Here is a 71,057-nt window from a genome sequence, read left to right on the forward strand (position 1 = left end):
GACCTTCTGTATGGAAAGCAGATGTCCTGCCACCTTGAATGGAGGGTTGGCTTGGGAACTTCAACCATCTGGCTGATATGGGTTGAGAGGCCATGATAAAGTTTGATGCAGGCCCAGAAAGAACACAGGTGTGTGTGAAAGAGGTTGTGAGGGTGGAGTGGAGGGAGGGGGAGAATGAGAAAGAAATTCAGAGGGACAGACAAGCGCTCCAAGTCCCTTTATCACTCTCAAGGACTGCCAGGGCTCAAGGCTACAGAAAGTCCAATGGATGTACAGTAAATACAGCCCACACAAGTTTGCTAAGACAATTTCGCAACTTCCACAGTTTTGGAAGCACAAGATGGTCACAAAGTCCAGTCATTTTGGATTTGGCTCTGTTGCAAGGGAGGGCTCTGTAGCACGTTCAGCTATTTTTTTATTGCCTCATTCATTCCACCCCCCTCCCAGGATTTGTCAGATGAAAATTGCTCCTTTCCCCACATATGGTGGGACTGCCCATAGGTGTTTAAATTCTGGACAGCAGTTTGGCAAGAAGTGACCCAAAACCGAAAATATCCTGTTACATATCCCCATAGGAGCCAGTGTGGTGTAGTGGTTAAGAGCGGTGGTCACGTAATCTGGGGAACCGGGTTCGCGTCTCCGCTCCTCCACATGCAGCTGCTGGGTGACCTTAGGCCAGTCACACTTCTTTGAAGTCTCTCAGCCCCACTCACCTCACAGAGTGTTTGTTGTGGGGGAGGAAGGGAAAGGAGAATATTAGCCGCTTTGAGACTCCTGAAGGGGGGTGAAAGGCGGGATATCAAATCCAAACTCTTCTTCTTCTTCTTCTTCTTCTCTACTGTCCCAATTAAATCAGGATATCCCGTTTTAGGGCTATGCACTCTCACGTGGGTCACTTGACTCGCCTGGGACCGCATCATGGAAGACGCACAGCCCAGATTTTGGCCATTCTCTTGACATGGATGCTGGTGGCTGTCAGAATGTGCCATAGATTTGCATAGCAGCATTATGATAGCAGTTTTATGGTAATTCATTAAAGATCCCTAGCATAAAGGTAAAGGTAAAGGTAAAGGGACCCCTGACCATTAGGTCCAGTCGTGACCCACTCTGGGGTTGCTGCATTCATCTCACTTTATTGGCTGAGGGAGCCGGCGTGCAGCTTCCGGGTCATGTGGCCAGCATGACTAAGCCGCTTCTGACGAACCAGAGCAGCACACGGAAATGCCATTTACCTTCCCGCCAGAGTGGTACCTATTTATCTACTTGCACTTTGACGTGCTTTCAAACTGCTAGGTTGGCAGGAGCAGGGACCGAACAATGGGAGCTCACCCCTTGCGGGGATTCAAACCACCAACCTTCTGATCAGCAAGTCCTAGGCTCTGTGGTTTAACCCACAGCGCCACCCGTGTCCCTATCCCTAGCATGGAATTTGACTTTTTCACAGTGGCCACACACTGGGTCGACATCTTCATTGATCTATCCACTATTACTCCATGCTCTTGTTCCTGGTCAGTCACAGCCAGTTCAAGCCCCATGAATGTATATGTGAAATTAAATTATTATTTTTGCACTGGCATGCATCTCTTTACACTTGCTTATACCCAATTGCATTGGCCATTTTACTGCAGCTTGGAGGGGTCCTTCACAAACTCGTTTTCTTTTAAGGACCCTCATCCGCAAACCTGGCCACCTCACTGCGCACACACCAATGTCCCTTCGGGTGCTGAGATGTTTACTGAACCTTCATAAGATGTACTTCACAAATGGAGCACAATGCAAATGAAAGTCCCTTAAGCTGCGTGCTCCAAAGGGCATGTTAAAGCTACACAGCCTTATGCTTTGTTTGGCACCTGGCCAAACCCCGCAGAGGCATCCAAACTGGAGAAATACCTGGCACTTGCCGTTTCCCCCAGTCCATCCTTTGTGGGAATGAGGAAATGTTCTCTTTTGATGGACATATTCAACTGTTTGCATTCTTCTCTCAGCTGCACCAGGAAAGACAGACGGCAGATTTCTTTGATATCATGTTTCATTCATTTAACAACTTATTCAAAAACATCTTAAACCTCCATTTGGCCAAATTTGGCTGCCCACCTGTAGATACACCTGTGGAGACATCTGGATGGTTTATATTGAGTTATATGGGTGTGTTGATTATTATTGTATCCTTCATGTGAGCTGTTGATGTTCTTTTTTCTCCTTCACTTTCCCCCTCTTCCTCTACTTTCATTGTTTCTTCTTTGATTGTATGAATCATCATCATCCCAGAACATTTGTTGTATAAAAAGCTGCAGGATTTCAGCAGAAAGTTATGGGATGCTCACTAATTGGAAATGAAACTGTTAGCTCAGCCCTGAAACTATTAGCAGGTTCAATGATCCCCCCATAAAAATGTCTAACCTTAGGAAAACTTATCACTTTGGATAGAAAACTCAGACAGTGGGAGAGAATCACATGCCTTGAGGGAGTCTTTAAACCTCTTTTGTTGACCGCCAGCATTATGCTTTCCATTTTTAAGTTCGGAATAGAGTAGTTGCTTTGGAAGACGATCATCCGGCATCATCACTTCAACACTGGTGATCTTTTCTTCTTCCAGTACACCGGCATTAGTTCACCTGTCTTCCCAAGTGATGTAAACACCTCCTTAAAGACCTATCTATTTAGGCAGGCATTCCCAGGCTCACAAGATTCATCACATTGCTCTGTTTCGCTATTTATTGATATTTATCAAATGTTTTATTGATGGCCTCTCTGTTTTTACTTATGTATTCCTTTGTATTTTTTGGATTTGAGTGCGGCATTTCGTTTTTGTTTTCCCAAGTAGCTTGCTGCGATTTAGGCAAACTGCTTTGGGGTTCTACATACTTAGAGGTACATAATATGCATGGGAGGTCCAGAGGGTGGCACATGGAAACAAGCCTTTTCAGTGGGGGCTCCCTTGTTGTGAAATGCTCTCTTCAGGAAGGCTCACCTGGTGCCTACAGGATAAATATTGACCTCCTGTATCCAGAATGCTTAGCTCTAGTTAATGCATGATGGGGTTAAGACCACAGTTTTGCAGGTTTAACTTGGTCATGCCCCCTCACATTTAGAGGATGGGCTGTCAAAGCTTTTTATTCCTTCTCTTCCACCATGTGAATCCTAAGCAGGAAATTGTCCAGTAGCACCTTAGAGACCAACTAAGTTTGTTCTGGGTATAAGCTTTCGTGTACATGCAAACTTCTTCAGATACTTCTTCAGATGCATGCACACAAAAGCTTATACCCAGAACAAACTTAGTTGGACTCTAACGTGGTACTGGACAATTTATTTATTTATTTATTTATTTATTTCGACTAAGCTGGAAAGTTAGCTTTCTTGCTGAGAAGGACTGGGGTGCAATAATCAAATCGTCTGCAAATGCCAAAACATAAGAAACTTGTTTGGTTTTGCACTTAGTGTGCAAGGACTTGTCTGCATGATTTTGTGTGTACCTCAGCTGTGTGAGCAAGTTGTGTAGCTTCCCACTGCATGCTCTAACTGCTTGTTTTAATCCAGAAAGCCCCCTCTGAAGCCATAACCTCCAACATTTCTGTGATGAAATCAGGGGCATCCTACCTTGCATATTTCCTTTGGTTTGATGAAACCTTGGGGCTGTTTCGTATAGATCTCTTACAAGATCTGCCCACACAAAAATGCCACTTTAATGTCTATGAGTTTCATTTGTTTAGAACCTAATACTCTCTCGGTGAGAGAGCCCCAGACCTGGATCTAGGCATCCAGGGAATTCTTATTTTACTATTTTGAACCAAATTACCATTAAAACACCCACAGTCCCATCATCATGTATCTTTAGGCACCAGGCAAATACTTTTCTGTTTAACCAGGCCTTTGGCTTTTAACTATCTGTGGGTGTGATTTGATCTAATCTGATTTGATTGTTTTACTGTATCTTTGTGGGGGTTTTGTTTGTTCGTTTGTTGGTTTGCTTGCTTCCTTGCTTGTACGTCACCATGAGTTGAGCAAAAAAAAGCAACTAATAAATTTAATAAATAATAATAGTTTATAAATAATTAGCGATGATGACAACGGAAGCCGGATCACGTATAACTGCTCTGACACCATCACAAGCACAAGTCGCCATGAATGCACAATAAGGCAAAGATGTCTGCTGTGGGGGGGCAAGTCCTGTCCCTCAGGATAGCCTTGAGACAAGCTGGGAAAGAGGGGGAATTGGATTCCATACCTGAGTGGCCTGCAGGGAATTTCAAGGCAGGACTGTGATGGAAGGGAGGCCGATTTTTCTCATTGAAGCGGACCAGATGTTTGGAGCAACGGCCAACGACTGAACAAAATGTGTGATGCTCTGCCAGCCTGCTTGTGCCAAGGGGACAGCAATAGCGTTATGGAATGCCTGGGCCTGAAATAAATCTTCTTCCCAGCCCCCAGGGTAGCTTCCTCCTTCCCTTCCCTCTGGGTGAAACACAGGACAGTGCCTTGCATAACAAACACTGCCAGTGACCTCTTTTCTCTCTCTCTGTCTCTCTCCCCTGTTTGCTTGCCAGGGGACATTCTGTGTGCTCTTTGTGACTCAAGAGCTGCCCACACTTCCAGCACCTCCTCCCTGGGGGCTGTTTGTAGAGGACGAGAGTCAGTTATAAAGAGACGGGCTGGACTGGCGAAGGCAGGAGCAGCACAGGGCGCAAAGGACCAGCCTCCACCTCGCCTGCCCATCGCCTGTATCCTGACCACCATGGGGAAGGGCCGGACCCTTGTGGGACCCAGCTTCTTTCTCCTGCTGCTGTTCCTCCTTCCTGGGGACACCTCGGCGTCCGCCACAGAACCGTAAGCTGCTTGCTGGAGGGGTTATCCCACCCCCCCACACACACACACTTCCTTGCTTTCTGCAAAGTCCACCTCTGCCTCTATCCCCCAGAGAGCAACTCTCTTAAATCCCCATGCACAGCTTTGCAAAGGCAGAAGGTAGGGAGGCCAACAGCAGGGGGTGCTAGAGCCAGCACTTACCTGATGGCTGAATGCTGGTTTTGCTGCAACTTACAGAGAGGGGAAGGGGCAAGGCAGTGGGGAGGTCAGCACAGTGTGGGCGCCCCGGCAGGAGCATTGGAGTAGCAGCAAGGAGGTTGGCGCAGTGCGGACACACCTGCAGAAGCATTGGAGTAGCTCCATGGGCGTGTATGCTCTCTGCCAACCTCCCCACTGCATCACCCGTCCCTCTGCGTAAGTGGCAGTAATACAGGCACCTATAAAAATAGCACTGGCTCTTACTATAGCTAGATAGAAAGGTAAAGGGACCCCTGAACATTAGGTCCAGTCGTGGCTGACCCTGGGGTTGCGGTGCTCATCTTGCTTTACTGGCCGAGGGAGCCGGCGTACAGCTTCCGGGTCATGTGGCCAGCATGACTAAGCCGCTTCTGGCGAACCAGAGCAGCGCACGGAAACGCCGTTTACCTTCCCGTCAGAGCGGTACCTATTTATCTACTTGCACTTTGACATGCTTTCGAACTGCTAGGTTGGCAGGAGCAGGGACCGAGCAACGGGAGTTCACCCCGTCACGGGGATTAGAACCGCCAACCTTCTGATTGGCAAGTCCTAGGCTCTGTGGTTTAACCCACAGCGCCACCCACATCCCACTATAGCTAGATAGTCATAGTGTGACGCGGGTGGCGCTGTGGGTTAAACCACAGAGCCTAGGGCTTGCCGATAGCTAGATAGTCATGGGGGAAAGCATCAATTGGAGGAATTCCACCAAAGCTTTTGATGGGCCATAACTATAGTTGGGGCTTTTTTTCAGCCAGAACTTGCTGGAACTCAGTTCCGGCAAACTCTCAAGTGGGCCCTATTGCCATTCTAAGATACAAGGGAGGCGTTTATGGTGACTTCCAGCACCTCTTTTTCTAGAAAAATTAGCCCTGGCTGTAATTATGAAACACAAACAAAGAGCCCCAGCGTCCTCCTCACCTCCCGGTCCCCCTGACTTTTCCTGCCCACCTCCTCCCAGGCAATACTTGGTTCTGGTGCCCTACTTGATCCACACAGAGACACCCGAGAAGATCTGTATCCAGCTGAACCACCTGAATGAATCAGTGATGTTGAGCATCACTCTGGAGCACGGAGGGCAGAACAGGACCCTGCTCACTGACTTGGTGACCAAGAAGGATATGTTCGGGTGCTTCCCATTCCAGGTGAGAATTTATTGCTTGCCATTTTGCTCTGTGCTCACATTGCAGCAGGCACCCTCATGCCAGCCGCTATGGTGCTCATATTCACGACTGCTGGTTCCTCTGCTGCCACGAGAGGAGCACTGGGCCATGCTGCGCTGGGGGGGGGGGGCACCAGCATGGGGGTTGAAGTGTAGGTGGATTCCCATGAGGCAAGACACAGTGATAACAGCAAGAACTAACAGAACTGGACAACAGGGGCAAAGCAACTGCCTACATACATTTCCAAAGGCCTGGGTCACTCCTACTCTCAACGTGATTGACTGTCTAAAGCTCCAAGCTGTGAATCATGACTCAGAGTTTAAGGGCCAATGGCGGAGGCCCAAATCCTGAAATGTTCTGTGATTGAATATCATGTATCGAATCAGAACGCAGGGGCTCATAATCCTTCGTCCAGACTCAAGCTCAGGCAAACACAGACCACTGAATACATAATAGGGGTGCCTGCTTCAAACCCCCTCAAAAATTCACACCTGAAGCCATGGCCCCTCTAGCACCTCCTCTCCTCTCTTCGAAAAAGATGCACAAAACACATCAAAATGCAGTATTTCCTATATTAAGAAAAGGATAGGTGTGGATTAAGAATGTCACGTGTATACACGGCTTTCCAAACCAGCAGTGGGAGCCCCCTAGATTCCAGGTAAATGAGAGTCTATACACAGACCAAGCCTGCTCCTCTATTCCTTTTCCTTCCTCCTCCAGGTTCCCAAATTGAGCGGTTCTTCTAGCTCCACAGAGGCATTCCTCACAGTGGAGGTAAAAGGGGATACGCTGCACTTCAAGAGCTGGAAAGCTGTGCTGGTCAAAGACCTGGGCACCCTGCTCTTCATCCAGACAGACAAGCCCATCTACAAGCCAGGGGAGACTGGTAAGTGAGAGGCTGGGGTTACGGGAAGGGAGAACCACATCCCCTTTGTAAACAAGGCTCTCTACAGACCATGCTCAGCCTGCGAACGAGAAGATGGAGAGAGGTGATATGATAGCCATCTTCAAATACCTGAAGGGCTGTCGTCACATGGAAGAGGGAGCAATCTTGCTTTCTGCTGCTGTTTCAGAGGGGTAGGGTGGAAACCAACGGGTTCAAAATAAAAGAAAGGAGAGTCTGGGGAAAAAATCAGGGACACCTTTCTGTCGGCAAGAAACACTCAACAGTGGAATAGACTCTCTCAGAAGGTGGAGGACAGAAGTCTGTCCATAGGTTGGACAGAACTGAGTATACATTACATCTGGGAAATGAGCCCAGTGGTGTAGCGTGGGGGCTGTGGCTCCAGGTGCAATTTTGTGAGGGGGTGCAAACAGGCGCCCCCACAGCAGGCTCCCTCTTTGGGGCCTAGATCCATGCAAGAAGGGACTGTGCCTAGGCTGTGGCACTTGTGCCAGGCCGCAGCTCCGCCTCTGGGGTCCGGCCAGATCCAGTGGCAGAGAGCAAGAGAGTGTGCCGCCCACCTTCCTCAGCTGCGAGGTTCCTTGCGCCCGACTGCAGCAGCTCCGTCAGAGGGTCAGGCCTGACCTGGTGGTGGAGAGCAGGAGGAATGTGGGCAGCAGTTTCCCTGCTCCTCTTCTCCCCCGGACTGTAGCGCGCTGGAGGGGTGCCCTCCGTGCCCCTTGGGGGTGTGCCCTGCATGCCCACCCCGGGCAGCACGGACATATGCTCCGCTGCTGAAATGAGCCACAATTTGTGTCCTGGGTATGCCTAGGCGATGTATTGACACATTGCCCAGGACCGGTTTGGGGGCCAGAGCATGACAGCGGCTTCACCTGGCTGTATATTGTTGGTGGGGCTTACCTGACCTGACTCCAGTGCCCAGTGGGAGGGACAAGCTGCCTCGGCCCCAGCCCCACAAGGGGCTGAGGCAGCTTGTTCCTCCCTACACTTTCCAACATCATGATGCATTACCATATAGGGAGCGGGTGGCACTGTGGTCTAAACCACAGAGCCTCTTGGGCTTGCCAATCAGAAGGTCAGCGGTTCGAATCCTCATGGTGCTGTGAGCTCCCGTTGCTCTATCCCAGCTCCTGCCAACCTAGCAGTTCGAAAGCATGCCAGTGCAAGTAGATAAATAAGTACCACTCTGGCGAGAAGGTAAATGGCGTTTCCATGCACTCTGGTTTCCATCACGGTGTTCCGTTGTGCCAGAAGCAGTTTAGTCATGCTGGACACATGACCTGGAAAGCTGTCTGTAGACAAACGCTGGCTCCCTTGGCCTGAAAGCGAGATGAACATCACAACCCCATAGTCACCTTTGACTGGACTTAACTAGCCCTGGACTCTTTAGATTTGTCTGCCCATGCACAGAGCCAGTGTGGTGTAGTGGTTAAGAGCAGTAGACTCGTAATCTGGGGAACCGGGTTCGTGTCTCCGCTCCTCCACATGCAGCTGCTGGGTGACCTTGGGCCAGTCACACTTCTTTGAAGTCTCTCAGCCCCACTCACCTCACAGAGTGTTTGTTGTGGGAGAGGAAGGGAAAGGAGAATGTTAGCCACTTTGAGACTCCTTCGGGTAGTGATAAAGCAGGATATCGAATCCAAACTCTTCTTCTTCTATCTGAAACCCAAGGGGTGCATTGGTTGCCAGATGTGAAATAAATCAGCATGATTTTCAGTTCTTGTAGCAGCTCTACGTGGACACACCAGAGACTGAGCATGTCCTCTTCCATTGAATACTCTGTGCTTGCTAGGGGCAACAGAATGGGGCTTCAAAGGGCACTTACCAGATTATCACTACATTGGGGTTTGAATTTCACACCAGCAAGTTCAAGTTATGTAATTATAGTTGATTGGGAAGTCTTGCATAAGAAACCTGCTTCCTCAAAAGGTCTCACTTTGATGTCATCTGTTCTCCCTACAAACCAATCAGAACAAATGCACATTAAACAGGTTGTATGGGAACCCATGAAGAATGGGCCCCTTTTGTATTTGTGTTGAGTGATGCCTGCTATTTGGGGATTCCTTTTATATACATATTTATCTGCACGTAGAGCACCCATGCTACAAATCAGCCACAAGCCATCAGGACAGAACTGCAATCGAACATGCTTTTTTTAAAGAAATCTTATTTCCTTTCCAGTTCAATTTCGTGTTGCCACCCTGGATGAAAGTTTCCGACCTGTTACTGAAAAAGTGAGTTTTTCTCAGTGCCAAAGTATGATATGCAGACGGGTGATCAGAGGGTAATACCCATTTATTTAATTATTTAATGTTAATTAAAGCATCAGTTCAGACCGAAAAAAGCACCACTAGGACACTTGATGCTAGGAGCTAAATCCTGTACTAACATAACTCTGGAGCTAAATTCTAAAGGTAGAAACTCTGTTTTTTAAAAACCAAACCAAACCAAACCAGTTTTCAGCTCTGTGGAAGGAGTAAAAAGAAAAGCTCTGTGGAAGGAGTAAAAAGAAATACCCATTTATTTAATTATTTAATATTAATTAAAGCATCAGTTCAGACCAAAAAAAGTACCACTAGGACACTTGATGCTAGGAGCTAAATCCTGTACTAACATAACTCTATAAATTATAGTTCCACACAGTACAGATCTGGTTAATGGAAGAGTCAGTTTAGATTTTATTTTTTTAAAATAAAGATGGGCTTCTTCTTTTTTCAAAAAGTTCATTTTGAATATCAATCTTCCTAGGTTAAAAAGGTTAGGTGGTGGTTTTTTATGGTGAAAAATGACTCAGCTGAAAGTTTCAGCTTTCAGTTGAAAACCAGCTTAAAAAAACTGATCCAGTTTAGCAAAGTGAGAGTATAAGAGGGAAAACAGTTAAAGTCGCAAACCAGCTTTGCTGCCTCCTTAATATCACTGAATAGCTGGCCAGCAGAGCTTTTCTCTGTGCTGAGGGGACTGCCGACACCTGTCCCTGAAAACAGGCTGTTGGAACGATTAGGCACCTGTCGTGACACGTTTGTCAGGCAATTTGAGGAAAAGCTCCCTCATCTTCATGTTGAGTGGAATGCTGCCATTATTGCAGCGGCAGGTGAAGTATTTGACATGCTACCTTGCCAATCCTGCAGAATTGGTTTCAGTCAAAGAGGCCTGAGGAGGTGGACAAGAATGGGCCCTATTTTACTTGTTAGAATTGCTGTTTCATTTGCTTTTATATAGTTGTTTTACTGGATTTCGGTTTCATTTAAAAAAAAAAAGTTTCAAAATAAGATTTGCAAACTCAATAAACAAAACATTGAACTAAAATACATCATAAAAGCAACCATAACGGCAAGAGGAGTAAAAAGGCACCATTATCATCATCATCAAGCTTCAAAAAGAATGAATAGTGTGATGAATGAATGTTGGGATACAACATTCATATTTATACAAAATATATCAGGTATTCATAAGTGTTGCCAGATAAAATTGTATTGAGTAGGAACATGCCAAACACAAGATTGTTTGGTCATATGAATCGCAAACAGCCTCAAAACAGGTGCAAAGTCTGAGGGGGGCCACATTGCCCCTGCCAGCACCTTATTCTATGGGTCAATTTTTCAGAGATGGGAATAAACTCAATTTTTTCAAACCATAAGTTCCAAGAGTGAAAAAGATGAGTTCTTCTATCCTTGAGAGAGCATTAGGTGAGTGGGGACCAGCAGATATCAAATTAATAGTTGACGGAGTTTTCTTCTTTTTCTTTAATGGATATTGCTTCCATGTTGTCCATAGTATACACCACTAGGGTCCTCCCCCCTCCATATTAAGCTGTTTAGAAAAGCTTTAAAAGGAATAAATAAGCATAAAATACTGCTGGGGAGGTTGTGGGGTGGGATTTGCCTTTGAGGTAGTTTCTCATTCATTGTCATCTTCGATTTCTCTCCCCCTTCTACCTTTTGCTTCCACAGATCCCACTGATTTACCTCCAGGTAAGTGGCCAGTTCATCTTCACCTCTCATCATAATAACCTATAGCTAGTTTGGGGGCAGGGAAACAACATGCAAAGCAGAATGCAGCTATCCTTTGACGTTCGCATTTATCTGAATTTTGCGATGAAGTTCTCCAGCCGATGTTACCTTGGATAATCTCAGGCAAATATTTGCTACAAACAGAAAAAAGGGGGTTTAGCTATTAACTGTGGCAACAATCATCCAACTACCTGTCAGCAGGTTCTGTTTAACTCAACAGGGCTTGCTTTAGAGTTAAACAACTATGTGTCTTTTTGTCAACACCTGAGGTAAAGGGACCCCTGACCATTAGGTCCAGTTGTGGCCGACTCGGGTTGCGGCGCTCATCTTTCTTTATTGGCCAAGGGAGCCGGCGTACAGCTTCCGGGCCATGTGGCCAGCATGACTAAGCCGCTTCTGGTGAACCAGAGCAGCACACGGAAACGCCATTTACCTTCCTGCCAGAGTGGTACCTATTTATCTACTTGCACTTTGACGTGCTTTTGAACTGCTAGGTTGGCAGGAGCAGGGACTGAGCAACGGGAGCTCACCCCATCACGGGGATTTGAACCGCCGACCTTCTGATCAGCAAGTCCTAGGCTCTGTAGTTTAACCCACAGCGCCACCCCTGCCAACACCTGAAGGCAGCTTTTAATGTTTGAGGCATTCCCCCCAGCCCCCCCCCTCTGTATTTTGTCAGAAGCTGCCCAGAGTGGCTAGGGTAAACCGGTCAGATGGGTGGGGTTCAAGAACTGTTGTTGTTGTTGTTTAGAGTAAAGATGCTTAGGAGGTTGTGCTGAATGTAAAAAGGACATGAAGAAGGATTTATCTTCTCCCTGGCCCCCTTGCAAAAATAAAAATCTATTAATCAGCTCGTTTTAAAATAAAGAAAAGTCAGGTCCTGGATAGAACCAACTCAGCTGAAAACTAGCTTAGCCCCATTGCTTTGGGTTCGAGATCCTCTGGAAGGAGAGGAGAGGAGAGAACTGCACACATTATCTGCAATTTCTTTAAATCAGTATAACCCAGGCATAGGCAAGCTCAGCCCTCCAGATGTTTTGGAACTACAACTCCCATCATCCCTAGCTAACAGAACAAGTGGTCAGGGATGATGGGAATTGTAGTCCCAAAACATCTGGAGGGCCGAGTTTGCCTATGCCTGGTATATCCTATAACACATCCAGCTTCCAGACTTGGTAGGTGGTCTTGTTGTAACTTGTCCTGGCAAAGGGCAGGTAAGAAATGATGGTGATGATGGGGTGATGAGGAGGAGTCTAGCTTCAGCAGGCTGTGAGGTTCTCTTTGCCTGCCTGCCTCCTCTTCTCCCAGCCCCTCAGGAGTGAATTTGTTTGCATGGTTCCTCAAACAAACCCTCTGTCTGTTGAAATTGCTGGTTAATTGTCAACGAAGCCCCTCTTTGGAGGGTTTGAAGTAGGGCTGTGTGCAAGCCTGTTGATCTGCCCCCAATTTGCAGCCCCTGGATCAGGCCAATGCTCCCTGGGGCTAGAAAACTCCCCTTCTGGGCTGACAGAGCAGCTCTGGGATCCTAGGAGCCAACTCCACGCCCAATAAAATATTTGAGGGGGCTGGGCTCCCCAAAGTTGATAGGCATTCAAATGGTGTTCGTGTGGCATGTCTTCTGATCAGTTATGTGGGGCAGAGCTTACCTGGGCCTCCCCAGTATTTATGCATTGGCACCCCTTTCTGAGCTGCTGCAGAATCCCTGCTGCAAATATAGTAGCAGCAGACCCTCCAAATGTCCCTATTTTCCTATTTCCCTATTTAGAGAAGCCGTCCCAGTTTCTGATTTCATCCTGGAATGTCCCGCTTTTCCTTAGGACGTCTCTCTTTTCATTAGAGAAATGTTGGGGGTTATGGAGTTATCCTACCCCCGAGCTATATAAAGACAATAATGTATAGGGTAGTTTCTTAAATGTTTAATGTTTTATTATTTTTTTAAATATATGTTGGAAGTTGCCCAGAGTGGCTGGGGCAACCCAGTAAGATTTGTGGGGTATAAATAATAAAAATTATCATTATGGAATGGGACACCCCTATTTTCATCAGAGAAATGTTGGAGGGTATGTAGCAGGTGTTTGACCACCTGCGATCCTGAATGCTGGTGGCATCTCATAGTTTATGTACTGAACTGTTGACCCCAATACTCCCCTTTCATGCCTATTGCGTGGTTCTAGGGCTCTGGAGACAGGGACCTTGTGTGGTCCCTGCTGCAGAAATAGCAATTGCTTTCCAACTCACCTACCCCAGATCATTACACCACTGGATATGTCCCAGCCTTGTCCTCTTCTGGAGCCAGAAACAGCAGTCCCTCCTTTTCACCTGTGTGATTCCCTCCACCCTTAACTTTCTTGTGACTTCCAGGATCCCAAGAACAACCGCTTGATGCAGTGGACCGAAGTGGAGCTGAAAGGGGGGCTGGTTCAGCTCTCCTTCCCTCTCGGCTCTGAGCCCCCCCAAGGCACCTACAGACTGAAGGTGCAGAAAGTCACCAATGCATGGGAGGAGAGAGGCTTTGAAGTGTCGGAATATGGTGAGGAGGATGGAAAGGTCCCAATTGGGCACCCAGGACGCTGAGCAGAAGGGGGTTGGGGTTCGTGATGTATCTATCCCTTCATTTATTTTTCCTGCTGCCTTGTGGAGTTCGCACCTAACAGGGGCAAATAATAATGAGAAGTGAGGTCACAGGGAACCAGGCAGAGGGCCTTCTCGGTAGTGGCGCCCACCCTGTGGAACACCCTCCCATCAGATGTCAAGGAAATAAGCAACTATCTGACTTTTTGAAGACATCTGAAGGCAGCCCTGTTTAGGGAAGTTTTTAATGTTTGATGTTTTGTTGTGTTTTTAATATTCTGTTGGGAGCCACCCTGAGTGGCTGGGGAAACTCAGCCAGATGGGCAGGGTAATAATAATAATAATAATAATAATAATAATACAGTGGAGGAACAGGCGACAGGCTGTTTTGGAATCTTAGAGAGGTGAGGTTTGCAAGTCCAGCCAAAGCTTTCCTTCACCTCCCCTCTTCTTTCCCCTTCTGTAGTATTGCCCAAATACGAAGTTGTGGTGAAGGCACCTGAGGTCATCACAATTCTGGCCGAGGAACTGGAAGTGACTGTTTGTGGAGTGTAAGTGGGACTTCTCGGTGGGACGAGGGTGTTGTTGTTGTTGTTGTTTAGTTGTTTAGTCGTGTCCGACTCTTCGTGACCCCATGGACCAGAGCACGCCAGGCACTCCTGTCTTCCACTGCCTCCCGCAGTTTGGTCAGACTCATGTTTGTAGCTTTGAGAACACTGTCCAACCATCTCATCCTCTGTCATCCCCTTCTCCTTGTGCCCTCCATCTTTCCCAACATCAGGGTCTTTTCCAGGGAGTCTTCTCTTCTCATGAGGTGGCCAAAGTATTGGAGCCTCAGCTTCACGATCTGTCCTTCCAGTGAGCACTCAGGGCTGATTTCCTTAAGAATGGAGAGGTTTGATCTTCTTGCAGTCCATGGGACTCTCAAGAGTCTCCTCCAGCACCATAATTCAAAAGCATCAATTATTCGGTGATCAGCCTTCTTTATGGTCCAACTCTCACTTCCATACATCACTACTGGGAAAACCATAGCTTTAACTATACGGACCTTTGCTGGCAAGATGATGTCTCTACTTTTTAAGATGGTGTCTAGGTTTGCCATCACCTTTCTCCCAAGGAGCAGGCGTCTTTTAATTTCGTGACTGCTGTCACCATCTGCAGTGATGAGGGTGGTGGTTCCCAAAGTGAGCAGTACCGCCCCCCGGAGGGTGGTGGGATTACGGAGATCCTTGGAGGCAACGGGGTGGGGATGGTGGTGGTGGGTGCTGCAGGTGGTGAGCCAGGACTCCTGCTAAGTGACTTTAAACCAGAAGTTGGGAAACTGGCATCACTTCAAGTCCATCCATCACATTCAGAATTTACTTCATTGTGGTTACTAAATGTGGTATCTGTCAGGAGCTCACCCTGCACTCGAGTAGGACCCTGGCAGAGACACATGCCAGACAGGCATGTTCCCTCCCTCCTGGTTGATCGTTCAGGAGCTTCAAAAGCTTTCTTCTGCCCGAACATCACAGCGACCGATGCCAACCGACACCGGCACACTTAGGGATCCGCAGAGTTTGCGCACCTTGCGTGACAGACCTCAGCAACTCAGCATTTGGGCTAATCTACTTTATTTACATATAAACACACACGGAGCACTGCAACATGGCTCCCTCTCTCTCTAGCATCAGACAGCAAAGAGAAAAAGAACAAAGGACAATAGTCCCACTTCACGGAAGACAATAACACAAACATCCTGTCTCCGTCACTTCCCAACATATACCGTCATGTGAAAGACAACAATCCCATGACTGCAATCATGGAGCAGGAATTCTAACAGTATCTAAGACCCTTTCTCTACCACAGACCCTGGAGAGAAGCTGCTACAAGTCAGAGTAGACAATATTGGTCTAGAGGGATGGAAAGTCCTATCTAGTACATATTCTCCTGTGTTCCTGTGAAAACTTCTTCACCAAACTCCGGACAATAAGCACCCACGAAAAATATACATATAAAGATTTTTTTTTAAAAAAAGGCAGTCTTGTCAATGTTCCCTATATCTCTGTATCCCTTCTGAGGGCTTCACCACACTAACTTTCACACAACCAGGGCCGTCTTTAGCATATGTGGCACCGGGGTGCAAAAAGCTGCCCAGCACCCGGGTGCCCCACACCCCTAGTGCCTATGGGTAAGCTGACCCGGCACACAACTCTGTGTCGGAGCAGTTTTTCTTACACCCCAGAGTTTCCCCCAGAAAAACCTGCTCTTTAAAGCTGAAATGCAACAAATCTGGATTTTCTGTGGTTTGCCATTTGCTCTGATTCAGCGGTAGAGAGTGGGTTTTCACGGGGAAAGCTCTGGAGAAAAAATAACCCCCAAAATGAGCACTCAGAGATTTAAAGCATAGATCCTGCCTGCAAAGCACGGAGAAAAAGTAAGTGTAAATAAGCCCTTGATCAATGCTATCTATGACTGTTTCTGTCTCCAGGTACACCTATGGGATGCCCGTTCCTGGACAGGTGAAGATACGCGTTTGCCGGAAATACAACGATGCCGCAAACCAACAGTACAGCGGTTACACAAGCTCATGTTCCTGGGCAGAGCTGGGGGGTGTATGTGAAGAGTTCAGTGGAGAGGTGAGTCTCCAAAATAAAACTTAGGCTCAATACAGATTTACAGTCTTAGCTGGGAAGGGTTGCAGCTCAGTAGAAGAACATCTCCTTTGTACGCAGGAGGTCTCAGGTCTGATTCTCAGCATCCCCAGTTAAGGCTGGGAGTTAAAGGAAGCTAAAGGAAGACTTGGACAGCCAAAGCCTTCTCAGTGGTGACAACGTGCTGGACTTTCAGTCCTGCAGCTCCAGCCATCTGGACTAAGTTACCAGTTGAAATTAGACAGCTACCCATCATCATGCCATTCGGGCAGCTATTTCACCCCCCTCCAAACAACAGCAACAACAAGTCTTCTCCTGGAGTGAGAGTCCACCATTCTACATATAGCATATAGATGACCTTTGGGGTCCATTCCAGCTCTTCACTTCTATGATTCCATGTTCTTTGAATTCTATAAATGGCTTTGTTGTTGTTGTTTTTGTTGTTTTTCAATTTGGGATGATGTTGTTTATTTATTTAAATGACTTTTACAGCTTGCTTTCGCCCCACAAAAACCTCAGAAGTGGCTTGCTCAAAAATAAAATTCACTAATAAAAATAACTATAGTATTTAAAATATAAAACACAGCAGCATTAATACCAACATTTAAAAATAATAATTGCACAGTGCTCTCTGAAACAAAATAAAAAGGGGGTGGGGAGGGAGAGAGACTTTCAGCATCTATCTAAAGATGGGAAGGGAAAGATTTGGATAAATTTCCCAGAGAAAATTCCAGAGTTATAGTGCCACTGTCTACCAGGCTCTGTTGCTAGGACCCATCTATCAAATATCTGCTAACAACAGGCTAGAGAGCAGGTCCTCTGATGCCAAGCTGAAGACCCAGGCAGGTTCATATATTTCAAGGTGGTCCTTTAAAAAATCTGGTTCTGGGTCATTAAAGGCTTTAAAGGCTTGCAGCAGCCAGTTGGCTTGGGTAGGTCTGGGTTGCAGAAGTAGACCCAGAATGTGGTTCTGACGTGATTCAGACATGGGTAGGGCTGGAATTCAGAATAGCTTTGTTCTTTTTAGAATTTGTAAAGATGGTTTTATTGTTCAGTTGTTTCCAGAGTTTGAAACACTGGCATGGTTTGCAGAGCTTACGTTCTTGTGTTTTATCCCACTTTTATCTCGTAAACAGCTTCAGCGGCTTCTAGCTATGGTTTATAATTTTGTTTAATAGTAGTATAGCAATAATAACACTAGGACAGGAAAAGAAAGAAAGAAATTGTCGTTGTCGTTGTTAACAACCTTGCAAATCTTTGGCTTCCCAAATAGGCAGATGCGAACGGCTGCTTCTCTCAGGTGGTGAAAACGAAAGTTTTTCAGATGAAGAGGGATTCGTCTGAGATGAAACTTGAAGTGGAGGGCAAGATCGTTGAGGAAGGCACCGGTGGGTTTTGTGGAACAGAAGGGCTGGGTGTGCTGATCAGAACCAGGTTGGGGGCAGCGTGGCCACAGAAAGTCCATGTTGGGGCATGTGCAGAGTGCCCATTCAACACAACAGCAGGTTGTGCTGACCAGTGGCTGAACATTCACTTTCCATTCAGAAGGACCCAGGATCAGCAGCCAGCCTCGGACAGCTTTTTTCCAATCCTGAGGGCTGGCTAGAGAATCCTTTCTGGAACTCTGGAGAGCCTCTTCCAGTCAGTGTAGAGTCTGACTCAGCGCAAGGCAGCTTGCGTGGCGAGTCCCGCCTCCCCCCTTGGAAAATAAAGACACAGGACACAGAAAAGGCCACAACTTTATTGATTGCAGGAATTGAGCAGTACTGGCTCAGGCATTGGTCCTATCGACTAACCGGCTTCAGCCTGATTGCATGAAGGCCGGCAAGGGTTAATCACCATTAGGGGGAGTCCTGCTGATGTACATCAACTAGGAGCTCCCCCGGGGTCACCGCTCGGGGGCGTGCCTTAGGCCCTCGCCTCCATAGGCTTCGGACAGGGCCACGCCCCCCGAAATCCTTTATCGGACTACCCTTCAATATGCGGGGCAGGTGATGGCACTTCCTCCCCTCTTCCAACTACAGAACAATACCAATGCCTAACCGCCAATACCAAGAAAGTTGTGGTTTGCTATGAGGTAGGCGAAAACCAAGTGGCTGGTGCCAAATTGCCAAGTGGAAAAATTCCTACCAGGCCCACAACGGTGACTAACCGAAGCCCATAGCAAGGTCAAGGAACGAAAACCTTATAGGGCGGGAGGGTGGGAAAAACTAGAACAGCTGGCAGGCGGCAAAGAGGGAGATCCTCAGCCGCGTCCTGCCTTAAATAGGGCAGGCCATGCCCCCAGAGCCTGCCGATTGGCTGGCCAGGGGATGACACTGCCGGGAATCCCCCAATTGCACGAGGCTGGGCCCGCAACTCCACCTCCTTCGAAGGGCGGAAGTGGCTTTCTGGTAAGGATTTTGTCTTCTTTCCATCTCTGGGCAAATAGCATCCACACAGCTGTCATCACATACATAAACAGTCTTTTCTGTTCCCTTGGAATCTCAGCACCTAAAAGAAAAGCTTCTGGCTTTTTTGTAAATGAATCTGGCTTATTGTAAGGCACCTCCCCACCTCTCCCACTAAATTTGTTGTTTCATTTTTCGCAGGGGTGGAACTGACCGGAAATGCGTTCTCCACAATTACTGCAACTCTCAGCACAGTTACCTTTGAAAAGGTGGACACTTACTACAAGCCTGGTATCCCACTTTTTGGGCAGGTATTATTATTATTATTATTATTATTATTATCATCAATAAATTAAATTGGTATACTACCCTATACCCATAGATCTCAGGGTGGTTCACAAGATAAAATAGCAATATAAAAACCACAAAATGCATAATAAAACTAAAGACAACCCAATAATCCCCCTGTACAATGGAATTTAATGGAAAATGCAACTTAAGCTATTCTGAAATAAGACACTGCAGTGCTCCCAATTTATTTGCCAATGTAGTTCCCTGTCTGAAATAAAAGTCTTTGCTGTGTATTGGCTTCTGCCCACCCAGGCGAAGCTTGTGGACGGTGCCAGTGTTCCGATGGCCAACAAAACCGTTGAGATCCGTGTTGATCAATCAGGACACAGAATCATCTACACAACTGACCACCAGGGGATTTTCCAGTTTTCCGTCAACACGACCAGCCTCACGGATAGTTCTATCAGGATCCAGGTAAGTGTTCCTGGGGACTGGAGGGGAAACAAGGGAGAGCTTTCACATTAACCAAGCCTGATGAGGAACAACTGAGGGAGTCTGGCATGTTTAGCCTGGAGAAGAGGAGACCAAGTGGAGATGAAATAGCCATCTTCAGATATCTGAAGGACCATCGGCACATGGAAGATGGAGCCAGTTTGTTTGCTGCTGCTGCTCCAGAGGGTAGTTAGAAAGGAGATTCTGGCTAAACATTAGGAAGAAGGATAAGAGCTGTTTGGCAGTGGAAGAGAGGACCCTGGAATGTGGTGGACTTCCCTTCCTTGGAGGTTTTTAAGCAGAGATCGGACGGTCACCTCTGCTGATCTCTTTAGAATCTTCGGGCATGATTTATCTTTTAATCTGCTTCTTTGTTGATTTTAATTGTTTTCTTCCAATGTTTTTAAATAGGTGGTTTTGATTTTATTTTATTTTTACTGTTGATTTCATTCTTTTATTCTTTTGCTAAACTGTTTTGAGTGTGGGTTTTGTTTTGTTTTTTTACAGTCAAGCAGTATGTGAATTTTATGAAATAAAGAAAATTATTACTGTCGTACCTCGGTTGTCGAATGGAATCCGTTCCGGAAATCCATCCGACTTCCGAAAACATTTGACAACCAAGACGCGGCTTCTGATTGGCTGCAGGAGCTTCCTGCAGCCAATTGGAAGCCACATTGGACATTTGGCTTCCAAAGAACGTTCACAACCCGGAACACTCGCTTCCGGGTTTGCGGTGTTCAGGAGCCAAAACATTTGACTCACAAGACGTTTGGGATCCAACTACGACTGTATTGCATTTTGTTGTACGCTAACGTCATTGAGGCATCCGTGCCTTAACTCTCCCCTCTTTTTGTTTTTGTTTTTAAACCAGGCAATTTATAATTCAGGCTTGGTATGTCATGAGTGGGGCTGGCTCAATCCCCATCACCAGGGCGCCTCTCATTCAGCCTCGCGCTTTTATTCACCAAGCGAAAGCTACCTCCACATTGAGCCCGTTCCTGGGACTTTAAGCTGCGGTCATACTCAGCCAGTCCGAGTACATTACAGCCTGAAGCCTGGGCTGGTGGAAGATAAGAAGATTCACTTTCATTACCTGGTAAGCCCAAATGGAGAGATCTTTGTTTCAGTGCCTTGGGCTAGAACAGTGAGGGACCACCCAGGGGGGCTGACTCTTAGGTCGTACAGCAGGGAAGGACCTCTGCCATTGACCAGTGCCATCGCTGTGTGTTGGTTGCTGCACGTGCAAATAGGTCAGAGAGGAAGCTGGGCATTGGTCTGATAGCTGTTGATAAGACGGGGCTAGGTGGCTTGGAGCTGAAACAATCGATATTATAGCAGCCATATTTGCCTTATACATATGAAGTCCCTGACATTGTCAGGTGGGGCACTATGGGCAACTTCTGAGATTTGGTTCGCCTCTGCCAGGGGCTGAACCTTAGGGTGGCAGAGACTAGGGCTGCCATACTTCCAAAATTTCCCAGACCCAGCTGGGATTCAGTCCCTGTAAACAGTGTCTGGGTGCGAAATAGCTGAAATGTCTGGGAAAATCCAGACATATAGCAACTCATGTCGGAAGTGTAGATGCTGGCAAATTTCCTTTAAAATAACTCAAAACTTCATGGGGTTTTTTGGCCAAAAAAGCTCGATGGTGTGCCTGGATTTTCACTTTTTGAAATATGTCCTGGCAAAGTCCTTGCCCACAGAGGTTCTGCTTTCTTTCAGACATCCTTTAAAAAACTGCATTGTTCAAGCAAGCCCTTAGAATGAATGAAAATGTTTATTCGGCTTTACGCCCATCATAAAGCACAACACAACAAAACAAATCAAATCAAATAAAACAGTGGACTTGTACAAGCCACCAGTAATATAACACAATTCACAGCTCAAAAGGACAGATATTAGCAATTCAAAAGAAAAATTTAAGATTAAGATTTAGGCACTACGCTAAAATCAATATCTGATGTCATTATAGAAAATTCTTATAACTATCAATAATTGGCTAACATTCCATTCCGTCTCTTGTACGAGAGGACGGCTGTTAGGAATTTAGCAACCTGTAGGGTAATATAAGGATCCACATCTTGAAGAACCCAGGCAAGCTGTAGGTCTACTGGTTTGTCAGCCATAGGCTGAGTTATGGAGTTTAGTATACTAGCATGAGCTGAACTGTACATAGGGCAGATAAACATGACATGCTGTAAAGATTCAGATGTTTTCATATCACAAGCACACATTGAAGGGACTTGGCCCTTAGTGAATCTATGTCTCAGGACATTTGTTGGAAAAACATTGAACCTAGCTCTAATGAAGGCATATCGGTGAGACGCGGCCATAAGCGATATTAAGTAGGACAGAGCACGGTAGATAGGGATTATGCCGAAATTTAAGCGAGCAGACTCCACCACCAGCTAAGAAATTTTGGTATAGCTCCGTATCATCCAGCCTTTGATTTATACACCTTTTTGCCACATTTAGATCCAGTTTGAGCAATTCAGTGGGCGAGATCTCATAGGACAGCAATTTGGCATGGATTTTTCCTGACCACAAATTTGTGAAGAAGCCCTTAGAACATGAAGTTTTTCTTCTTCTACCAGTTAGCTTCTGTCAAAGCTTTTACTGTTCTTACCGTACTACTACTGTGTTCCTTGTGTTGTACCTCACCTTACTATATTGCCTATGGAAAATACATATTCCCAGAGTGTTTTTAGCAATCAAGCCCTCTTCCCAGAGAACTCTGAGGATTGTATCTCTGTGACGAGAATGGGGCTTTATCTTAATAGCTTGCAGCGTGTGTAGAACCACGAGTTTAGTTAGGGGGGCAGGCCTTTCGTTGGGGGGGCGGCAGAACCTCAGCTAGTTATTTTATATTGACTTTTATTGATTTGGGGGGGGCAGTTGCCCCTCCCTGCCCCGCCATTGGCTATGCTCATGGATTTCAGCACCCTTAACAAACCAGTTTCCAGAATTCTTCAGGGGAAGCCACAGCTGTTTAAAGTGGTATGAAAACTGCTTTAAAGGTAAAGTGCAGATGGGGTCTCTTGTAAAACACAGCAGAGAGATCCTAGAGGAGGGCATGCTCCTAGTGGGTCATGCTCGACTTATCTCCCGCTTGGACTACTGCAATGCGCTCTATGTGGGGCTACCTTTGAAGGTGACCCAGAATTACAACGAATCCAGAATGCAGCAGCTAGACTGGTGACTGGGAGTGGCTGCCGAGACCATATAACACCAGTCCTGAAAGACCTACATTGGCTCCCAGTACGTTTCCAAGCACAATTCAAAGTGTTGGTGTTGACCTTGAAAGCCCTAAATGGCCTTGGCCCAGTATATCTGAAGGAGCGTGTCCACCTCCATCGTCCAGCCCGGACACTGAGGTCCACCTCCAAGGGCCTTCCACTAGACAGAGGGCCTTCTCGGTAGTGGCGCCCGCCCTGTGGAATGCCCTCCCATCAGATGTCAAGGAAATAAAACAAGTATCTGACTTCTAGAAGACATCTGAAGGCAGCCCTGTTTAGGGAAGTTTTTAATGTTTGATGTTTTGTCGTGTTTTTAATATTCTGTTGGGAGCCACCCAGAGTGGCTGGGGAGACCCGGCCAAATGGGCAGGGTATAAGTCATCATAAATTATTATTTGCGTGGCGAGTTCCCGACACCCCCCCCCCAGTGGATATAAAGACGCATAGCACAATTATTAAGGTTAATGTGCTAAATAAGGCCACAACTTTATTGGTTACAGCAGGAACAGCTGGCAGGCGGGGAAAGAGGGAGATCCCCGGCCTTGTCCCCAGAGCCAGCTGATTGGCTGGCCAGAGTGTGACGCAGCCGGGAATCCCCCCAATCGTGTGGGGCTGTGAAGCCCGTGACCCCACCTCCTTTGTAGGGCGGAAGTGGCTTCTTCTTCTTCTTCTTCTTCTTCTTCTTCTTCTTCTTCATTGCAGTTAATCCTGTTAATCAAGGGAGGTTGGTCCATTAGAGCAAAAAGGGCACAACCCCACCAGCCTAAGCCAGACCCCATCTACCTACTTTCTTCCTTAGAACCAGTCCAGGGCTTGTCACTGCTTGTCGCCTTCCTTCTACTTAGTTTAAGTGTTGCCCTTAGTCACAGCATGGCTAAGTACAGGACAGATTTATAACCAGCAGGTTCCATCTGCCATTGCCTCTGTCGCCCCCTACTGTTGGGCTCCCCACGTTCCACCCTGCCAGTTGCAAGGGCCACCAGCCACCATTGCCGCTGGTGCAGGAGTCGCTAACGTATCAGTGCCGCTAGACATTCGCCTCTTCCTCCCTCATCAGGGGTCTTCCTCCTTCCTTGCAGGTGATGGCTAAAGGGGGCGTCGTACATTCGGGGATCCATGTTCAGCCTGTGGAACATAGGGAAGGTAAATGCCACCTCCTTTCCATTTCTCTACTTGAATGCCAACCTGGTGGGAGTCAGCCACATGCCATTTCCATTCCAATTGAAATGGTGCTGTCCCACCTGGAATGGTTTTGCTTCTTCTTCTTCTGTCTGTTTTTAAAAATGCGCATTGTGTTGTTGTAACCCCCACACCCCTCTCGGGCCTCATGAGGAAGGCCAGGTAAGAAATCTTACAAATCAATAAATGGTGAAGATTTGACGTTTTCTCTCTCCCCCGCCCCCGCAAACAGTTTTTGATCTGGGCTTCCACTGAAATGAGGCTGCATTTTAAGTTGTACTTTAATCCTGTTTTTAAGTTGTATTTTAATCAATTGTTTTTATACCTGATGTTAGCCGCCCTGAGCCCGGTCTTGGCTGGGGAGGGCGTGGTTTCTTACGCTCATCACCAGAAGTTTAAAGGTTTTAATTTATTCCACGGAACCAACTTAGCATCAATATTACACTCGAATATTACTGCCATTTGTTTGTTTTGCCATATATGCATTATTGTACTAATACTGGTTATTGCTGTTTAATCTGGCATGCAAGACAGTAAAGGTAAAGGTAAAGGGACCCCTGACCATTAGGTCCAGTCATGGCCGACTCTGAGGTTGCGGCGCTTATCTTGCTTTATTGGCCGAGGGAGCCGGCGTACAGCTTCTGGGTCATTTGGCCAGCATGACAAAGCCGCTTCTGGCGAACCAGAGCAGCACACGGAAATGCCATTTACCTTCCTGCTGGAGCGGTACCTGTTTATCTACTTGCACTTTGACGTGCTTTCGAACTGCTAGGATGGCAGGAGCAGGGACTGAACAATGGGAGCTCACCCCGTCACGGGGATTCGAACTGCCGACCTTCTGATCGGCAAGTCCTAGGCTCTGTGGTTTAACCCACAGAGCCACCCGCGTCCCTTTACGCAAGACAGTAGTCATAGATAATGAAGTATTTTGCATATTGAAGTGCAAGGGGAGGTTATTGGGTTGTTTTTATTTTGATTATGTATTTTGTGGTTTTATATTCTTATTTTATACTGTGAACCGCCCTGAGACCTGCAGGTATAGGGTAGTATATAAATTTAATTAAAAGAAGAAGAAGAAGAAGAAGAAGAAGAAGAAGAAGAAGAAGAAGAAGAAGAAGAAGGGCCAGTGGTCCATCTTGTCCAGCATCTTATTCTCACAGTGGCCAACCAGAGGACAGTTATGGGAAGCCCACAAACAGGATTTGAACTCAAGACCCCTCTCCCCTCCTGCTGCTTCCAGCTACTAGCATTCAGGAGCATCACTGCCTCGTTACAAGAAAATAACATGCTATGCAAATGCCCTCCAAAGTGTTGCTAGAGTTATGAGTGCCACATGGAACTGAGGGCTTTTGACTTCTGGTTCTCATGCCGACTCCTTCAATATTTCCTCAGTTTTATCCTCGTTGGTTGTCTTGAGAGCTGAAGCTCGGGCAAAGAGACCACATTGGAATTAATTCTCATAACCCCTCTCTCTCCTCTGCCTGCTTTTGTGATTCTCTGCTTACCAGCCAAAGGGGTATTTTCTCTGGACCTCCCTGTGGACGCAGACATTGCTCCCTTGGCCCGCTTGCTTCTGTACACAGTCTTGCCCAGCGGAGAACTTGTTGCTCACTCGGCAGACTTCCCTGTTGAGAACTGCTTCAGAAACAAGGTAAGGCTGTGGGGACTCTCTGAGGCCTGTTGGTTTCTGTTTCCCTCACTGAGCAGCTGCTGCAAGTCACAGGACTATGTTTATCATTCCACAGTCCAGATACTGTTGGATTCCCACGGGAAAGGGAGACGGGATGTGACGTTTCCTGTTTCCTTTGTACTGTCGGTTCTTTGTTGGAGTTGCTCTCTGCTTCTCCCAGAGACAAGATGTATATTTGTATGCTCTCTGCATAGAGTAGTAATAAAGCTTAGCAATGTAGCCATACCTGCCTCATCCTTTCCTTGCGGACTCTGGGTGTTTATACTCTGCTGGGCTCAAGCCAAGATGAGCCGTATCAGCTCGGAGGCCAATAGCTAGTTCGTTCTCCAGGACATCACCGAAGATGTCATTTTGTTCACCCAATAGAGCATCACCTTTACTGGTTGGACCAGTAAATATCAGCTCATTGGCAATGGCAGAGGGCAACCCAATGAAACAAAACAAAGAGGGATTATTTCATGCTGTTGTGTACATGAACAAATTCAACAAAGGCTTTTTTTATGTGTCCAGGTGGAATTGTGGTTCACTGAGCCCAAAGGACTCCCTGGCAGCCAAACTCGACTCGTTCTTGCATCCGCCAAAGATTCCCTCTGTGGCATCCATGCTGTTGATAAGAGTGTCTATCTCTTAAAACCCGAAGCTGAGCTCTCCCCTCGGACTGTGAGTCTCGAGCTGCCTTTAAAACTGTCTTCAGGTAGAACATTTCCAGAGCTGTTTTCTCTCCTGCTCCACCATCACCCATACTGCCTCTTTGGTGCCATTCTTACTACTATCATTACTATTGAGAGCCAGTTGGTGTAGTGGTTAAGAGCGGTAGACTTGTAATCTGGTGAACCGGGTTCGCGTCTCCGCTCCTCCACCTGCAGCTGCTGGGTGACCTTGGGCCAGTCACACTTCTCTGAAGTCTCTCAGCCCCACTCACCTCACAGAGTGTTTGTTGTGGGGGAGGAAGGGAAAGGAGAATGTTAGCCGCTTTGAGACTCCTTAGGGTAGTGATAAAGCGGGATATCAAATCCAAACTCTTCTTCTTCTTATAATAATAATAATTATTTCAATTCATTACTCATCCTTCTTCTTAAGGTCCCAGGGAGGGCTACAACAATTTAAACACATATTTGATATTAAAACAATATACAGTGGTGCCTCGGTTTTTTGAACGTCTCCGCTGACAGACGTTTTGGAACTCAAAAGCTGTAAACCCAGAAGTAAATGCTTCCGTTTTCGAACGCACCTCAGAAGTCGAACTTCTGAGGTGGCTTCCTGTTTGAGTTTTCCATACGTTTTGAGGCTTCCGTATTTCAAACATTTCGGAAGTCGAACGGTCTTCTCGAACAGATTACGTTCAAAAACCAAGGCGCCACTGTATTGCACAATATTTTTAAAAGGTTAAAACAACTTAAAATTACAAAAGAAAATAAGGTAGCAGAGGCAGAAACATCTGGAAAGCCAAACAAACTTTGGAGAAACAAGCAATGGTTGGTTTGGTCAAATGTGGAACAGCCTGTGGTTAACTTGTGGTTTGTTAAACACACCATGGCTTCAGCTCAAACCAGGCCAATATAAGTCAGGCAGTTTGAACACCCTAAGGTGCTCTTGTACATACCTTACCTGGGAGTAAGTCCCAATGAACTTAGTGTGACTGAAATCTGAATAGACGTGTCCAAGATTGCACTGTAGGTTCCATATAAAAAGGCTAAGCATTATTCTGATTATAAGATGAGCAGAGGATGAGGGATGAGTAGAACCGAAGAGCATTTCCACTTTTGAAAATGTGTGGGAAAACATGGAGCAGACCTATTTCCCTGTGCCAAAAGTCAGCAATAGATGGTGGCACCTGGAATCAATTTGGCAATAGTGTAGAATTATGTATCTACACAATTTGGCAATTAGTGTAGGATTTTCCCCTCCCCTCCCTAGATAGGACAAGTGCTGGGTATAAAGGACTGGGGGATGACCACCAGTATCAGAAGTATCGAAGCATTTTCGGTCGTGCTGAATTGTGACTACTTCATTTTCAGATTTATGACTTGCTTCCTGTGAAGAACCTCAAAGGCTATCCACATGATAACCCTCATTTGAATGAAATGACCACTCGTCCCTGTGTGACAAGGAAAACAATTATTGTGGATGGCATCCGCTACAACCCTGATTCTTATACTTACGGTGAAGGGGACGCCTATGAAATTCTCAAGGTGAGCACTAAAGGTCACTGAAATACAGTGGTACCTCGGTTTCTGATCGTCTCCGTTGACAAACGTTTCGGAATTTGAACGCCGAAACATCACCTTGCCGACAAAAGTCCGTATAGTTAAAGCTATAGTTTTCCAAGTAGTGATGTATGGAAGTGAGAGCTGGACCATAAAGAAGGCTGATCGCCAAAGAATGGATGCTTTTGAAATATGGTGCTGGAGGAGACTCTTGAGAGTCCCATGGACTGCAAGAAGATCAAACCTCTCCATTCTGAAGGAAATCAGCCCTGAGTGCTCACTGGAAGGACAGATCCTGAAGCTGAGGCTCCAAGACTTTGGCCACCTCATGAGAAGAGAAGACTCCCTGGAAAAGACCCTGATGTTGGGAAAGATGGAGGGCACAAGGAGAAGGGGACGACAGAGGACAAGATGGTTGGACAGTGTTGTCGAAGCTACCAGCATGAGTCTGACCAAACTGCGGGAGACTGTGGAAGACAGGAGTGCCTGGTGTGCTCTGGTCCATGGGGTCACGAAGAGTCGGACACGACTAAACAACAACAACAATGTATTGCCACTTCTGGGGTTGGGTTTTTTTCTATTCAAAACATTTCAATGACTGTGGCAAAGCACTGGACTTTCTAGCTAGCTAGAAAGAGAGAAAGAGCGAGTCAGAATTCCACCTCACTACCATGCCTCTGAGGGACGTGGGTGGCGCTGTGGGTTGAACCACCGAGCCTAGGGCTTGCCGATCAGAAGGTTGGCGGTTCGAATCCCCACAATGGGGTGAGCTCCTGTTGCTCGGTCCCTGCTCCTGCCTACCTAGCAGTTCAAAAGCACGTCAAAGTGCAAGTAGATAAATAGGTACCGCTCTGGCGGAAAGGTAAGCAGTGTTTCCGTGCGCAGCTCTGGTTCACCAGAATCAGATTAGTCATGCTGGCCACATGACCCGGAAGCTGTACGCCGGCTCCCTCGGCCAGTAAAGCGAAATGAGCGCCGCAACCCCAGAGTCGGCCACGACTGGAGCTAATGATCAGGGGTTCCTTTACCTTTTCACTATGACTCCACATATATCAAACCTTTTGATGTACAAAATCCCCACCCCCACCCCTTCTATGTGCTATAAAATGTTTCATAATGGCTCCTTGGCTTTTTTTACAGGACTTTGGCTTGAAAGTTTTCACGAGCACCAAGATACACAAGCCTCAGATATGCCAAGCCCAAAGACAGAGTAAGAACTGGCACTGGGATGAGGGGGCCGAACTGCAATGATGATGAAAATACACTGGTCTTGCTATGTAAAGCCCTGCGCAGGTTGAGACCAGGATCTCTGAACGATCACCTTGCCGTTTCTATCACTGTTTTCCAGATTTAAAGTTTCCGTTGTATATATTTTAACTGTAGCTTGTTAAGGGTGCTGAGAGGTGGCCCCTATTCCCCACGCAGACGTACAGTTCACAGGGAGGGGGATGTAACAGTAAACCCCTCTTCGCAGGGAACACTAGGAAGCTCTGTGAGGGGAATAAGGATGTCCTAACAAGTCTCAGAATGCTTAACAAACTACACTTCCCAGGAGGCTGTGGGGTGGGGGTGGAGGCACCATGGCTGTTTAAAGTGCTTTACGCATAAACTAACATGTTTTCATAACCTTCTGGGACCTTAGGGTGAAGGGTAGGCAATAAATTAAATCAAAATAACAACATTCATTACAATCATTAAGCAGTATGAATTATAAATTAAATAATTGATAGTTATCAGTAGTGGTACACTGGTACAGTGGTGCCCCGCAAGACGAATGCCTCGTAAGACGGAAAACCCGCTAGACGAAAGGGTTTTCCGTTTTGGAGGTGCTTCGCAAAACGAATTTCCTATGTGCTTGCTTCGCAAGACGAAAATGTCTTGCGAGTTCCTGCGGGGTTTTTTTCCTCCCCCCCCCTTTTCCCAAGCCGCTAAACCGCTTATCAGCTGATGGCTAAGCCGCTTATCAGCTGATCGTTAAGCCGCTTATCAGCTGATCGTTAAGCCGCTTATCAGCTTATCGTTAAGCCACTTATCAGCTGATCGTTAAGCCGCTTATCAGCTTATTGTTAAGCCGCTTATCAGCTGATCCACTAAGCCGGCTAAGCCGCTAATACTGTAGCACTAATCCGCTAAACCGCTAATGGGCTTGCTTCGCAAGACGAAAAAACCCGCAAGACGAAGAGACTCGCGGAACGGATTCTTTTCGTCTTGCGAGGCACCACTGTACCTCGGTTTTCCAATGTAATCCATTCCGGAAGACTGTTCAGCTTCTGAAACGTTCGAAAACTGAGACGCAAAGGGCATTCTGCAATTTCAATTGAGAAAATTGAGGAAAAAGCACTCAACGGAATCCGTTCGACTTCCGAGGCACGTTCAAAAATGGAAGCGTTTACCTCTTGGTTCTCGGCGTTCAGCTTCCGAGATGCTCGAAAATCAAGGTACCATTGTACTGATCGTTTTGTTAGTTAAAATTATTTCTTAATTTTTATTTTAACACTGGGGGGTAGGCGCTAAGTAGTGGCACAGAGCTGAAAGGCCAACATGACTGAGTAGGGAGAATGCCTCTGGTGCTTTTTAGCGGCGATAAGCGTGCGCAAGTCACTGCGCAGTTCAGAAGTCGGAAGAGAGCTTGAGTGGATAGCTGTGGGCAATTTCCCCCTGAAAGTCTGGCAATGTGTTTTGACACCAATTAATAATGTAAATAATATCCTCTCCTCTTAGGTTCCTATGAAACTCAAGCTGGCTATGAATCAAGATATGCCCAGCCGATGGCGTATCTTAGTGGTGTTGGTGGTGGTGTCTTCCTCGATTCCCCTGAAGCTACGAAGCCTGCCAGGAGTTTCTTCCCTGAGACGTGGCTGTGGCAACTGGTCGTATTGGAGTAAGTGGTATTAAGTAGTGGGTTGACAAAGCAGACGACACAGAGATTTCTCCAAGTGGTTCTTTATAGTAAGCTGGAACTGAACTGAACAGCAAACAGCTCAGCCGGCCTGCTTTTATAGGCAGCTGGCTGTCAACATTCTAACAACACCACCCCAGGGTTTCCCGCCTAAATTAACTGATGTGGACCTGAGTGAAAACTATATACACACCCTTCCCACCGAGATAAGGCATTAGTTACAATCATAGTGGTTCCGTTATATACAGCAATACCCTTATTGGTTTCAGTAAGGCACATAAGCATATTAATTGACCCTATTCACCATACAGTTTTACATATGCAGTTTGTCTGGTGAACATAGTCTTTTAAATAAGCTGGGCTCTTGGAAACCCTGCCGGACCGCCGAGGGCCAGTACCAGAGTCCGGGTGGCCGCCCGATTCTGGCTGCAACTGTGGTGTGACCAAATGTGGCGTTGAGCCCGAGTTCCCGGGCTCCGCTGCTGTTGAAGGAACCGCCACGAGCAGACTCGGCGGACGGTCAGGCACGGCGGTGGTCTGAGTCTCTGGAGAGCCAGGCAGACCCACAGAAATGGCTCGGCTCGGCTCCATGTGAGGAAGTTTGTGAGGAAGATGTAGGTGGAGCCTCGCCTTCCATTAGCAACCCCTCTTTGAGCCTTGGGGAGAGATGGGGACAAATGATGTGGCAGAGGGTGTAGGAAAGAGGTTTTCAGGCCCTGTACCCGCAGGTCTCAGGGAGGTTCACAGCATAAAAATCAAAATACCGCCCTGAGACCTGCGGGTACAGGGCCTGAAAACCTCTTTCCTATACCCTCTGCCACATCATTAGCAACCCCCTCCCCAACACCTTTTAAAAGGGCACTGGATGTCAATCAGCTCTTAGACTAGCTCTTTAGCTACACCATCATATGTCAATCAGCCAAAGAGGAATGCTTTTGCCTGGCTCTTGAAGGTGTATCATGAAGGTGCCAGCCGAACCTCCCTGGGTAGAGCATTCCGCAGACAGGGGGCCACTGCAGAACAGGCCCATTCCCATGTTGCCACCCTAGGGCACGCCTATTTTCACTGCAGGGTCATACTGCCCAACATACTCAGGCTCGCGCTTCCTTCCCCAAGCCCGGGAAGCGTTTGCCCAGCTTAGGGAAGGAGGAGTGATGCTCTGACGGGGTCTGAGAGCCTCCTTCCCAAAGAAAAGGTGGAGGAACTGTGTTCCGGCGCATTCCACCAGAAAACCCCCCACTTCATACAGGTTCTCCATCAAAGCATATACAGAGGTACCTCTGGATGCGGACGGGATCCGTTCCGGAGCCCCATTTGCATCCTGAGCAGAACACACCCCGTGTCTGTGGGTCGTGATTCGCCACTTCTGCGCATGTGCGTGACGTCGTTTTGAGCGTCTGCGCATGCGCGAGCGGCGAAACCCGGAAGTAACCCATTCCATTACTTCCGGGTCGCCACGGAACGCAACCTGAAAATGCTCAACCTGAAGCTACTTTAACCCGAGGTATGACTGTACTATAATTCCCACTACATTAGTCTGACACGGTACCCCCAACAGCACCCTGGCCCTCTTGCAGCGGTAAACCCCTCCAGGGAGGCTACTGAGGGCTCCCACCCACCCCAACCGCTTGCTGAAAGGTGCTGTGGTGATCCACACTAACTCCCCCCTCTCTTTTGTTCACCTGTGTCCTTCAGCGGCGATTACTCAGGTACAGGGGACCTCTTTGGCCACTCAGACAAAGAGGGTGCCATCGTTCCAGGAGAAGTGATTATGCCTGTGACCATACCGGACACCATCACGGAATGGCAAGTGGGAGCTTTCTGCTTGTCGTCAGACCACGGCATTGGCATTGCCCCGGTCGCCACCGTCAACGCCTTCCAGTTGTTCTTCACTGAGGTCACCTTGCCCTACTCTGTGGTGAGGGGTGAAGCGTTCATGATGAAGGCCACTGCCTTCTCCTACCAGAAAAACATGATGAAGGTGAGGAATGCCCAAACTTGTCTCCCTGTCTCCCGATTTCAGGGGGGGGGGGGGCTCTTTCCTTGGCATAGGATTGGGATCTTGTGGGCATAGAATATATAATAATAATTGTTGTTGTTGTAAACTGGAGGGTTTTTTGTAAAAAATATACATTTATTTAATAATAATAATAATAATAATAATAATAATAATAATAATAATTTATGTATACCCCACCCATCTGGCTGGGCTTCCCCAACCACTCTGGGCGGCTTCCAACAAAATATTAAAATACAGTAGTCTGTTAAACATTAAAAGCTTCCCTAAAGAGGGCTGCCTTCATATGTCTTCTAAAAGTCTGGTAGTTGTTGTTCTGTTTGACATCTGGTGGGAGGGCGTTCCACAGGGCAGGTGGCACTACCGAGAAGGCCCTCTGTATGGTTCCCTGTAACTTGGCTTCTCACAGTGAGGGAACCGCCAGAAGGCCCTTGGCACTGGACCTCAGTGTCCAGGCAGAATGATGGGGGTGGAGACGCTCCTTTACAAACAATCAACAAGCAAACTAATAAAACAATTTCCATAAGTTCCCTTGGACTCCCCTCTCCCCTTTGTGGGTCCTTATGTTAACTTTTTCTCTTGCATCTTCCCTGTTAATCCAGTTCTATTAAATCTCTGATAAAACCACAGTTCAACATTTGAGTGCAAGCGTTATTCCAGTCCTGCTAATAATTTTGATTGTTTACAATGATTTTTTAAGGTAAATTACGTATTTTCCCCATTCCTTTTTGAAATTTTCATCTTCCTGATTCCTAATTCTTCCAGTCAATTTTGCCATTTCTGCATAGTCCATCAGTTTCATCTGCCATTCCTCTCTAGTAGGTAAAAGTCCAGGCAGCAGTAGTCCTATGCATGAAAAGTCTCTTCCAGTCACTTGGAATATCGGCACCTGCAATTCCTAAAAGAAAAGCTTCTGGTTTTTTTTAGAAAATGTTATTTCAAATATTTTTTTTAAAAATCCATTGTATATCATCTCCCAAAATTCTTTTACTACTTTACAAGTCCACCACATATGATAGAAGGTGTCTTCTTTTTCCTTACATTTCCAGCATATATTTTTGTTAATTTATTAGGAATTAAATACTATCAAGACATCATTTTCATATAACTTTATTTCAAAGAATAGCATGCTGTATACTTTAAATCCCAATTCCATAACCTATCCCATGCTGCTAATTGTATAGGTAAAGGTAAAGGGACCCCTGACCATTAGGTCCAGTCGTGGACGACTCTGGGGTTGCGCGCTTATCTCACTTTATAGGCCGAGGGAGCCGGTGTTTGTCTGTAGACAGCTTCCGGGTCATGTGGCCAGCATGACTAATCCGATTCTGGCGAACCAGAGCAGCGCATGGAAACACCGTTTACCTTCCTGCCAGAGTGGTACCTATTTATCTACTTGCACTTTGACGTGCTTTTGCACTGCTAGGTTGGCAGGAGCAGGGACCGAGCAATGGGAGCTCACCCCATCGCAGGGATTTGAACAGCCGACCTTCTGATCGGCAAGCCCCAGGCTCTGTGGTTTAGACCACAGTGCCACCCGCGTCCCTAATTGTATATTATATCCAAAATGCCTCACCCAGTGTATCATCACTGATTTGACCTGTTCGCCTTTCGTATGCCATTCTAATAATAATTTATACATTTTTGAAAATAATTTAGTCTTATTTTCTGTCAGCTCCTTTTTAAATTTAGAGGTTTCACTAAAGAAACCTTTCTTTTTGTCCATCTTAAATATATCATTAAGTTGATGGTATTGTAAACAATCAGTTAGTAATCCTCTCATGTTTATTTCCCACCCAGAGATATCATCTCCAGTGGGGAAAGCCACCATGGTGACTTTTGTCCTAATAATTTTTTATATTTCCCCCATACTTCATAAACCGCTTTCCTTACTACATGGTTTAGGAACGCTCTACGTACTTTAACCTTCTCATACCACAGATACGCGTGCCAGCTAAATTTGTTATCACGACCTTCAAGATCTAAAACAAGGTCTGCCTCCTTCATTGTACAGCTTTTGAAATACAGCGAAGATGCAGCCCTTTGCCCAGGCTTCTGGGCAGCTTTTAGGACCCACCTTGTTTTTATGGCTCTAAGTGGTTTCAGATTGTTTTCTAATATCATTTTTAATGCTATAATCCACTCTGAGACCTTATGAGTCATCTGACACCTCTCATGGCTTTCCGAGTGTCAACTTGATCTCTTCCTGCTCCTCCTTTGAATTCTGTTTGTGGTGTTCTGCTTCCTTCCCACCGTAACTTCTTTCCGTCCATGGACAGGTCACCATGTCTCTGGCTCCATCCCCTGACTTTGAGGCCATCCCTGTGGAGGAAGAGGCACCTTCTTGTCTGCCTGAAAATGGGAGGAAAACCGTCTCCTGGTTGGTGACGCCCAAGGCTCTGGGTAAGCAGCAACGCTTCACATCTTGGATTTGGTGGACGGGGTGATGGGGTGGTGGTGGTGAGGGTGAGAGGAAGAGGAGCAAGCCTGTCCCATCCTCACGTGGTAGGAAGACTATCTTCCTTCACCTTGGATCAGGGATATAGGTGGATGGAGGGGACATTATGCCTAAAGCAGAGTATACAGTGTTACCTCGGGTTAAGAATTTAATTCTTTCCAGAGGTCCATTCTTAACGGTTCTTAACACTGAGGTCCAGTGCTGAGGGCCTTCTGGTGGTTCCCTCGCTGTGAGAAGTGAGGTTACACGGAACCAGGCAGAGAGCCTTCTCGGTGGTGGCACCTGCCCTGTGGGAAGCCCTCCCAGCAGATGTCAAGGAAATAAACAAGTATTTTACTTTTTAAAGACCACTGAAGGCGGCCTTGTTTAGGGAAGTTTTTAATGTCTGACGCTGTATTGTTTTTAATATTTGGTTGGAAGCCACCCAGAGTGGCTGGGGAAGCCCAGCCAGATGGGCGGGGTATAAATAAATAAATAAATAAATACTACTACTACTACTACTACTACTATTACTACCAGAGGCCTGCTTTTGCTAATGGAGCCTGCCGCTGCACCGCTGGCAGCGATTTCCATTCTTATCCTGGGGCAAAGTTCTTAACCTGGAGCAACCACTTCCTGGTTAGCGGAGTTTGTAACCCAAAGCGTCTGTAACCCAAAGCGTCAGTAACCCGCGGTACCACTGTAATAATATTTATTTATTTATTTATACATACATACATACATACATACATACATAAATACCCCGCCCATCTGGCTGGGTTTCCCCAGCCACTCTGGGCGGCTTCCAACAAAAAATTAAAAATACAATAAAACATCAAACGTTAAAAACTTCCCTAAAGAGGGCTGCCTTCAGATGTCTTCTAAAAGTCAGATAGTTGTTTATTTCCTTGACATCTGATGGGAGGGCGTTCCACAGGGTGGGTGCCACCACTGAGAAGGCCCTCTGCCTGGTTCCCTGTAATCTCACTTCTCTCAGGGAGGGAACTGCCGGAAGGCCCTCGGAGCTGGACCTCAGTGTCTGGGCTGAACGATGGGGGTGGAGACGCTCCTTCAGGTATACTGGGCCGAGGCCGTTTAGGGCTTTAAAGGTCAACAGCAACACTTGGAATTGTGCTCGGAAACGTACTGGGAGCCAATGTAGGTCTTTCAGGATGAGTGTTATACGGTCTCGGTGGCATTCCTAGTCACCAGTCTAGCTGCCGCATTCTGGATTAGTTATAGTTTCTGAGCCACCTTCAAAGGTAGCCCCAAATAGAGTGCATTGCAGTCGTCCAAGCAGGAGATAAACAGAGCAAGCACCGCTGTGGTGAGGGAAGGTAGGGTCTCAGCCTGCGTACCAGATGGAGCTGGTAGACAGCTGCCCTGGACGCAGAATTGACCTGTGCTTCCATGGACAGCTGCGAGTCCAAAATGACTCCCAGGCTGCACACCTGCTCCTTCAGGGACACAGTTGCCCCATTCAGGACCAGGTAGTCCTCCACACCTACCTGCCCCTGTCCCCCAAAAACAGTACTTCTGTCTTGTCAGGATTCATCCTCAATCTGTTAGCTGCCATCCATCCTTGAGGTATAATCCACAAGCCACACCGTGTTCTCAGGGCACTCTAGAGACACCATGGAGGCTGCTTGGTTAGTGGTGACCCATAACAGGGTCTTTTCAGTGGTTGCTCCCCAGTTCTGGAATGCCCTCCACAACTGGTCTCCTGTCACCATCATTATTAACTTTCAGGAGACATTTGAAAACATTCATGTTTAACCAAGCATTTGATGGCTGAAGAATACTGTTGTAAGCTGCTTTAGGATAATAATAATAATAATAATAATAATAATAATAATAATAATAATAATATTTTTTTATTATTTTTATTATTATTATTATTATTATTATTATTATTATTATTATTATTCTGCCTTTTCCCCTGACAGGGACTCAATGAGACTTACAGATAAAACAGAAACAGCTAAAAATATAGGAGAAAAAAATAATAATTATAAAACAATTAAACATTAATGGAATTAAAACAATATTACATATATAAAAGGTAAAGGTACCCCTGACCATTAGGCCCAGTCGTGACCGACTCTGGGGTTGCGGCGCTCATCTCGCTTTACTGGCCGATGGAGCAAGCGTACAGCTTCTGGGTCATGTGGCCAGCATGACTAAGTAGCTTCTGGCGAACCAGAGCAGCTCACGGAAACGCCGTTTACCTTCCCACCGGAGTGGTACCTATTTATCTACTTGCACTTTGATGTGCTTTCGAACTGCTAGGTTGGCAGGCGCTGGGGCCGAGCATTGGGAGCTCATCCCGTCGCGGGGATTTGAACCGCCGACCTCCTGATCGGCAAGTCCTAGGCTCTGTGGTTTAACTCACAGCGCCACCCGTGTCCCTCATTACATATATAAAACATTCATAAAACATATGGATAATAACAAAACAAAAAAACCCCTGCAACTCCAGCCCTTTCGTTTAAAACAGTGTTGGTATCAGGAAGTCTTCAATAGTTGCCTAGGAATATTTTAAGACAGCTGGTGCTAAATAGCTCCATAAATGGCTTGAGGAGAAGAAAAGGCTACAGAAAGAGAGAGAGAGAAATGGGGAGGATGACAAGATGGACATTTTTGTTCTAGGGGAAGTGAACTTCACAGTCAGTGCCAAGGCCCAGCCCTGTGGGAATGCAATAGAGGTGGCGAATATCCAAGAACAGCAGGACACTGTGATCAAATCTGTTTTGGTGGAGGTAGGAGAGTTGCTTTGATCTCGGTGATGGTGGGGGCTTGCGTGCATGTAATTGCACATATTTATGCTGGGAAAACGACACCTTAAAGATGGGAAAGTCCTGCCTCAGGAGCTTACCCTCCATGTCTTCCAAGAGCACATGTGGGCTGCCTCGGGAGATGATGGACTTTCTTTCCCTGGAGGTTTTTAGGCAGAGGCTGGATGGCCATCTGCCATGGATGCTTTAGCTGAGATTCTGGCTTGCTGGGGGTTGGACTAGATGGGCCTCAGAGTCCCTTCCAACTCTACAGCTCTGTGATTGTATGATCATACAGCCAGCGTGGTGTAGTGGTTAAGAGCGGTAGACTCGTAATCTGGTGAACCGGGTTTGCGTCTCCACTCCTCCACATGCAGCTGCTGGGTGACCTTGGGCCAGTCACACTTCTCTGAAGTCTCTCAGCCCCACTCACCTCACAGAGTGTTTGTTGTGGGGGAGGAAGGGAAAGGAGAATGTGAGCCGCTTTGGGACTCCTTCGGGTACTGATAAAGCGGGATATCAAATCCAAACTCCTCCTCCTCCTCCTCCTCCTCCTCCTCCTCCTCCTCTTCTTCTTCTTCTTCTTCTTCTTCTTCTTCTTCTTCTTCTTGAGCAATGATGGTTGCAACCTCCTTTTGATGCTTAAGGCAGTACAGTGTTCAACTAAAGAGTTGCACAGGTGCAATGGGAATGTCATTAGTGCCATGAGATTCTCCCTCCCCCCTCTTCTCCTCCATCCCCAAATCTGCTCTGGGGGGATTTAGCAGCACACTGGGAGAGGAGAGGGGAAGAATATTATAACGCACAAAGAGAAATCCTTGTGCAGATGGATCAATGAAAATAACCCTTAAGTTGAACGGATTATACCCAACTAACTCCTAATTAGAGAAGACCTATTACAGTTAATGAACACAGGTTTGGTCATGTCCATTAACTTCAATGGGCCCTGGCCACATTCATACCATACATTTAAAGTGCTACGATGCCACTTTAAACAGCTCCAAATAATTTGAAGAGCTGTAGTTGGTTAGGCTGAGAGGATGCTGAGAGTTGCTAGGAGACCCCTATTCCCCTTGCAGAGCTACAATTCCCATTGTAGTTTGATAATCAATTCCTCTTCTGGGAATTGTAGCTTTGTAAGGGGGGTAGAACTCCTCGCAACTCTCAGCAGAGTCCCTAACAACCTACAATTTCTGGTATCCTTTGGGTGAAGCCATGACTCTTTAAAGGTGTGTGATCCTGCTTCAAATGTGTGGTGCAGATGGGGCCTGTCCCCTGTCCCCCTCACACAATGCATTCATTTATTCTTCAAGTTTAGATCTTATTTCCTTCTCAAGGTAGGCATTAACTATTTTCGTTATCTCCTCAGAGTCTCTCGTTCTAACCTTTCCCCTTTCCCATTCTGTCTCCACAAAGCCTGAAGGGATTGAGAAAGACGTGGTCTTCAGCAGCCTCTTGTGTCCAGCTGGTAAGTGCCTGGTGGTAGGGCCTTCTGCAGAAAGCTCACACTCTTGGTGAGATGACAATACCAAAGCTGATCTACAGCCTGTTGCAGATATTAATACTGTGACTCCTTTTGGAAGAAATCATTGTCCAGGCCCATAAGAACATTTTTAATTTTTTTACTTTCCGAAATCTTCAGAAACAGAACATAGGCATCAAAACTACAAGCAAAATATCCATACAATGTCTTGTGCTGTCCAGCACAGGTTCTGCATCTTACAAAATATACAATAATTCAAACAGACCTAGAAGCAGAAGTCTTTCTCTTCCCACAGCATCCATTTTTTGCCTGGAGCTGTTTTTCTCTCAGTCAGAGAGGGATTTTTACACATCCTTACTTCACAAAGCCTTGAGAGAAAAGACACAAAGGCAACTCCCTTCAAAATGGAGGTTTGCAATCCAATACCTTCATCACATGATCTAAGGTTACAACACACACATGTTAGCTACTAGAGAACAACAATCAGTTAGCTAATTATCTACTCCGCAAGAGCTCAGAGTGCTCTCCTTGGCTTTAATAGAGCCCTATGGAAAATCTCCATGTTAAACCTTCAGCAATATACATGTAGCCATTTTTCATTTCTGTGTCAATTAAACCAGTTATACTTCACACGGCCTCCTATCCCGATCAGCTGGATACTTCATTGAAGAGGAAGGAGCTGGAGCATCTGTAAGGGGCATTTCCTGGTCTTTCAGAAGCTGCCCATGAGATTGATGGGCAAAGGCATGATCAAAACTCTCTCTTTCTCTCCTGCTTGCAGAAAAGTCACAATCATCAGCACCTATAGCTTTAGCGCTGCCAGCCAATGTGGTGGAGGGCTCAGCCAGGGCTTCAGTCTGTGCACTGGGTAAGTGGGGCAACCTTGGACTGGCCCATGCTAGGGCTCCGGTTTCTCTTGTAACCCCCCCCCCAAAAAAAAACAGGCCCAAGGAGGACTGATGATGCTCAAAGGTTGTGTTACACTGAGGGTGCCTCTATACTAGTTTCTGATGGGATTCAAACACTTACCTTCAAATTCAGGTTGCTGTGCAATTATAGGTGATTGGTAGTTTCTCTTGTGCAGCAAAACTAGTTCCCCAAAAGATCAGACTTATTTGTGATAAATAAAAGTGAATCACTGGAAAGCACGGGATGACAACTGCTTTGATGCAGCATAATCTAACCTCTCCGAAAACAAATCAGAACAAATGCTCGTTCAATGGCCAAGATCATCTAACCTCCCTGAAATCAAATCAACATCAACATGTTCAATGAAGAGACAGACTGGAGGCACCCTGAGTGTCTGTTAGGGCGGGTGGGAGAAATGGGGGGGAAGTGGTGGATGGCAAATGGAGCGGAGTGTCTTGAAAAGGGACTTGCTGGAAGCCTGGATGGGAGCTCTCTGCACAATTCCACTTGCTACTCAACAACAACAACAACAACAACAACAACAACAATTTATTATTTGTACCCCGCCCATCTGGCTGGGTTTCCCCAGCCACTCTGGGCGGCTTCCAACAAAGATTAAAAATACATTAAAATGTCACACTTTAAAAACTTCCCTGAACAGGGTTGCCTTCAGGTGTCTTCTAAATGTCAGGTAGTTGTTTATCTCTTTGACATCTGGTGGGAGGGCGTTCCACAGGGCGGGTGTCACTACCGAGAAGGCCCTTTGCCCTGTTCCCTGTAACTTGGCTTCTCGCACCGAGGGAACTGCCAGAAGGCCCTCGGCACTGGACATCAGCGTCCAGGCAGAACGATGGGGGTGGAGACACTCCTTCAGGTAGACTGGGCTGAGGCCGTTTAGGGCTTTAAAGGTCAACACCAACACTTTGAATTGTGCTCGGAAACGTAGCTTTCTTCCCAATTCCAAACAGTGCCTGGCTCTTCCGTCTCCTCTCCTTGCATACCCAAGCACCCCCCTGCCCTATGGACTGCCTGAGTACAATGAATAACGAGACACGACAGTCAAATCAGGGCACAATTTTATCAACTACAGGTGTAAGAGGTTTGGTATAGCCACCCGCTTCTGACCAGCCCGCCGGGAGGACTTAAATTTGGGATCAACCATAAGTGAGGGAGTTCCTGACCTACATCGAGGAATAACCCCACCCCCCTGGGTTGCACCTGGGGAGTGCTGTGGCCCTAGTCCCCTTCTGGACGTCAATAAAGAAGCATCTCTCCTAGATCCCTTTAATGGGATAACCGCTTTTTCAGAGGGGCAGGCAGAGGCTACAACCTCCAATCTGACCAAGACAATGCCTACGCAATGCCTAAACCCCCACTCAAGCAAATGCTCACCAAAGCTCCAAAATGTGGCCTGATCTTTTTTCCCCCCTCCCCCTTCTATTTCTCTCCCTCACCTCCCCTTCTCGTACCATATCCCAGGAGACATCATGGGAACAGCCATAGAGAACCTCCACCAGCTTCTCCAGCTGCCCTACGGCTGTGGGGAACAGAACATGGCCCGCTTTGTCCCCAACATCTACATCCTGCAGTACCTGAATAACACAGGGCAGCTGACGGAAGAGGTCAAGTCCAAGGCCATCGGATACTTAGTGGCTGGTGAGGAAGACTCGTAGCTCTACGGGAAAAATTCTACTTTTGTTGTCTTCCTTGGAGCTTTGGGGTGGGCAGGGAATGAAGTATCTGGCAGCTTCTGTCACTTTCTCATTTTCCCAATCTAAAATTCAGTTCTGTATGTTTTGCAACAATTTGCACTCTCTCGCTCTCGCTCATCCTTAAAAATTTGTCAGCGTTTTCATGTGAATGTCTCTAAATCAGCCTTTCTCAACCTGTGGGTCCCCAGATGTTGTTGAACTACAACTCCCATCACCCCTAGCTAGCAAGGCCAGAGCTCAGGGATGATGGGAGTTGTAGTCCATCAACATCTGGGGACCCACAGGTTGAGAACCGCTGCTCTAAATAATATACCTATAGGCAGTTTTGCCTACTGCATGCATTTTTTTGCAAGCGATTTCCCTGAATACAATGCATTTTTTGTATGATGTTTTCAATAATAGCTTATTTTTATGCCATTTCTTTCTCTCTCTCTCTCACCCCTTTCCCTGGTAGGACTCAAGGCAGCATTTTTATAATTAATTATATAATTAACAATAATATAGTAATTCTAGGAATTAAAATATAATGCATTTCTGCAAACACTGATTGGTGAATTGCATTCCAAAATTCAGATAAGTGCTAACTTTGAAGGGTTATTCATTCATTTATTTGAAGGGTTATTGTCAGGTTCAGGGAACTGGCTTTCTCCCAGCTTTGGCAGCAGATAAGCAGAACAAAGGGAAAGGAGTCTTCTTACCAGTTAGAACTTTACTGATCACAGAAAGAGAACAAAAAATCCATTTCTTAGGAATGAAGGTGCTCCCAATTAAGGTTTCCACCCACCTCCTCCTTAGTCACCCATGTCACTACCGCGTCTTGTAACCTGATCCCGCAACCACTGTGCTTTCTGTGCTGCCACCTTATCTGCTCTTCTTGACCTTGGGTTGAGCGGATGAATGCTTTCCAGTGACAGTGAGTCTGTTAACTCCCTCCCTCCTGATTCTCCTCCTCCTAGCTGTTCTCCAGCCAGTACTTCCCAGCTTCTGCCTTCTGAAGTATGTCCCTCTGCAAACCACTGTTCCAAATCTATACAGCCCTCCTCAGCACGGTCCCTAACAGTTATTGATTTATTTTTATATCCCACCTTTCCTCAAAGGAGCTCAAGGTGGTGTACTTCCTCTTTCCTGCTTTACCCTCACAATAACCTTGCCAGGCAGGTGACTTAAAGAAAATGCAATCCGTTGTGAAAATGTAGAGTACTGAAGATAATAAGACTGGAAGAAGAAAAAAGAAAAAACCCAAAACTAACAGCACCCATCCATTTTCAACTACAGCATTAGTTGTTTCATTTCTAGGGGCCAGATTCATCACGGGGGCTGTGAATTCAGGGCATCATTTGAAGTCAAATAAGCGTAAAGGGGAGTGAAAAAGAAAACCATGAAACCTGACCTTTCAAACAGTGCGCAAGACCTTTATTAAGCAATATGTTGCCTTGCCACTTCCTTCCCAACGAGACACCTCCGTTGAAGTTAGGGTGAGATGCAAAGGTATTCCGACAGATGAAATTAAAATTTCGCCTTCCATTTTAGGCTACCAGCAGCAGCTGAACTACAAGCACTCTGATGGCTCCTTCAGCACCTTTGGACAAAACAGCTGGGAGCCAGGAAACACCTGGTGAGATTGACAGTGCCAGACTCATAATTTCAGCGGTGTGTGTGTGTGTGTGTATGGTGAGATTTGGCAGGATGTCTGAAAAGTTGCAGTAGTGAGGTAGGAAAGCTGTGGAAGGGGGAATCACATCCGGCAACCTTGGGTTTCAGATAGTACATGGGTAGACAAGTGTAAAAAGCCCTGGACACAAATATTCATGGCCCTCTAGTGGTTCATTTACCAGAGGTACAGTCATAACTTGTGTTGCATCCGCTTCATGCTGCATCTTTTCGGGTTACGAACGTGTCAAACCCAGAACTGTTTACTTCCGGGTTTGCTGTGTGCTCACACGCAGAAGCGGCGCTCTAGTTGTGGACTTTTTGGGGTGCAAACAGCACCCCAGAACAGATCGAGTTTGCAACCAGAGGTACCACTGTAATGTATTTTGAGTTAACTCTGGAAGTGTGCATTCGATTCTGATCAAAGAGCGCAATATACCATATTTTTCGCTCCATAAGACACACCTGTCCATAAGACGCACCTAGTTTTTAGAGGAGGAAAACAAGAAAAAAATATTCTGAACAAAACAGTGGGTGTATGATTTTTGTGGTTCATGCTGTGGCCACAGACATGTGATTTGATGGTGAATTTGGGATGACCCAATGCAAAAATCCTGAGGATCCATGTGGATCTGTGCTTTGTAACCACATTTTTGCGCCATTGCGGCCCCAGGAAACAGTGGGTGAGTGATTTTTTTGGTGCAGGCTGTAGCCATGGACATGCTGTGCAATCTGATGGTGAATTTGGGGTCACCCAATGCAAAAATCCTGTGGATCCATGGGCTTTTACCTCCCCCCTCCTAGGCAGCACCCTTTATCGCTAGCCTCCCTTATCTCTCTCTCAATCCCTTACCGATCAGCTGCTTCCTTTCAACACCCCCTTCCCTCTTGTTTGCCTTAGTATCTTTTCCTTAGCTGGAGCAGTTTTTTGCTCCTCCTTTTCTTCTAATTTCTCTCCTCATTGCTTTAGTCTTCCTGTCTCCTCTCCTTGCCAGTTCGCTGTCTTTACTTCCCCCCTCTCAGGCAGCCTCCTTTATTGCTAGCGGCTCTTATCTCCCTCCCTGATCGCTTGCTGATCAGTGACTTTGTTTCAACACCCACTTTCCTCTTTCAAAAAAAAAAAACAAAACAAAAAACCATTATCTGCTTTTCGCTCCTGGGCAATTGGGCTCCAGGGACCACACATTCACTCCATAAGACGCATAGACATTTCCCCTTACTTTTTGTTGGGATTTTTATCTCACCAGCTGCTCAGCAAGTAGCACTATGGTTGTTTATATCATGTGAGTGTCTGAGAGCGTGAGACAGGAAGTCTCAGTGCTGCTGGAGGATTGTTGGAAGTTAGTTTCACTTCTGATTGTGATGTCTGTTCTGTACTGCTGCTGAGAGAGAGCAGACATGCTGGTGGATTCTCTGTATATATGGACTGGAAATAAAGTAGTTTATAGCTACTTGTTAAGGGTATCGGGTGGTTGCTTGAGAGCAATCAGGCAAGATGCCTCACTGGTTTGTTCTGCTCCCCACGATCTTTGGGGGCTCTCTGTAATCCACCCACCCTTTCCCCTCTCGTCCCTGAGCCGATGGCAGTTCCCTGACACTACTGATTGTCTCTTTCTTCTGAAATGAGATGCCAGAAGACGGGTGTGCTCCGCTCAGGAGGGAAGGGTCACTTATCACCGGTCTCTTTGGATGGAGGAAGATTTACAGCCAGAGGGTGACCACCAGAGAGACGCCCCGGTGTCTTGGGAAGCTGGTGGCCTTCCTGGGCGTTTTTCCAACACTTTTTAGGAAGAAAAAAGTGCGTCTTATGGAGCGAAAAATACGGTGTACCAGGAGACTTAGTTTGGTCAGGCAGAGCTCCTGAGAAGGGTGACCAAGAGGATAAAGCAATCCAGAAACCAACCCTTATGAGGAACGCTTGAGGGAGTTTCGTATGTTTAGCCTGGAAAAAAGAGACCGAGAGAAGATAGGAGAGCCATCTTCAAATATCTCAAGGGCTGTCACATGGAAGATGGAGCAAGCTCGTTTTATTGTGCTCTGTTGGGTGTAGTGAAGGGTTAACCTTCTGTGTCTCGAGGCTGAGAGGAGGCGCGTACAAGGGAAGTACGCCAGGACGTGAGGAAAGCAGCTTGGAATGCTGTGAGCTGAGTGAAAAGTGAAAGCAGTTTGTTGTGTAGCTGCAAACAGAGGGAGAAGATGCAGCTTGAATCTGATGGCAGTTATTGATTGTAAATACACTACATTTGAGCAAATAAAGGGATATTAGGACAGAAGAAACGTGTGGGACTTGTTCACTGCTCTTTCGACACACACCGCTGTGTAATTCTGCTAATTGCTTTACGACCGCTCCAAAGCCACACTGCGTAAACAGAAGCTGCAGAGGCTCGCAGGGAAGCGTGGCTGGGCGCCAAACAATAAGGCAATAAATCTACCGAACATGCTCTGGAGGGTAGGACTCAAACCAAGGGCTTCAAGTCCCAAGAAACACCGACTAAACACTAGGTGAAACTTTCTGGCGGCAAGAACTGTTGGACAGTGGAATGGACTCCCTCCAAAGGTAGTGGGCGCTCTTTCATTGGAGGTTTCAAAGCAAAGGTTAGATGGCTACCTGCCAGGGATGCTTTAATTGAGATTCCTGCATTGCAGGGGGTTGGACTAGATGACCCTGGGGGTCCCTTCCACCTCTATGCTTCTTGAAAGCGGTATGCATCTACACTGGCTCCCAGTACATTTCTGAGCACAATTCAAAGTGTTGGTGCTGACCTTTAAAGCCCTAAACGGCCTCGGTCCAGTATACCTGAAGGAGTGTCTCCACCCCCATCATCCAGCCCGGACTCTGAGGTCCAGCTCCGAGGGCCTTCTGGCTGTTCCCTCACTGCGAGAAGTGAGGTTACAGAGAACCAGGCAGAGGGCCTTCTCGGTGGTGGCGCCCACCCTGTGGAACTCCCTCCCACCAGATATCAAAGAGAAGAACAACTACCAGACTTTTAGAAGACATCTGAAGGTAGCCCTGTTTAGGGAAGCTTTTAATGTTTAACAGACCACTGTACAGTGGATGCTCGGGTTGCAAACGTGATCTGTACGGGATGCACATTCGCAACCCGCAGCGTTCGTAACACTGCACGTCTGCGCACACGTGGGTTGCGATTCAGCGCTTGTGCGCATGCGTGACTGCTGAAACCCGGAAGTAACCTGTTCTGGTACTTCCTGGTTTTGGCGGTCCATAACCTGAAAAAACACAACCAGAAGCATCTGTAACCCGAGGTATGACTGTATTTTAGTACTTTGTTGGAAGCCGCCCAGAGTGGCTGGGGAAACCTAGCCAGATGGGTGGGATATAAATAAATTATTATTGTTATTGTTATTAAGAACAAAAAAGCATACTGCAGTTTGTGCAACAGGTTTTGTTTGCTTGCTTTGATCGACTCTGCTCTGGGCTCACTTTCAGGCTGACAGCGTTTACACTTGTATCCTTTGCCCGGACTAAGTCCATCATCTTTGTGGAAGAGAAGCACATCAGCGACGCTCAGGCCTTTCTGGCTTCCAGGCAGAAAGAGAACGGCTGCTTCCATAGCACCGGGACCCTCCTCAACAACGCCCTGAAGGTACAGAGGGTTGGAGGGAGACTCTATGGTGAAACATCAGCACAATCATAGGGCAAAACTTCTCAGCTTGTTTGGGTTAGCCTATGGGACTTGGGGTTAAGTTGGAGAAACTTGTTCTGTTTTGCTGAGTTTTACTCCCATTTTTGGTCCTGAGCCTTCAGGGTGGGGATTGCTCTAGATATTGCTGGAGCGACAATCTTGCAACTCAGCATTCCAACAGTTCTGGTGCAGCTTAGCTGCTGCCACAGCTAATAATAATAATAATAATAATAATAATAATAATAATAATAATATCAGTGCCCAGTGCAAGACACTGTGCCTTCTGAGGAAAGTGGGCTATTCCTCTTTTCCCTGCTTCTTCTCACAAGCGTATCTTTTAAAAAGCCTTTCTCAGTATCAACCACCTGTGGCCCTGAGATTTGCAGTTGAGGCCTTCAGTCACCAGGAGGTGTTCAGAGGGTGCTGACCCATGGCAGGGCCTTCTCAGTGGTGGTACCCTGTTTATGGAATTTATTTCATAAAATGTATATACTGCTTGCTGTTGCTGGGAACCGTTTTGTCTTGGGAGACAATGGAAGAATGCGACTTCACAGTGGGGTGAAGTCAAAATGCTGGATTGTAAGAAAGAAAGAAAAACATTTCAAAGTGGTTTACAAAAAGAATGGTTTGTGCCTTCCTTCCTCTTGACTGAGTTTCATGAGCGGTTGGAAAATGTCCCTGTTTATTCTTGCGTTTGATGGCTGAATGACACTGTTCCTGGCAACTCTTTCTTTCTTTCTTTCTTTCTTTCTTTCTTTCTTTCTTTCTTTCTTTCTTTATGTTTTTGCCATACTGGGCTCCTTTAGGAGGAAGGGTAGGATATAAAATTCAGCAATCAATAATGAATAATATTTGGAGAGCAGTAGATTGATCTCACCGAAGAAATGATGCTTTTGAACTATGGTGCTGGAGGAGACTCTTGAGAGTCCCATGGACTGCAAGAAGATCAAACCTCTCCATTCTGAAGGAAATCAGCCCTGAGTGCTCACTGGAAGGACAGATCGTGAAGCTGAGGCTCCAATACTTTGGCCACTTCATGAGAAGAGAAGACTCCCTGGAAAAGACCCTGATGTTGGGAAAGATGGAGGGCACAAGGAGAAGGGGACGACAGAGGACGAGATGGTTGGACAGTGTTCTTGAAGCGACAAACATGAGTCTGACCAAGCTGCGGGAGGCAGTGGAAGACAGGGGTGCCTGGCGTGCTCTGGTCCATGGGGTCATGAAGAGTCGGACACGACTAAACAACAACAACAACAGATTGATCTTGGGGTGGGGGGAGTTCTCTGGAGATGGCAAAGGGCTTTCCTGTACCACATGACCACATGGGGGCTGAGCAATTCCCATCTTTTTTCTTACAGGGCGGGGTTGATGATGAGGTCACTCTGTCTGCCTATATCACCATCGCCTTCCTGGAGATTCCTCTGCCTGTCACTGTAAGTAGCCATCTTTCCCCTTCTGCAAGTCATCAGGGACAACCATTCAGGATGGGTAGAGTATTATAGCCTGAGATAACTTCCCATGAAGCTAAACACTCTAGCAAAGAACCAATAACCAATCAAGCTCTTATTGGGCCAAAGTCTTGAATCCATTTAGCCTAATTCAGAAAAGATTTTTCCAAAATAATTAGTTGATGGACTCTGCTTTTAAATGTTACTTGCTTTTTAAAAAAAATATAGATAGATGTAAAGGTAAAGGTAAAGGGACCCCTAACCATTAGGTCCAGCCGTGGCCGACTCTGGGGTTGCGGCGCTCATCTCGCTTTATTGGCCGAGGGAGCCGGCGTACAGCTTCCGGGTCATGTGGCCAGCATGACTAAGCCACTTCTGGAGAACCAGAGCAGCGCACAGAAACACCATTTACCTTCGCGCCGGAGCGGTACCTATTTACTTACTTGCACTTTGACGTGCTTTCGAACTGCTAGGTTGGCAGGAGCAGAGACCGAGCAACGGGAGCTCACCCCATCGCGGGGATTCGAACCGCCGACCTTCTGATCGGCAAGCCCTAGGCTCTGTGGTTTAACCCACAGCGCCACCCGCGTCCCAATAGATAGATGTAGATGTTGCTATTAACCTATTTGGGTTTTTTAAAAACAACATATTGTCGTACCTTGGATCCTGAATGCCGTGTGACTTCAGCATTTGTTAGTGTTCCGGTTTGTGTCTGATGGGTTTCCGAGGCTTCCGATTGTGTGCAGGAAGCTCCTGCAGCCAATCGGAAGCTGCGCCTTGGTTGTCCAACGTTTTCAGAAGTCAAATGGCATTCCAGAATTGATTCGGTTCGGCAACCAAGGTACGACTATATTTATATTTAACAACTAACAGGATGCTCGGCAAGATGGGCTCTGTCCTGGTCTAGCATGCTCTTACGAGCCCTTTTGGGAGGGATGTTACTGAAGCTGAGCCCAATTCCCTATTCGACTTCCTTGGCGTGCTGAGAGTGCAGTATATATGGCTTGTGGAATTTGGCCAGAAAAGTAGATTGCCCCCAGTTCCAGTCATACACAGAGAGATGCTTCTAGAGGAGCATCTCCACCCCCATCGTTCTGCCCGGACACTGAGGTCCAGCTCCGAGGGCCTTCTGGCGGCTCCCTCCCTGTGAGAAGCAAAGTTACAGGCAACCAGGCAGAGGGCCTTCTCAGTAGTGGTGCCTGCCCTGTGGAATGCCCTCCCATCAGATGTCAAGGAGATAAACAACTCTCTGACTTTTAAAAGGCATCAGAAGACAGCACTGTTTAGGGAAGTTTTTAATGCTTGATGTTTTATCGTGTTTTTAATATTCTGCTGGGAGCTGCACAGGGTGGCTGGGGAAACCCAGCCAGATGGGTGGGGTATAAATAATAAATGATGATGATGATGATGATGATGATGATGATGATGATGAAAGTAATAAAGTGGCTTATTATACACACCTTGGGTAGAAAAGGTTTCCAGTTCTAACCTAACTAATGCAGAGAAGACAAAGACAGCCATGCTTTCTAACTGGGAAGATAGATCCCTCTCACCTTTAGGTCCAAAGAGAAGTGAGATGAGCAGGAGGAAGCTGTAAACAGGATGCAACTTAAGACATTTCAGTATAAACATCAAAGCGTCAGGGAGGTCAGCAGAGAGGTTGAAGTTATAGGGATAGTCTGGGAATCTGGAGGTCTCTTTCTCGTTTCCTTTACCCCACACAAACCCATCTCAATGAACTGAGTTGCACCCAAACTTCCAGTGGTTGTGCTGAGACTTTGCTTTTCCCAGCAATATGTGGTCAGAAGGCCTGATCCTGCCACTCAAGCCACCTCCGGTAGCCTCCTGTCAGGTCTCTGGAAATGGCTGCAGTGGCTTGAGACAAGCTTCTCCTTCCTTCTCTCCCCAGCACTCCGTGGTGCGCAACGCCCTGTTCTGTTTGGAGACGGCAACGCAGGCAAAAGAGATCAGCACTTACACCAAAGCCCTGCTGGCTTTCGCCTTTGCCTTGGCTGGGAAAGAGGACAAGAAACAGGAGATGCTGCGTTTGCTTGATGGGGAAGCTGTGGCAGAAGGTGAGATGCAACATCTTTGCCTAATAATAACAACAACAACAACAACAACAACAACAACAACAACTTATTTATACCCCGCCCATCTGGCTGGGCTTCCCCAGCCACTCTGGGTGGCTTCCAAAAAAATATTAAAATACTGTAATACATCAAACATTAAAAGCTTCCCTAAAGAGGGCTGCCTTCAGATGTCTACTAAAAGTCTGGTAGTTGTTCTTCTCTTTGACATCTGGTTGGAGGGCATTCCACAGGGAGGGCGCCACTACCAAGAAGGCCCTCTGCCTGGTTATCTGAAGGAGTGCAGCCTTATATAAGTTTGATACTTGTTTTAGAAAATGCTTTTGGAGCCACTGGTAAGCCGCGTTTATTAAAATGCCTGTAGTGGTGCCAGGATCGTCTGACTCGCATGCTAATTAATCTCTCCCTTTCTGAAGCTGATGGCTCTCTTCACTGGCAGCGGCCTGGAAAGCAAGAGGCGGACACTGACCTTCCATTCCATCGCTTGCCCCGTGCGCCTTCTGCAGAGGTGGAGATGACAGCCTACGTCCTCTTAGCGTACCTGACCAAGCAGCCGGCGCCATCACAGGAAGACCTGGCGAAATGTGCCCGCATTGTCAAGTGGCTCGTCAAGCAACAGAACCCCACTGGCGGATTCTCTTCTACTCAGGTAAACTCCCTCCCTCCTTTCCGGGGACCCAGAAGCAGAGGGTGTTGGGAGGGACACAGTCAGGCTGTTTTGGTTCATTAGAGACAAGGAATCCCACCAGGGCCAAAACTCCTCAGAAAAACATAAGCCTAGAGAAAAATAAAGGTCAGAGAAAGATGAAAATGTTGCTGAAGTTTAGGTTCCTTGGCTCTAGATACGAGCTTCTCAGACTCCATATTCCCACCGTAATTCCCCTTAGTCTTACCTTAGTCACATGTTAATTTATCATGAATAGCTATATCCCATGAGGGACATGGGTGGTGCTGTGGGTTAAACCACAGAGCCTAGGACTTGCCAATCAGAAGGTCAGCGGTTCGAATCCCCGCGACGGGGTGAGCTCCCGTTGCTCAGTCCCTGCTCCTGCCCACCTAGCAGTTCAAAAGCACGTCAAAGTGCAAGTAGATAAATAGGTACCACTCCGGCGCGAAGGTAAACGGCGTTTCTGTACGCTGCTCTGGTTGGCCAGAAGCGGCTTAGTCATGCTGGCTACATGACCCGGAAGCTGTACGCCGGCTCCCTCAGCCAATAAAGCGAGATGAGTGCCGCAACCCCAGAGTCAGCCACGACTGGACCTAATGGTCAGGGGTCCCTTTACCCTTTACCTTTAGCTATTTCCCACACCTCTTTATACCATTCTTCCATTTTATATTCTGCTTGCCCCTTCCACTTCCTAGCTATCATAATGCGTGTAGCTGTCAATAAATTGGTGAGCAAGTCCTTGGATTTTTTTTTAAGGAAAGGGAGTTTAACCATGCTGTACTGTTTATATAAGTACAGCTGGAGAATGTTGGATCTGGGCCAATATCTTGGACCAGGAAGCCCTTCAAAGGGAGGGTTGTCCTCTTCCATAGAAAGACATATGGCTCACACGCCCCTCCCCGTGGTCTCTGTTGCAGGACACTGTGGTGGCGCTCCAGGCCCTCTCTCTGTATGGGGCTTTAACCTATTCCAGAAGTAGCACAGGCACAGACTTGTCTGTGCATTCCGGAGCGAATGCCCTGGGAACTTTCCATGTGGACAACACCAACCGCTTGCTTCTCCAGTGCCGATCTCTGCCCCAAGTGCCAGGAGACTACAATGTTGAAGCGACAGGAGATCGCTGTGTCTATATCCAGGTGGGTAAGTGCCCAGGCAGGGTACCTGGGAGAGACAGAACATGTGATGGTGGCAGGCTTCGAGGAATCAGCTTCCTTCCCTGTGGCAGTAAATAAGAAGATCAAACGAAAGGAACGTCTTACCAGTTAGATTCTTTAATAATCACAGTGAGAGACAAAGATTGTGTCTCGATAGAATGGTGGTGCTCCCAATTAAGGCTCACTCCCCCCTCCGTCCCAATTAATCTATGTCACTCCTACGTCTTGTAATCTGAGTTTATACCCTCTGTGCTTTCTGTTCTAAGACTGTCTGAGCTGTTCTCGACCTTGGGGAGGGTGGTGGAGGAATGCTGTCCAACAACTGTGAATCTGTTGACCCTCTCCCCCCCTGGTGTTTCTTCTTCTTCTAGCTGTTCCCCATTCAGTATTTCCCAGCTTCTGCCTTCTGAACTGTGCCCCTCTGCAAACCACTGTTCCAAATCTACATTGTCCTCCTATTCCTGGGAAGATTCAGGATCAGGGGGAGGGGGTGGCTCCCACCATTCCTCCTCAATGCAGCCCACCACAGCACGGTCACTGACAGATGGTTTCCAAGCCACCATGTAGTCCCAAGTCATACGAGGGAAGAGAGTTCCTGGCTAAAGCAGAGCATACCTCTCTGCTTAATTCACCCTTCTACTTTTTACTTCTTCAACAAAATCATTTTTATTGATTTTCCGATAAAAAACATCCAATTAATATATCCAATCATAATACTCAAATTAAAATTAAAAAAAGACCAAATTATAGTCCAGATTATAATTATTAATTTTTTGGAGCTCCCCACGGTCTGGATCTCTGAAGCATATCTCCACATCTCAGTCCTGCCTATCCTCGTTGTTTCCATATTTTCCGCATCTCAGTTTTAACGCTTTATAATTCTCTGTCCCTGAGTCCAGGATTCTCGATCATGTCAAACATCATATACTTTCATCCCTCGAATACAGCTTAATTAGTATATATTTTTCCAACTGTCTTTTTATCAGCGCAGCTTCCTCTGGCTCCATTCCAATCCGTGATGTTGTCCAAATCTGTTAGCTGAAGTTTAATGGCGCAGCAACTCCCAATCATTTGCTCACCCTTCTACTTTTAAGAACTTTCTGCCACCAGATCATAGAATTGTAGAGTTGCAAGAGACCCCGAGGGTTCTCTGGTCCAACCCTCTGCAATGCAGGAATCTCAACTAAAGCATCTTCAGCATTTAGCCGGGTTTCCTGCATTGCAGGGGGTTGAATTAGATGACCCTTGCGGTCCCTTCCCTCTCTACAATTCTATGATCCATGACAGATGACCACCCAACTGTTTAAAAACCTCCAGGGTGTCCTGCTGCCAGAAACGTCTCACATACCTGAGTGCTGTTTCCCTTCCAGACCACCTTGAAGTACAACGTGCATCCGCGCCCGGAGGACTCGCCTTTCAAGCTGGAGGTGTACACAGTCCCTGAGTCTTGTGTTGGACCCAAAGCTCACAAAACGTTTGACGTTGCTGTAAATGTCAGGTAATCCCTTCACAGGCTGGCTAGCTAGCTGCAGGAGCACAGCATCTCTGGTCCTTGGTTCGGTTGATATTTTGCTCTGTTTCTTGAACTGTCTTACAAATTGTTTGATAATCGAGTTGTGTTGTTGTACTATGTTCTGGGATAGCTAGTGGAGTCCTAGCCATTACACAAGGCCAGTTATTCATAAGGATGAAGCGTAAAAAAATATCCTTAATAATAAACCAGGCATTTGGAATAGGCCCCATCTAAGCCCCTACAAACACTGTGGGGCAAACCATGGTGGAAATCTATATATCTATATCTGTACAGTATATATACTGTTCGATCGTAAAAAACCCCCCACAAAATGAAACCTCAAAGCCATTTACAAAAATGATAAAATTATCAATTAGAAGAAAAGAATGCAACCTGCATCTGTGAGTCTGCACATGCGCGGGTCAGGATTCGCCGCTTCTGTGCATGCACGTAATGTCATTTTGCATGTTTGCACATGCGCAAGCGGCGAAACCCGGAAGTAACACATTCTGTTACTTCCGGGTCGCCGTGGGACGCAACCTGAAAACACGCAACCTGAAGCAAACGTAACATGAAGTATGACAGTATTAGAAGCCAGATTGGGTGGCTGTGGGAGGTCTGGTGGTCAGGGATGACAAGCATTGGAGTTCTGGTGTGAGAATTCTTTCCTTTCCCTCTTTGATCTCTCAGTTACATTGGCAAGTGGCCGACCTCTAACATGGTGATCCTTGATGTGAAGATGCTCTCAGGATTCATCCCAGTAAAATCGTCTGTAAGACAGGTAATGGCTGTTTGAGTGGCAGTGCCCCCACCCCCAAAACTCCCTTGGCTATGTTGTTGTTGGCACCCGTCTGACTTGAGAGATGATGCAGTGCTCCTCTGGGGATGAAGTCAAACAACTGCATTAGCACAGGGGTCCCCAAACTAAGACCCACGGACCGGATAAGGCCCGAAGGACTCGTTTATCCAGCCCGTGGTGACCCCCGCTGCCCGCTGCCGCCACCCGCTCTTACCGGTGCTGCGCTACTGCTCATTTCCGGGTCGGAGGAGCACCGGAAATAGCTTGTGCACATGCACAAGCGTTATTTGTGTATGCACAAACATTATTTCTGGTGCACATCTGGGTCGGAGGAGGCCCATGCACATGCACACATGCTATTTCTGGTGCTCCTCCGACCCAGAAGTGCGCCGGAAATAGTGTGTGTGCACGCGTATGGGCATGCGCTCCCTCGCCCTCTGGCCCGCCGCGCTATCGGCGGCTGGAGACCCCAGCTCGAGGCGCGGTAAGTTTGCTGATCCCTGCATTAGCCGCACCAAAGTGATCTTCCTGAGGCGCAAGCCTGGTCAGTGTGTATAGAGATCCTGGGCTGCCCAGAAGACAAAAGCCCCTCTTGGCCTCGCTGATGTGGTTCAATGGAAAGCAGAGCAATACATTTGGCACCAGCTTGGCCGCAGGAGTTGCCTGAAGGAGGTGTACTGTTCACTGTCCGTCCTCGCAGTGGCCAACCATATGTCTGTGTGAAACCTGCAAGCAGGATCCATGCATAAGAGCACCCTCCTCTGATGTAGCTTCCAGCAACTGGTATTCAGAAGCATTATTTCCCAAAGCCATGGACACAAAGCATAGCCGCCCTGGCCGGAAGCACTAACAGTAATCCTTGCACTGACAGGCACCTGATTTATTTCTTCTTTGGTGATCACTCGTAGCCGAGTAAGATTGTCTTCCATAAACATGGTTTTAAAAGTGAGTCCATAAGTAACTGTGGAGGCCATTTCTGGATCCGCACGTCCTTCCACAGTGGGGACATAGGTTTCTGGACAGGAATTGATCACAGTGAGGGTTTGCTAAACATGCCTTCCTCTTAGCACATTTCTCTCCTTCATCCTGACTTTGAGTGTCTTCAAATCCTATGACACCTTTGGTAAAGGCTGTTCTCCAACTGGAGCGCTTGCAGGCCAGTGTTTCCCAGTTGTCGGTGTTTATATGACTTTTTTAAAGATTTGCCTTGAGTCTTTGAACCTCTTTTGTTGACCACCAGCATTACACTTTCCATTTTAAAGTTCAGAATAGAGTAGTTGCTTTGGAAGACGATAATCAGGCATCTGCACAACATGACCAGTCCAACGAAGTTGATGTTGAAGAATCATTGCTTCAAGACTGGTGATCTTTGCTTCTTCCAGTACACTGGCATTAGTTCACCTGTCTTCCCAAGTGATGTAAACACCTCCTTAAAGACCTATCTACAGTGGTGCCTCGCAAGACGAAATTAATTCGTTCCGCGAGTTTTTTCGTCTTGCGATTTTTTCGTCTTGCGAAGCACGGTGTCGGAAAAGTTTTGGAAAAGCTTCAAAAATCACCAAAGTCTTCAAAAACCTCAAAAAAGGCTACCACACCGCGTGCTATGAGTTGCTCCTCGAAGTCAAGTTTTTAACGGTTTTAAGAAAAAGGAAACAAACTTGCAAGACGTTTCCGTCTTGCAAAGCAAGACCATAGGGAAAATCGTCTTGCGAAGCAACTCAAAAAACCAAAAACCCTTTTGTCTTGCGAGTTTTCCGTCTTGCGAGGCATTCGTCTTGCGAGGTACCACTGTATTTAGGCAGACATTCACATGCTCACAAGATTCATCACATTGCTCTGTTTCGTTATTTATTGATATTTATCAAATGTTTTATTGATGGCCTCTCTGTTTTTACTTATGTATTTCTTTGTATTTTTTGGATTTGAGTGCTGCATTTTGTTGGTGATGTTGATGATGTTGGCATTAGTTGACCTGTCTTCCCAGGTGATGTGTAAAATTGTTTGGAGACACTGTTGATGGAATCTTTCAAGGAGCTGGAGCTTGATTTAGCACTATGTTGAATACAATATTTATACTCCTTGGGGCTTCAGGCAGAAGCAAGGATGGTGGCTTGTCACAATTACTCAGGAATAATAAATCTCTCTCTTCTCCCACCCCCCGATCCCCACCTCCAGCTAATGGGTAAAGCACAGGTCAAGCGGACAGAAGTGAGCACCAACCACGTCCTTTTGTATTTGGAGAAGGTGAGTGAGGAGATGGGAAAGCAACAATTGCATCCTTTGGGGAACGCCAACAGCTAGAACCCTCTGCCTGCCTGATGGCACACACTTGCGAGGTCTTGCTTTGCTGGGTGTGTGATGGCTTATAACAGCTTATCCAACCGGCTTGCCCACAGGTGAACAATGTGACCCAGAGCCTATCCTTCACGGTGGAGCAGGATGTCCCTGTCCAGCACCTGAAGCCTGCCCTGGTGAAAGTCTACGATTACTATGAAACAGGTAAGAATGGGCTCTGGTACTGCAGAACTGCTCAGTATATAGTAGCATTACAAGCCACCCAAACTCTGAGCAGTGAGAGATTACAGGGGTTCCAACCACTTCTCCAGGGTTCAGTTACCTTGCAATGAAGGCCAACACAGGCTGTGGTTTCTTTAGGATATGTTGTTTTCCCTACACACATATATACAACCTAAGCCTAAGCTGGAGGGGCTCACAACATTAATCCCCCCACCCCCCAAAAATATTACTTCTCCATCACTCATAGCTTGGGATCCAGCACAGAGCAAGCATGTCTCTGTGTCTCCATCTTCCAGCCAGCTTCCAGCCCAGTTCACAAACACCACACTGGCTACTGTTCTCTTACCTAGGTGAAGTCCACCCATTACCCTGGAGGGCATGATCAGTTAGTTGTATCTCTCACAGCCTGCCTCATTCTTTTGGGATTCTGAGGAGGACACTTAAGTGGCCAGCTAAGTCATTGTTTTACAGACTTGTCTGACTAGTTCAGCAATAGAATCCTCTATTAGAGTTTAACTCCCACTGGGGTCCTGTGATTTGGAAAAGACTCAGACTGACCTTCCGAACCCACAACAGTATTGTCATTAAGGTTCATCTCACGCTTCTTAGTTAGCTCTCAAACTGCCTTCCCAAAAAAACCTGTAAATCCGCCATGTTGTTGCTGTTGTTTAGTCGCTTAGTCGTGTCCAACTCTTCATGACCCCATGGCCATACAAAAGTAATAGTTCTAAATGTTCTAAAGCCAACCCACCCAAAAAAATCCACCAGACCAAAAATCTGGTGGCAGTTGGCACTGATGCAGGAAGTTGGAGGAGCCAGAGTCTTTCCTGACCATCTTTCATTGTATTTCCAGGTGACAGTGCCATTGCAAAGTACAGCACCCCCTGCAGTACAGGTAAAGTATGAACAGAGATTGCCTCTCACCAACCCTACATGTGAAGCAGATCGAAACCACAAAAGGCCTCTCTAGGCCAGCACCCATATTTCTTCTGTGTCCAGTCCAGATGCCTTTGTGGAGGCCCATAATCAGGACATGATTTAGGGTCCTGCACCAAAGTCTCTAACACTGGCAGCTACATCAAACAAAAGAGGTAGTGGAATGGAGGACTGGACTCCCATTCTGCAGGATGAGGGGTCCCCAACCTGGGCTGATAGAGTTGGGAGAAGGACATGAAAGGGGGACAAACTGTAAATTCTCTGGCTTATGGGGTGGCTGGTCACCATATGGATGTTCTGTCTCTGACTCTTGGGCCATTTCTGGTCGAATGCTTGGCCAAAGGAGATTCCTGTGTTTTTTCCTCTACTGCAGATGACATTAAACAGGGGAATGCGTGAGGAATGAAGCCCATCACCCCCAGTAGACTCTGTTGGCATCTTCCTTCCACCATCAGACACAGGTGGACAGAGCAACCAGGACAGCAACACAGAGAGGGAAGCATTTATCCCGACACAGCCAACAAAAATCTTCTCTGCTTTGCTTGCTTATTCCACCATTTGAATAAGTCCTGTATCCACCTTTTCTCATTTTGAGATCCTTTTCTACATCTGCTACTACTTCCCTCTACTGGATGAAAAAGAAAATAAAAGGAATCCATTCATTTCTTTTTAACCTGTCTGGCCTCATATTTTCTTCTGGCCCAAATCCAATACAAAATTAGGACTTGAGCTACATGTTTAGCAGCAAACTCATGTCTTAGAATGATGCTGAATGAATGGCTGCAAAGTGGGGGGGGGGGGGTTAAGAAGGATCTGTCAATTTCGTTTCTCTCGGGTTCTCATTTTTTCAATCTTAAATCCAGTTCTCCAAATTTCTGCAGCAATTCACAAATTTTCTTTTATAAACAAATCATCATGAAGGTGTTGGAATGCCAAGAAAATAAGGAGGTGCTCTTTAATGAGCTGCCAAGATGGTATACATCTAAACCAACTTTCCAGGATGCAATCCCTATGGGGTGAAGGGGGTCTTGTCTCTTGAGGAGAGAGGGGTCAGCTGAAATTTCCCCACACCTAGAAGGACCCACAGAGTCCCAGTCAACTTCTTTACTGCCTCCAGCTGAATGAAACCAGCTGTCCAGATAACTCCTGCCACCCCAAAGTACAGCTTCTCCAATGTCTCATACACAGCAGAATCTCATGACACAGTGCCTTGACTTCCTGACCTAGATGTTCTGATCATTAGTTCCCAAAACTGGGTATTTGTAAGTCCAGGGTACAGAGTGTAGCACAAGAGAGTTTGGGTCTCAGGTTGGCAGAATCCAAAATTCCCAAGTCTGTTTGACTCCACCCCCACGCCCCAGTCATATCCATAATCCCATATTTAAGATAGTGGTGCAACTCCTCTTCTCCACGAGAGGGATTGCCTGAGAACAGTCTCCAGGGTCTGGGCAGACACCCAGCTCAGGATCAGCTCCAGCAGTTCCTCTGGCACAGAGTCCCACAGAACAAAACTGGTATTCAATAAAGAGAATTATCAGGTATCTTAAAGGTACTATTGCATACAAGCTGAAATTGTGAGCACAAGGTTCAGGTGAACTGGAGGTATATGCTAATGCAGACTAGGCACCAGATCTTAGTGATTGTAAATCCACTTATGACACACTATTTCTTTACTAGTTACAGGTAGGTAGCTGTGTTGGTCTGCCATAGTCGAAAGCTCATACCAATAACAAACTTAGTTGGTCTCAAAGGTGCTACTGGAAGGATTTATTTTATTTTATTTCTTTACTATAAAGCTACAGTTGAACAATATTGCAGTAAGCAGAATATTGTGTCTGTTTCAACTTTTGAAGCTGAATATATTAGTTTATCTACAGCTTTTAATGAGAGAATCTGGTTTAAGCAAATATTATTTGAAATGAATTTGGACATGCAGAAAGCTGTCACAATATCTGAGGATTATCCAGCTCATATAAGTATGGCAGAATCTGAAAAGATTAGCAAAAGGACAACACATATATGTATTTCCCCTTTGTGCTCAGGTAGGTGGGCACAAAGGACACCCAAACACTGCAGAAGACCAGCATGCTGAAGGTGATCAGCTTGGCTTCATTGAAGGCCCCAGGCAGCTTTCTGGCTAGGAAAGCCACCGTGAAGCAGATGGCAGCCAGGAAGCCCATGTAGCCAAGGACAGTGTAAAACATGGCAACAGATCCTTCGTTACATTGCAGGATGATCTCCCCAGGCTGGGAGTGCTTATCAGAATCAGGGAAAGGAGGAGAGATCCCTAGCCAGATGGTGCAGATGACAAGTTGGACACTGGAACAGGAAATGACAATGGCGTTGGCAAAGGTCTTCCCCAGCCATCTCCTCACCCTGCTTCTGGGCTTGGTGGCCAGGAAGGCCAGCACCACAGTGATATTTTTTGCTAATAAGGAAGAAACAGCAGCTGAGAAGATAAGGCTGAAGACTGTTTGTCTGAGAAGGCAGGTCACTTTCCTTGGCCAGTGTATGAAGAGACAAGAGGATAAAAAGGAAAGCAGGAGGAAGACTAAGAGGATGTAGGACAGGTCCCAGTTGTTGGCTTTGACTATTGGAGTTTCCTTGTATTTAATGAAGATTCCTAACACCATGTCTGGCATTACAGACAGGAATAGGGCAATGAAAGCTAAGCTGATCCCCAGATGTTCTTCATAAGCCAGGAAGCTGATAATCTTGAGAACACATTGATCTTGGTCCTTATTTGGATGCTGATCTTCGGGGCATTTTGTGCAATGTTCGCCATCTGAAGAGGACCAATTTGGAATGCCTTCACCCATTTTTATGCGAAGGGTCCAAATTGCACCACTTTAGATGCATCTGTAGATCTTGGTGGCTCCATGTTCTGACACAGAAGGTGCTGATGTACGCAACCATATCTGCTATCACTTTGGTGCCTATTTAAAACCTTACTTTCTGAACATGGGTTGTAAGTAGAGACAGCGCTGGCTCAAGACATTTTGATGACTGAGCTGAAGGACAAGTTGATGCCCAGATGTCTCAGAAGGCACATGCAGAAGCCAATCAGAATGGCAATTGAATCTTATTCCCAATACTGGTGAACGTAGTGTATCTTCCACTGCACTTGCGGGCAACCAGCTAGTGTAGGGGGTACAGGGCAGGACAGCTGGCTCTCACAGCTCTGTCCTGTCTCTGCCCCATGGCATCTGCCACCTCAGGCAGCTGCCTCATTTTTGTGGTGACCTTGAGTGGAGATCTTTCAAACAGTCTGCCTATGTATTGAATGTGAAATTGCTTTTCTATATGGAATTGTTTTAATATAGGAAATGGTCCTACTATATATTTATTATTGTTTCATAGGAAGAGTTCACAAATGAAAGGAAGTGAATAAATGAAAGGAAGTTTTATGTGCTCATGATGTTCAGAAGTAACAACCCCATGTTGTGTTTATATTCAGATACAGCCCAGATATTGTAAAAGAGAGTTTTCACAGATTTAGGATGTGTGTTCATGGGGGAGAAGCGGAAGGTCCTGTCACATGAGTATACTTTGCTTCACGCATGCAACAAGCTATGTTCTCGTGTTCTCATGTTAGTAGAATCCCACCCAATGAACCCAAGTTACTCATATCTATTAATATTAATGGGTCTACTCTGAGTAGAAATAAGGTTGGTTACAACCCTAACACTCCATATTGTGCATGTATATTCATATATGCTCTAAAATAATATAGTGGTACCTTGGGTTAAGAACATAATTCGTTCCGGAGGTCCGTTCTTAACCTGAAACTGTTCTTAACCTGAGGTACCACTTTAGCTAATGGGGACTCCCGCTGCCACTGTGCGATTTCTGGTCTCATCCTCAAGTAAAGTTCTTAACCCAAGGTACTACTTCCGGGTTAGCGGAGTCTGTAACCAGAAGCGTTTGTAACCCGAAGTGTTTGTAACCCGAGGTACCACTGTATATTGGTCCTCTTATGAAGCTGTTTTGTCAGTAAAGGCCAGTCAAAGTTCACCTTTCCCCTCACATTGACCCATGTCAAGATCAGAGATACTTCTGCAAGTTCTCGTAAACATGTTTTCCTCCAGCACTGCACCTGCTCCTCAAACCACACAGAGACTCCAGGACTCCACTGCCTAGCCAATGCTACTCCCCCTTATAATTTTTCTTCTTCTACTCAGGGATTTAACCAAAGGTGGACTGTGGAAAAAAATCAACCAAACAGCATTTCAAAGCGCAAGGTGATGATGACTTGGTTTTAACATTACAGGAGCCAGAATCTAGTACAAAAAGAGTTTTAGAACTGATTCATGAGTTTGGTCGGGTGGCGGGATTTAAGTTGAATAAGCAAAAAACTAAAGTTCTGGGAAAAAACTTGACACCTTTAGAAACAGACAGGTTTCAGAAAGAAACAGAATTAAATGTGGTTAAAAAAGTGAAATACCTAGGGGTTAATTTGTCTTCCAAAAACTTGAATTTATTTAAAGATAATTATGAAAAATGTTGGTCAGAAGTTAAAAAGGACTTAGAAACTTGGTCAAGATTGAAACTTTCCTTGTTGGGTCGAATTGCAGCTATAAAAATGAATGTATTGCCAAAGATGTTGTTTTTGTTTCAAACCCTACAGATTGTGGACAGAGTGGAATGTTTTGGAAAATGGCAGAAGGATATTTCTAAGTTTGTTTGGCAGGGCAAAAAGCCCAGGATAAAATTTAAAATCTTAACTGATTCAAAAGAAAGAGGGGGATTTGCCCTGCCAGACTTAAGGTTATATTATGAAGCTGCAGCCTTCTGCTGGATGAAGGATTGGTTTCTATTAGAAAACACTGATGTCCTAGATCTGGAAGGGTTTAACAATTCTTTAGGATGGCATGCATATTTGTGGTACGACAAGGTAAAGACTCACAAAATGTTCAAAAACCATATTGTCAGAAAAGCATTATTTATTGTCTGGACTTATTAGAAAACTTATTAGAAAACAAGACCCCGAGATGGTTATCACCAATAGAGGCTAAGGCCCGAAAAAAACCCAATATGGAAGCCGGTTGGCCAAAATATTGGGAGATAATAGAAAAAATTGGAGAAAATTGGAGGCTGCAGAGCCTGGACAAATTAAAGAACAAGGTGCGAGATTGGTTACACTATGCTCAAATCCAAGAGGTCTTTAAAATGGACAAAAAAATAGGATTCCAGGTGGAAAAATCGAAGTTAGAGACAGAACTGCTTGAACCAAAGACTAAGGTTCTTTCGAGAATGTATAACTTGCTGCTTAAATGGAATACCCAGGATGAGACAGTCAAATCAGCCATGATAAAATGGGCGCAGGATTTTGGGTATAACATCATGTTTGAGGACTGGGAAAGGTTATGGACCACCGGTATGAAATTCACGGCATGTAATGCCTTGAAAGAAAATATTATGAAAATGATATATAGGTGGTACATGACCCCAGTCAAGCTTGCAAAGATATATCACCTGTCTGATAATAAATGTTGGAAATGTAAGGAGGCTGAAGGGACATTCTTTCACCTCTGGTGGACCTGTCCAAAAGTGAAGGCCTTCTGGGAAATGATTTATAATGAGTTAAAAAAGGTATTTAAGTATACCTTTCCCAAAAAACCAGAGGCCTTCCTCCTGGGCATTGTTGGCCAGAAAGTGTTAAAGAAGGATAGGACTTTCTTTATGTACGCAACTACAGCAGCAAGAATTCTCATCGCAAAATACTGGAAGACACAAGATTTACCCACACTGGAAGAGTGGCAGACGCAATTGATGGACTATATGGAACTGGCTGAAATGACTGGCAGAATCCGAGATTTGGGAGAAGAAACAATGGAGGAGGACTGGAAAAAATTTAAGGATTATTTACAAAAATTTTATAAGTTATATGAATGTTAAGAATTTGCATGATTTGGAAAATCTAGCTTCAGCAATAAGATTTGGTGATATGGGAAATTAAGTTATAATTATGAAACGACTAAAGTTTAAAGCAACATTATATCTATTTTAGGGTAAAAGTAAATTGATAATAAGTATTTTAAACCCAAAATATAATTATTTGAAAGTACAAAAGAACGCACGAAACAAGGTAATAATTTGCTGATATTTTTATTGTAAAGAATGCATGGTGAGGGAGATGTGGGGAAGTCCGGTTGGTTATGAAAAAATGTTTTGGAAAGATGGATTTCTTTTTCTTTTCTTTTTCTGTTATTTCTTTTATATATCTGACTTAACATCTGTACCTGGAAAAAAAGCAATAAAAATATTTTTTAAAAAAACACAAAGCGCAAGGTGATGTAGCTTCTCCTTGCGCTGGGCCTGAAATGTTTGCTATTCAGAGTCTATGTTTTGCATTCCCCAGTGCAATAACTTCCATATTGTTTGAGCACCTGAGGTCTAAGCCGCTAAAGTGACAGTGACAATGGACAACTTCCTATTCCCAGGATTTTGGTCATAGTAGTCATAGCTTTTTTCATGCTTTTTCTTCTGACGTGCCCTCGCAGCTTCAACTAGTTGGCAAACCTAAGAAAGCATCTCCCACCCTTCTTCACTAGTCCTCCATTCCTTTTTCATCTGCCCCTGAAAAACTGCCCCCTGCCCCAATTGCCCCTTCCCCAGCATTCAAATCCTTGGCAACCATCACCAAGGCTGCCCAAAACTATCTCGCCTTGGTTAGATGATTATGTTTCTTTTTAATTTAAGATATAAAGGCCACAGAAGAGTGTGTCATGAATTGCCTTCTTCATTCAGTGAGAAAGAACACAGAACTCTTAAAGCAGCCTTTCTCAACCTGTGGGTCCCCAGATGTTGATGAACTACAACTCCCATCACCCCTAGCTAGCAAGGCCAGAGCTCGGGGATGATGGGAGTTGTAGTCCAACAACATCTGGGGACCCACAGGTTGAGAACCACTGTCTTAAAGTAACCAAAGGTCTTGTGGCATCTTAAAGTCTGAACAATTATATTATAGAGCAAACTTTCATTGACTATAGTATGGCTCTTCAGTTCTACGAAATGTTGAACTGTTTCCTTGTTTGCGGGTGGGAGGTAGTTCTCATTTATATTTTAATTCTTGTTTGGTATAGAGGCAGCTCTTCTCCCACATGTTGCTGTCTGCCTTCCACTGCACTTTTAGACCTACATAGCTGCCTTGGATAACACAGCTCTAGATGAGCAAAAAGAACAAGCGTGCCCACCTCTGCCTTCATTTAATGAACACCTTCAGACTGGTGTTTTATTGAGGGTCTATTCTGCAACATGTTCTTGACACAGTATTAGGGGGAAGGTGCATTCTGCATTAGTTTGTCCTGTGATGCTTACCCAATGGTCGCCCATTGCTTGAGAAGGCTATAGCAGGAGAAAAATATACCATCCACTGAACACATTGCAAGCACATCTAAATCTCTCTAAGAGTCACGGCTTCAAATAAACCTGGATACTGTAGTTTATACTCCAGAGAGCTGTGAGTCTGGCCAACTCCACTGTCATTTCCTGTTCCAGTGTCCAAGTTGTCATCATGTTCAAATATATAAAAGGATGTCATATAGAGGAGGGAGAAAGGTTGTTTTCTGCTGCTCCAGAGAAGCGGACACGGAGCAATGGATCCAAACTACAAGAAGATTCCACCTAAACATTAGGAAGAACTTCCTGACAGTAAGAGCTGTTCGACAGTGGAATTTGCTGCCAAGGAGTGTGGTGGAGTCTCCTTCTTTGGAGGTCTTTAAGCAGAGGCTTGACAACCATATGTCAGGAGTGCTCTGATGGTGTTTCCTGCTTGGCAGGGGGTTGGACTCGATGGCCCTTGTGGTCTATTCCAACTCTATGATTCTATGATCTGCACCATCTGGCAGGCAATTTCTTCCTCATTCCCAGAGTCTGATATCATCATCATCATCATACCTTTTATTGGCATCACATACAACATCCAAAACAAATCAATACAGAATTACCACTTCCCCAGTGGCACATTTGCTAAAAGAAAGGAGGCAGAGCAGTTTATCGTCACATCTCTTGGTCTCCAGGGAGATCAGATGTCTGCAGTGTATTTCGATGACAAAAATCCTTGCCTGGGCTAATCACCCTGCAGTGCAATGAAGGGTCTGTTGCCATGTTTTATTGTGCTCTTGGTTACATGGGCTTCCTGGAAGCCATCTGATTAAACAGTGGTTTTCCTAGCCAGCGCCCTTTCCTAGTCTGTGCCCATCAATGAGGCCAAGCTGATCACCTTCAGCATGCTGGTCTTCCACAGTGTTTGGGTGTCCTTTGTTCCCACCTACCTGAGCACCAAGGGGAAGTACATGGTAACTGTGCAAGTCTTTTCTATCTTGGCCTCCGATGCTAAGCTACTGGGCTGAATCATTATTCATCAAATGATACGCTGAGGCCTGATCTGAGTACATTTGCTTGAGTTCCTGTCATCTTTACCTGTGATTGGAGGTTAGATTAGCACCACCACCACCCCATCCCGCTGACCCTTTGTACTAGCAATAAATTCAACAGATAATAATACAGTGGTGCCCCGCAAGACGAATGCCTCGCAAGACGGAAAAATCGCTAGACGAAAGAGTTTTAAGTTTTGGAGGTGCTTCGCAAAACGAATTTCCAATGGGCTTGCTTCGCAAGACAACAATGTCTTGCGAGTTCCTGCTGTTTTTTTCCCCTTCCCCCCCTTTTTCTAAGCCGCTAAGCCGCTTATCAGCTGATCCGATCAGCAGATAAGCTGCTAAAAGCCACTAATAGCGCTAATCCGTCAATGGGCTCGCTTCGCAAGACGAAAAAACCACTAGACGAAGAGAATCACAGAACGGATTCTTTTCGTCTTGCGAGGCACCACTGTAATAATAATAATAATAATAATAATAATAATAATAATAATAATATTTATACCCCACCCTCCCCAGCCAAGGCTGGGCTCAGGGCGGCTAACAAGCAATAATAAAAACAAGTTGAATGAATACAACTTAAAAACAAGAATTAAAATACAACATTAAAATATTGAAACATTAAAATGCAGCCTCATCACAGGAAGAGAAAGGAAAAAGAAAAAAGATCTGTGACGTGAATGTTGTTCCTTAAAACTAGCATTGTAATGCATTTCTTGTTTTTCCACATAAATAAGGAAAGAAATCGCTCCTTAATAATAAACTGTGAGAAACTGAATTTTCAATGGTTTCATTTCTTTGGGGTTGGGATGCATGCGAAGAATTTTTCCTCTTCTGGAAAAAAGCCAAATAAAGGTTATGGGAGTCTGAGGTATAAAAGGTCCTCGAGAGATCCAGCAGAACTAGGAAACAGCTCTCACCTTTGTCCCTAGCACACTGGAGATCATCGACCAGCGCGACCAAGGCAGTTTCTGTCCCATGACGAGGCCTGAATCCCGATTGGCATTCCTACCAAGGAAAAACCAGAACAAGTGTCGAGAGGATCCCGATCCTGCACAGAAGCGCCAGATTTGGGGGCTCGGTTAAAATACAGCCTTGCTTGAGGATAGGTGCTCTAATGCAGTGTTCCCCAACCTTGGGCCTCCAGCTGTTTTTGGACTACAATTCCCATCATCCTTGACCACTGGTCTTGCTAGCGAGGGATGATGGGAGTTGTAGTCCAAAAACAGCTGGAGGCCCAAGGTTGGGGAACACTGCTCTAATGGACACCCCCCTGTGGCGTTTGCCTCCTAGGTAGGTCATAAGGAAAGGGTTAAAATGGGTATGATGTGATTGGCCAGTGAGAATGCAAGGGGGGGAGTAAAAGAGTGGGAGGGTTTTGAAAGTCAGTTGAGGTTTGGGAGTTGAGAGTTGAGTTCAGTTGGGTTGAGGTTTGGGAGTTGAAGAAGGAAGAGGGAGGTTTAGGTGTGGGTTGGTAGAGTTGTATTGTGAGAGAGTGAGAGGAATTGTTAGGTGGAGTCAGATAGATAGTTGGAATAATCAGTTTGGAGTTGTTAGGAACTAAGAATAAGAAACTGACAAGAGAAAAAAATAACTGAAACCATAAGCTTGTTTCTGCATTTAAAAATAAACTTGAATATTTGTTTATGTTAACAACTGACTGGACTCCGTGTGTCCCCGTAAGATACGGGGTGGTGGCAGCGGAAAAAGCAATGGCAGAGGTGTGATTACTAGCTGAACCATTTTCCACACTGCACACGTTTAAATGCTTTTTCATCCTGTGTGAGTTTGTTGATGTTTTCTAAGTCTTCCTCTTTGACTGAAGATCTTCCCACACTCCATACATTTAAATGATTTCTCCCCTGTGTGAACTCGTAGATGGTTTTTAAGGTTTCCACTGTGACTGAAGCAGTTTCCGCACTCCATACATGTAAATGGTTTTTCTCCTGTGTGAATTCGTAGATGTTTTATGTGGGATCCTTTATCTGCGGAAGTCTTCCCGCACTCCACACATTTAAATGGTGTATCCCTTGTGTGAATTTGTAGGTGTTTTTTAAGGTTTCCGCCTTGATTGAAGCACCTTCCACACTCGTTACATTTAAATGGTTTTTCTCCTGTGTGAATTCGTAGATGTTGTGTATGGGATACACTATCTGAAGAAGTCTTTCCACACTCCATACACTTAAATGGCTTCTCCCCTGTGTGAATTCGTAGATGTTTGGCATAAGACCCACTATCTGTGAAAGTCTTCCCACACTCCATGCATTTAAATGGCTTCTCCCCTGTGTGAATTCGCTGGTGTGTAGTAAGGTCTTGCTTCCACCTGAAACATTTTCCACACTCCATGCATTCATATGGTTTCTCCCCTGTGTGAGTTCGCTGGTGTAAAGTAAGGCGTTGCTTCCACCTGAAACTCCTTCCACACTCCATACATTCAAATAGCTTCTCCCCTGTGTGAGTTCGTTTGTGTTTTGCATGGGTTCCACTATCAGTGAAAGTCTTTCCACACTCCATACATTCATATGGTTTCTCCCCTGTGTGAGTTCGCTGGTGTGTAGTAAGGTATTGCTTCCACCTGAAACACTTTCCACACTCCATACATTCAAATAGCTTCTCCCCTGTGTGAGTTCGCTGGTGTGTAGTAAGGTAATGCTTCCACCTGAAACATTTTCCGCACTCCATACATTTGAATGGCTTCTCCCCTGTGTGAATTCTTTGATGCGAACTAAGGGATGCATGCTTAATGAAGCACTTTCCGCACTCCAAACATTTAAATGGTTTTTCTCCTGTGTGAATCCGTTGATGTGTTCTATGGCTTCCAGAATTAGCAAATGTTTTTCCACACTCCATACATTTAAATGGTTTCTTCAATGAAATTCCAGGTGAATTCTTGGAATTCTGACTATTGTTTCCATCAGCTGCTTGGGAAGGAAAGAAAATCCTGTTAGGCTTCCAAAAAGTAACATAACACACATCTGGCAAAAATAGCACCTCTTATTTCTCTTATGTTCTCCCTTTTCATGTTCCAATTTTTTAAGAATACACCTAACATAATGCCAAAATATAGTAATGCCAGGTGTTACAATATGGGAAGCAAATGAAAACTTCTTTCCACGAGCGCCTCCTTCCCCGTTCTATCTCATTCTTCCTCGCTCGGCAAAGCCCACAGCAGAAGAGCCCGTCCAAGCACTGTGGACTCTCCCGGCTGGACTCCAACTCTCCTCCCCGGACACTCAGGCTGGTGCCCTTGAGACCATGGTGCCCTGGTGAGCCGCGCCAGTTGCACCACCAGGTAGAGACAGGCCTGCACACATCTAGTGAAAATAGCACCTCTTATTTCAATATATCTTACGTTCTCCCTTTTCCTTTTCCATTTTGTTTAGGAATGCAGCTATAATAATGTCAAATTATTATAATGCCAGGTGTTCCTTTTTAGGCAGCAAATAAAAACTTTCCTCTTTTCCCAGGCCTTTGCCTAATTAAATTGTCTCTTTAAATTGGGGGAGGGGTTCTGTTTCGGCTGTTACAATGTTTTGCATTTTTCTATTTTCTGTGATGCTTAGATGAAGGGTGGTAAGTGAACAATTCTATGTACCCTTGGAAGAGACCACAAGGGTCATCTTGTCCAATATCTTCTGCAGTGCAGCAATCTCGACTCTGCATCCAACCTCTGCTTAACAGGCTCCAAGGAAGGAGAGTCCACCACCTTCAGAGGTTGTCTACTGCCAAACAACTTTTACCATCAGAAAATTCTTTCCGACGTTTAATTGGATTCACATTTCTTGTAATCTGAATCCATTGCTTCAGGTCCTACTCTCCAGAGATGAAGACAACAAGCGTGTTCCATCTTCACATGACAGCACTTTAGATATGTGAAGACAGATATCTGAAGATGGCGTATCTCTTCTCAGTCTCCTTTTATCCAGACTAAGCATACCCAGCTTCCTCAGCCATTCCTCATAAGGCTTGGTTTCCTGACCCTTGACCATGTTAAGCTTGTGGTGTACTAAGGCCCTGAGACATGTACTACTGGCAAGCCAGGTTTTCTGTTTTTATATTGTAAGCTGTGCAGTGATGCTTAGATGAAGGGTAGTATATGAGCAATTCTATGAGAACTTGGAAGAGACCCTGTGGGCCCTCTTGTGCAATCCCCTGCAGTGGAAATAGCACCTAAAATTCAAAAGCCTGCTGAAAGGTTTTCCTCTTCACCATCTATGTCCCCAT

The 71,057-nt window shown here is 46.0% G+C and overlaps 2 protein-coding genes across 2 annotated transcripts in view; one reads left to right on the forward strand and one right to left on the reverse strand.

Annotated features, from left to right (window-relative positions):
* Window positions 1-4,664: 4,664 nt before the first annotated feature.
* Window positions 4,665-59,125, forward strand: LOC308469317 (alpha-2-macroglobulin-like). Its single transcript, XM_080991562.1, has 36 exons — window positions 4,665-4,824; window positions 5,999-6,182; window positions 6,921-7,086; window positions 9,286-9,338; window positions 11,055-11,075; window positions 13,476-13,644; window positions 14,152-14,236; window positions 16,156-16,303; window positions 17,592-17,706; window positions 18,910-19,019; window positions 19,312-19,473; window positions 20,363-20,587; window positions 23,807-23,870; window positions 25,415-25,557; window positions 26,107-26,256; window positions 27,615-27,788; window positions 28,944-29,013; window positions 30,525-30,684; window positions 32,398-32,683; window positions 34,999-35,122; window positions 37,806-37,915; window positions 39,347-39,398; window positions 40,195-40,281; window positions 41,802-41,978; window positions 43,565-43,649; window positions 47,133-47,289; window positions 48,687-48,761; window positions 50,686-50,851; window positions 51,283-51,515; window positions 52,451-52,669; window positions 54,058-54,185; window positions 54,891-54,981; window positions 57,175-57,243; window positions 57,396-57,498; window positions 58,370-58,411; window positions 58,826-59,125. Exons 1-36 carry the CDS (start codon window positions 4,733-4,735, stop codon window positions 58,849-58,851), a joined length of 4,521 nt encoding a protein of 1,506 aa, XP_080847688.1. The 5' UTR covers window positions 4,665-4,732; the 3' UTR covers window positions 58,852-59,125.
* An 8,192-nt stretch (window positions 59,126-67,317) lies between these two features.
* The window catches only part of LOC308470047 (uncharacterized protein), a 6,577-nt gene continuing 2,837 nt past the window's right edge, over window positions 67,318-71,057 (reverse strand). The window contains exon 3 of the mRNA XM_080993280.1: window positions 67,318-69,754. Coding sequence (XP_080849406.1) covers window positions 68,607-69,754 — 1,148 coding nt within the window. The 3' untranslated portion in view covers window positions 67,318-68,606. The remainder of the gene's footprint in view (window positions 69,755-71,057) is intronic.

Source organism: Podarcis pityusensis, assembly GCF_964106645.2.
Source record: "Podarcis pityusensis genome assembly, chromosome: 2".
In the NCBI taxonomy this organism is placed as follows: Eukaryota; Metazoa; Chordata; class Lepidosauria; order Squamata; family Lacertidae; genus Podarcis; species Podarcis pityusensis.

What these genes read in the sequence shown, in the direction of transcription:
- LOC308469317 (XM_080991562.1), top strand. Translation starts at nt 4,733, where the DNA reads ATGGGGAAGGGCCGGACCCTTGTGGGACCCAGCTTCTTTCTCCTGCTG. An exon ending in AGAACTGCTTCAGAAACAAG is followed by an intron (nt 25,558 to 26,106) that starts GTAAGGCTGTGG and finishes TTATGTGTCCAG; the next exon opens with GTGGAATTGTGGTTCACTGA. An exon ending in CTGAGCTCTCCCCTCGGACT is followed by an intron (nt 26,257 to 27,614) that starts GTGAGTCTCGAG and finishes CTTCATTTTCAG; the next exon opens with ATTTATGACTTGCTTCCTGT.